Source organism: Ananas comosus, linkage group 19, assembly GCF_001540865.1.
Source record: "Ananas comosus cultivar F153 linkage group 19, ASM154086v1, whole genome shotgun sequence".
NCBI classification, from domain to species: Eukaryota; Viridiplantae; Streptophyta; class Magnoliopsida; order Poales; family Bromeliaceae; genus Ananas; species Ananas comosus.
In genome coordinates, this window is record NC_033639.1 from 211,687 (window position 1) to 282,397 (window position 70,711).

Sequence of the window (70,711 nt, forward strand, 5' to 3'; positions counted from 1 at the left end):
ATATAGACTTTTTGATAGACGTAAAATATATCAAATGAGAGAATGAAACTAGTCTACAGGTTATAGTTGGATACAAACACTCGGGACCTTGCACGTACTCGATCCGATGTCATGCTATATAAAATAATTAATGTAAGACAATAATTATTTACCTTCTTAGAATTTAAGCTATCAGAAAATATGGTGTTAGTATTTGTATTCAGTAGGAGGGGCTAGCTCTTGATTAACATGGACCACATTGTATATAGCTTGAAATATTAGAATACCATTGAATTAAATTAAAAGAAAAGGGAAAAAGAAAAGGATAAAAAAAAAAACAACGCTATGAAAAGGCCAATATATTAAAGTAGCTATAGCAACAAGGAAGGTGATGATGGTAGAAATTAAAGTTTGCATATAAAACTTTAGCCTTTTGCTTGATCTTATATAAAAACTAATTAATTAATTACTTGCTTGTAGAGCGAGGTATATTATATGTTTTTGTTATATATGATGCTACCAAAAAGGCAAACAATATTGCAATTATTGAACAATGAATAGGGGCTGCAAAGAATTGGAGAACACATTTTTGCTTTTCATGTGTTCACAGAATCCTTTTTGTTTATTTGAGATTGTTTAACTGCACTAGAACTTCTAAATTTTTACCAATGTACTTTTTGAGTAGCATTGTTCAAAATAATAATAATTATTTGACTGTTGACGAAACAATGGGAGCAATATTTTTCTGTAGACACCAACCGTTCCAAGAGCAAGTGACAAAGGACTTGGTGGTTGGTATCCGAGACCCAAGTTCGAATCCTAGTTGATTCACATTTCCAGCTAAGTTTATTTCTAAATGAAATAAACGAAACGGGTAGCGTGCTACCTATCTCTCAAAAAAAAAAAAAAAAAATTTTTTTCCGTAGACAAGCACCACTGTAACAGCTTTTGTGTGTGTGTGTGTGTGTTGACCCCTTTGAGGCCTGTATTGCCTCACCCATATAGCTTAGTTTATTTTTCCAATGAATGAAGCGGATAGCGCGCGTACTATCTTATCCTCAATAATAATAATAATAATAATAATTTGACTAAATTTTCTTAACTGCTATTTTTTACTGGGAGGTGGTTAGAAAACTATCTTTTGAATGCCTGAGGATTTACAATTTGATTGTGATATTATCATGAATCCAAGAGCCGAAAAGTAAATAACATGTGATATCAATTTATATAGCATTCTAACTCAAACCTTTTTTTGTGGGAGATATCAAAGTTTCGAATGGAAGATTCTACTCATGAATGAATGTGAAAATTAACTCTATTAACCTTTTCATACAGCAACTTAAGAAGATAATAAGAAAATGCATGTTCATCCATCACGTGAAAGCCATGAATTTCAAGATTGTGTGATAGATAGACGAGACAATCTTACTTTAGGTGCCATCACAACCAATTTCTTTTGATATTTATTTATTTATTTATTTATTCGGTTCGGAGTTGGGTCCTGTTATTTATTACGGGCAAACTCCACCAAAAAGAAAGTATATATATAACAAGGGAGTCCGGCTATTATACTCTTATAAGTATAATCTCTTTTATACTCATAAATTTTTGGTCGTTAGATCTACTCATTTAATTATTTCCACCTGTTAGATCATACTATTCAACCAACTACCTACTCAACCCTAGGAGATCACTATTAATCTAACTGGGGACCACTATCATTCTAACCACACATTTTTTCATCCAATAGTCGAAAATTTATAAGTATAAAAGGGGGTATACTCATAAAAGTATGGTAGCCCTAGCCTATAACAATGTCACATAAAATAAGGGGCAAAACTTAATGGGCTGGGTCCAGTTTTTTTACTTATTATGGGCTCTCCACGTATAGCCCATGTATGCTGGTAAAGAAAAGACGGAGGAGGAAAAAAAAAAAAGTATTTTATTCAGTTAAATTAAATTTGTAATTTTTTTTAAAAAAAAAGATCAATTTTTATAAAAATGCAAATCAGTAGATTTTTTTAATGCAAATAAGTCTACATTTTACTCCAAATTAAAATTCATAAGTTGCGTAATATCGGGATAGTACGGGGATGCGGGAGACATTTTGCTCGAACCGTGCGATAAAATAAATTAGGGCTCGATTCCCTCCTCTTTCTCTCAACGAACGCGACTCCTCTCCTCTCTCGTCGATCGCCATTACTTCTCTCCTCTCCGTTCGGAAGCGTCTGACCCTAGGGTTTGTGATCCGAGCCATTCAATTCTCTCTCATCTTGGGTTTGTGATCCCAGGGTTCGATCGCTTCTTGGGCGAATTTGGTGTGCCATAGTTAAAATTGTGATTTTTCATGTTGTGTTAAGTGTGATGCATGTGAAAAAGTATGAATAATCTTTTAATTTGATCTTATCTCTCATGCATTGATTGGTTCAGTTGGTTGTGGTTCCACTTCTCCGCATTCTAGGGTAAACTTTGGTGCGTTTTGGCCACAAATTGTGCCTGTACATGTTGTTTTTAGTTCGATTTATGTGAAAATGTTGATCTTTTTGTTTTAAGTTCGATTTATGTAAATTGAAATTTTTGTTTATTTCATTTTGCCTTATGTTCTTGTTATCTACGTAGTATATATATGCAACAATAAGCCTCTGGAAGATGATGATGAGCTGATAGCTAGAAAAGCAGGAACTTTGTTATGTAAATTTTTACGTGTGTGTAAAAGATATGAAGTGTAACATAATACATTTAGAACCAAGGACTAACCACAAAAAGGAAGAATATTATCTAATCATATGGAAACAGATGTACTGCTTTAGTGTTGAAATGATGTACTTAGCGAAGCTGTTAAATTGTAAACTGCAAAATGCATCAGTTCATATGATATTAATCGTACACTATTGTGAGGTAAAAGCAAACTATTGATCTGCACATTGAAAAGAGTCAATTTATATGTTGAAGTTCTGTCCTGACTTTCATAACTAAACATCAGAAAAAGATAAGAAGGTTGCAATTTTTTGCCTAAAAGAAAATTTGTTGTTAATGAACGATTAAATGAGGCTCGAAAAGTCCGTTGTATACTTGGCAAGGCCATCAGCAGATTAATTATTAAGGATGAATAGGCTGAATGACTATGGTGTGTAATTTCGTTTTCTTAATTGAAAACCTGCATATTTTGTCCCCTTGAAGTTAATGTTGACTTCTATTTCACTTGTTTGGAGATCCATCGGCACCATTTATTCTTGTAGTTAATGTAGATAGAGCTCATGCTTGGTATATCTGCTTTATAATTTTGTACCTTTTGTTGATAAAGAACCTTATATCCAAGTGTACCATTTGCAGATTTGTTCCAAGATCCGTATAGCCTGCGAGAATGCAAGATCCACGAGCTGCACCATCTGGGGAAATCTCTGGTCCGAAGCCACGGAGGAAAAAGCAGCTGAATCCTACCGTTTCACCAGTCCAGCCAAAGGGCAAAATTAAAGGTGCGAAAGAGGCCTTGCATCATCCACCTGTCAGAACACAGAAGGCACCTAAGAGAAGTAAGAGAAATGTTGTCCCCTCCCCATCATTCCCACAAACAGATAGGGCGACCCCCACTGATTCTTTGCCAGATTCAAGTCCTGCCGATGAGTATCGGGCACTAAGGCGCAAGTACTTGTTGCTGGAGGAAGAGAACTTCTCGCTGGATAAAGAGTTGAATGAGGCAGAAGCAGAAGTCAAGACCCTTGAAGGTGAGAAGTTTGCACTGTTGGATCAACTTGTCGTGTTAGAAGGTCTAATGGATCCTTCCGAGCTCTGTCCCCAGGGAGGGCTATGACATTTGAAGTGAGTGGTCCTTCCATATTTACCTTTTTTTACAATATTTAACCCATGGCCAACCTTTTTCTTTATGACTGCAATCGCAATGTTGTATCAAAACTATGTTTTATTTACTGTTTACATATGAAGAAAGAAATGGGTATTCTAGCGATATTTTTGATTTGCATCATTTGCTTTACAGCTTTATTGCTTTGAAACTTCTACTAGGATTCACTGTTCGGCTTTGTTGTGAGAGTGTATAGTTCCAATTGCTAGTTTCTGATCAGGTTGTTAAATTTGTAATTATGAGACTTCATCAAAGGGAAAGCAGAATAGTTTGCTTGCTCTGTTCATACTATTTATGGAATCAGAAGAGATGACACATATGCACCTTAGCATATTGTTGAAACCTATTTGCTGTTTATCTATTAGTTTAGTAGATTTGTTTCCCAGTGATATACATGTATTTTTTTCTCAAAATCTTGTGGGCCATTATAGGATTGGGAAAATTATCAGTACCATCTTTGATTGTTTGAGTTCTTGTATAAAAACGATAGGAGGCCTTTGGACAAGGTTATTTTCGTTGAAAGATTTCAACAAAATTGAATTTAGTTGAGTATATTGTGAGACTGGTCGACACTCTTTATTCCCAAAAATAGCACTAAATATTTTTCCTGTCGAGTATAGTTGAGAAAGATGCTTTAACTATATTTTCCTTGTACTCTACCAAATAGTGCCTTGAAAGTTGCTCTTTGTTTTCAATATCCAAGTTTCTAAACCAGTTTTAATTTGTAATTTTCTTGGTTCAAATGAGGTGACGTCTGTTTTAAATTAAAATGCTTAAAAGAACCAAAAAAGGGGTACACAAGTCTGAAGGAATTCAACTGCTAGGTTTGGATGGAGAAAATGAAGTAGACCACTAGTTGAATTATGAATAAGCTTCTCATATGGTCATATAAAGGTGAAGACAATGTTGCCAACTTTGAGCTGCTCACGTCGAAAATTCAGCTATTCATTTTTCAATCCCTACTTAAATTCCTATATGAGGGTTCTTCTTTGGTATGTAGATATCAGCAAAAATACTAGCAGATGATCTGAAGAACTAATGTTCTACTAATTTATACAAGTTATCTTTCATTCTGAAGTTGAATATCAGAGCCATTCAAATTTCAGCTCTTTTTTAAATCAGCATCTGTATGGACTCTTTGGTGTGTAAATTCTTGTTCAAATTTTCATTTGTACGTATCATCTTCTGATTCGTATCACTGTATGATGAATCTTTAACTTAGTTATCAGATCGTTCCTTCTCCGTTCACTCGAACTCTGACAGCCAATGGGCTGGTCACTTGAGTATCTTTTCCCTTCCATGACAAGGACCCAAATACATAATCCCGAGAAGGCTTGGCCACCGTAAACGTCACTGTGAAGTTCTTCTTTATTCCATAGCCCTCGAAAACAAGAACATTCGGAATCACTGTTACATTAATGCCTTTAAGCGGAGACACCACGGCTTGATAAACACTTCCTGCTTTCCCTATATTTGTTAGGGTTCGGGTGACAAAATGGCTCTTCTTCACATTTGGTACCGTGATCGAGGGATAGTTGAGATTAGAAGCAGTTGGAACAGGCCGAGTGCATATGCTTTTGTCTCCTGTAACTAGTTGTAAGGACTGATCGTCATAGCCTATCGAACAGAGGAAGGACTTATAATCTTCGGAACGTGCATCATAGATGAGCCCTGGATTTAGGAGTCTATTAGTATCTACGAAGCCCGAGCCATAGTCAAATGGATTTGCCACTCTTCCATCAGGGTCTGAGACGATGGCGTGGCGGTTCTTGTCCAATACAGTTGCTGCATTTTGCATCACAGTGTCATCTTCAATCTCTAATATATAATGTTAAATACTTAACAATGTAGAAAAACCTTCCAATATAGTATTGAAAAAACTTATTCTTGACCAATTCACTTAAAGAATGCAGATTGACTGATACCCAAGTAGCCGTCAAATGAGAACTTGTCTTTATGGTGAATAGTGAAAATATGTATAACAGAAAAAGAAGTGAAAGAGGTAAGGTTGAACCTTCTGAAAGTAGCTGAAATGTGATTAAAATGCAAAAGAAAGTTTCTGATAATTTGTGTTCTTTGCTTCTTTTTAAATATTATATATGCGTACGTGACTCAAATAACAAGTAGGTTCAAAAATAATCTTATAGCTTGTGATCAAATTCTGTGCCTCTAAATAAACCATTGGATAAACCTAGATTGATGTTTTTTCACAGTAACTAGAATCCTAATGTTTCTTAGAGGTTTCATACTCATACCTGTTGTCATTATCGCCGACTTGATTGCAGTAGGAGACCATGAGGGATAAACAGCTTTAACTAGAGCGGCGAGTCCAGTAACATGAGGACATGACATAGAAGTTCCAGAGAGGATATTGAAGTTCATGTTGTTCTTAGCAGGAGACCAAGCTGCTAAGATATTCAGACCTGGAGCAGCGACGTCCGGCTGCGACACATTAATACATAGTGAGAATAATCAATCGTGAACAATTTGTTAGATTACTCAAATTGACCTTGAGATGGACTAAAACTATTGATTCGATTTAATGTCTCGACAAATTCATCATCTGCTCACCTTCAAAATCTCTGCTGTCAGTGAATTAGGTCCTCTGGAAGAGAATGCAGCAACTCGAGGGGCTGCTCGAGATCCCAAGATTGTCCTCGCGGGGAAAATAGTTGATCTTGCTCTCCTGAAAATTTCAGAAAACAACCCATTATTCTGTTCTTATGAAACGACCGATTAATCACAACTAGTTGCGTGAGCTATACCTGGTGCTGTTAATGTAAGAAAGAATTGTATCACCCATTGCTTTCCCAACAGTAGAAGCTGGGATGACAAAGGGGACAGCAACATGATCTTCTGATTCATCTATCAGAATCATCCCAACTCCCCCCGCTTTCTTAACCACCAAGCTCTTTGTTAACCTCGACTCCGAAGTACTATCCATATGGCGACACACGATGATCTTTCCCTTGACCTTTGTCCTATTTAAAGAGCTATCTAGGCAGAAACTAGAAGTAGAAAACTTCAATTCAGTCGTCTGGACAATTTACTTTTTTAGTAGTAAGCTGAACAGAAGAACACTTCATTTTTCACCTGGACTGATACGGAGTGAAATACCCAGCATTGGCTTCTGAAGCCGGAATGGTTCTCCTTGATGTGTTCATCCGAAATGTGTTCAGACTCTCACCCTAGAGTGAAAAGAACACATTGGAAAATAAGCAAATATTTTGTGCAAGAAATTTTGAGAGTTAATAGTAGCAACTGAGCATTTGTATACGAATTACCATTATGGAAGTACCATTTCCAAGCAAGATATAGGAACCAAAATCTCTATCTGTCGAACTGGCGGCGACAGTGAGCATCCACGGTGCGAGGTTAGTAGCAGAGCCTGGAGCTCCCGCGTTCCCAGCAGAAGAAACTACAAGAATTCCATGGCTAGTTGCATGAAATGAGCCTATAGAGATTGAATCACTGAAGTAATCTCCCTGAGGAGAGTCCGGGCCTAACGACACCGAGAGAATGTCAACTCCATCTTTAATTGCATCTTCAAAAGCAGCTAACAAGTCAGCATCGTAGCAGCCCGAATCCCAACATGCTTTGTATACTGCAATCCTAGCCATCGGAGCCCCCCCCCTCGCACCTCCACTTGCCAACCCTTTGTAGTTTGTGTTTGCCACGTACCGTCCGGCTGCGATCGATGCAGTGTGGCTCCCATGTCCTGAGCTGTCTCTCGGAGATTTGAATTTGATTGTCTTATCATCTGCTTTTGTGCGGTCATCGCCGCTCTTCTCTTCTGCTTCGTATCCGCCAAGGTAATATCTTGCTCCTATTATTTTCCTGTTTGAATCATAGACAGAAATTGCTGAGAAATTCTATATGACATGAATAGATTGTGAAAAGCACTAATTAAGGTGGATATGGATTTGATTTTTTTTTTCTTTTTGTTTTTAACTTGTTACAAGTGAAGTTGAAGGATGGATCTTCTTCTCCTTGGCACAGCCCTTTCCATCTCGGAGGCACCGGAGGCATCCCATCATCACTGAAACTTGGTGATTCTGGCCATATTCCTGCCAAACTAAGCAGCAGTTAGTAAACAAATCTTAGACTGAGTATGTTATAAAGTTGAGTTGATGTTCTTGCTGAGAAAGTGCCATAAAACGTGTATGATTAGTAAGGAATAGAAGTTTCAGTGTCAAATTAAACCATCAGTTTGGTAAACAAGTCAGGGAAAAGCCAAAACATATATCCTGAAAGTGCTGCAGAATATTTGGAGAATTTTGTAGCAGAGTGAAAAGACTAGGAAAACTGCCTTGTAGATTAAGACCAGAATATTTGGGCAAATATTTTAGGTAATTAATCCAAAAAGCTTAGAAAGATTTGATTTTATGGAATGAAACTGTTGGCCCCACATGAACAAACTGGAAATTTGCCACTCTCATGAGGTCCAAATCAACTGCTCACATGATATGTTTCCCTGCTATAAGTCTAAATAGCAAAATTTAGCCTGTCAAACTGAGAAACTGGAAAACCAGTTCATTTCGTATAATCTCAGAAGATGATAAGTTAAAACATAGCCGTATTCACCTGTGTCGATGAATCCGATGATCACATTCTCTTGGTTCTTGGTAGAGAAGCCCGGGATCTCCGTCGACGCGTCCGTCGATAGACCCAGAAAATCCCATGAATGTGTTGTGTGGAGGGTTCTCTTCGTGTTCGGAAAAACCGAGACCACACCAGGCATCTCTAATGGAAATCACATGATAGGAAAATAAAAGACCCAAAGTCAAAACAGAGCAATCTCTGTAATCAAACAAACTGATAGGGGAGACATTCTGAAAGAAGGTACCAGCCATTCAGAAGCTTGCTTCTCAGTTAACCTTGCTGCAAAACCTCTGAAACCATTGCTGTAACTGTAAACATGAGATGCTTGTGCTTCCTCCATGCTGATATGAACAAAACAAAGAGTTCCAATTATTATTTGCACAAAGAATCTGCATAACTCCTTTTTAATTCAAATAGGGAAATTAAGGCTTAATTATCCAAACCTTCCTTCATGAACAGCAGTGAGCATTTGGTGGTTTTGCTTCAAGATGTCATATGGATCATCACTGTTTGCTCTTCCCATGTACACTATATAAACCTGCACATATGAAAGGTCAAAAAAGGGAGGTGTAGTATATTCTAGTATCATTTGTCACAAACATAACATGAAGATTTTGACATGACTTGAAGAATTAGAGTTAAATGGACCCACCTGAGATGAAAAACATGAACTTGGTTGTGCCAGAACCAGAGAGAGGAAGAGGAAGAACATGGCACCACTGGAATCCATCAGAGAGAGAGAGAGAGAGAGAGAGAGAGAGAGAGAGAGAGAGAGAGAGAGAGTTTTTTTGAGTTTAAATAGGAGTATTTAATGTAATGTAATGGCTTTACAGGTTTGTTTGTCGAAAACTAGCAAGTTACATATATATATATATATATATATATATATATATATATATATATATATATATATATATATATAGATAACCAACCAACCAAGTAGGCCAAAGTAGTGGGGAAAAAGGGGTTCACTTGAATCTCGGAGTTATGTATACATGTATTCCCCTCTCCAAGAAAGAGAAATAAAGAAAGAAGAAGAAGAAGAAGCATGAATATATAATGTCACACCCATATCTCTCCCTCACTAACTCTCACACTTACTTACATAACAAAATGTTTTCTTTGAAGCATCAAGTAGTTCTCAACTACACATGGAATAGAGAGGCTAAAGTAGAAAGGCTTTTCTCTTACTTTCTATTTTTAAGAAGGAATGCTTGTGTAACTACTATTGTGAGGACCACTCAAACCCAATCTCTTGGGTGAGGACTTTGTTTTATTTGCTGCTACTAAATTTTTTTTTTTTTTTTTGGGTCCCATTTGGATTCTTGAAGAAACTATATTATATCATCTGTATAGCTACCAATATTGCTTAGCATATATAGTTGGTTGATGCTTCAGTTGTCCAACTTGGAATCTTTGTTCAGTCAAGCAGAAAAAGAATGTGATTTGTGACCTACAGATAGATATACTAAAAAAGTAATAATCATCTCTTTAGCCCTGGGTGGAATAACCCCTTAACCCTCATATTATCCCCAAACATCCTAAAAAATGGGTGGAGTTAGCTAATCCCACCTCAAATAAATTATTTCGGATTAGCTAATCTCATCTAACCCCACCAAACTCCAACAAAACACTATTTTCTATTCATAATAACCCACTATCTTTCTTATCCCACCTACTCCAACCAATCATTATCCTTTTTTATCAATCATTATCTTCTTATCCCACCTACTCCAACCAAACACTATTTTTCATTATTTTAGACTAACTCCAACCCCCAACCAAACATAAAAAAAATTTTAACCCCACTTTAACCCTGAACTTAATTCTATTTCTGGAATAGCTATTTTTTTCTATCCCTGGAATAGCTACTGAAGTTGCTTTTAAGTTATTACTTACATGTTAGAGAGAGAGAGAGAGAGAGAGAGAGAGAGAGGTGGGAAGAGTGGGTTATGGCTGAAGAGGAGGCAGCAATTGCGGCGTGAAAGAGGGGTGGTGATTCTCCTTCCCTGTTAAACCACTTTTTGGTGTGAACCGACTAACAACTATCATGGGTTGCACTCTTTTCAGAAAATCACATAGGAAACAATTTTTCTTTTTTTCTTTTTTCCTTTTATTTTGATAGTATTAGCGTCACTAATAATAAATAGGTCAGCATTCTGTTTACTTGGCGAGACCAATGATTACTATGTTCGTACGTTGTAAATAAATTAATTGTCTCTATCTACCAATTCAAAAGTTTGAAATAGTAATTAGCATCAACATTATATATCTTTCTCGACAGTGATTCTGTAAAAGAATATATAATTATAGTTTCTCCACAGAATTCCCCAATAAAATTTGGGACTTTAGAGAAGAATGCCCATAATAAAGCACTTTGATTATTTAATAAATTAAGGAAGGAATATTTTCGCGAGCCAACTCATTACTTATATAAAGGTGCCAAAACTTAGTTGTTGAAGAAAAATATAACTAAGTTTTTATAAGATCAAGGGTAGTAGTATCTGTTCTTAATTTATGTCATTAGGTACAACCATCGATGATCGAGTACTTAAAGACCCTTCATAATCATACATGTAATTATTCATGCGGATATATTCAAGTGTTCCTCGATTGCGAACTGCGATTTGCGTGATGGAAGAATAGTTTTCAAGGTTAAGGAACATCAAAAGAGTTGATTAAAAGTGACTATATGTATAGATTTGGAGAATATAAAATCTCTTCCTTTAAAGGAGATCTTCTTAATTTGGACTGAGCTTAAAAGACACAGTTGGTGTTGATTAGAAGCAAAGCTAGCTTGTTGTTGGGGTTTGGAGTGGTCCATTTTGTGAAGGTTACATTGATTTTTAGTACAATATAGAAGCTAGAAGCAAATTTGGTGGGACATCAACCAATATTTTAGTAGTTACAAGAGAAGGTGAAAATGGCATATCTGAGGTTACATCAATTTGACAGTTAAGTTAGATGTGTGAAAAGTTTAATATTCCACGAATAATAAATCACTAGTTAAGTAACCCGTGCTACGCAACGGGACTTTTTTTTTCAAATAATTTATAAATAATAAAATATATATATTTATAAATTTAATTTTTTAAATGTGAACAAAATCACAGAAGAGAAGCACAATTATAAAGTAAATATTTTAATACAACATACTTGACTTTATGAAATAAAAAAATTTTAAGGCCTTTTTTATCACAAAGTATTGTGCTTTTATTATATATTTTTGATATGTTTGTCTTTATGATGAGTGAAACTCCAAAAAACAAATTCTTATAATAAAACAAAAGTAATATATGTAAATCAATTTTTTTCCATATTTAGGATCACAATAGGTGGGAAAAAAATATTTTAGAAAAAAAAAACAATACAAAGGCAGTAAATAAGCAAAAATATAAAGAATATAAATATTTACATATCCTAATTTCAAAAAAACAATATGTAAGCAACTACTTTTTATTTATGACTAACCAGATGTAAAACCAATATGTAAAAACAAACGTCCAGGATTGCGTCCTGGATGATTTGATAAGAATCCTAGAACACATACAGATAATTAGACTATATATTATATCCTAGAATTTTAAAGCTCTATACTATTCAACATCATATTTACGAATAGTCGGCTGTATTGTATATCCTATCCCAGAATATTAAAACTCTACATTATTCCACATCATATTTACGAATAGTCGCCTGCACTGTATATCCCTCCATAAATATCCTCTTATTAGTAATGGAAGAATAGCGAAACCAAAAATATTATCGTTATATATTCTTAGTGCAAACCTCTTCATCTATTATAAGGCATTCTAAATTAACTAAGCATGCCATTTTTAAGTTGAGGCATTTTTGCCTCCCATATTCTGCTGATTTTGACTTTAATCCTACTATGTTGCAGTGTCAAATTTAAATCTTTCAGTAGAACAAATCCCATTATTTCCCCCTACATATTCGAGAAAGAGCAAGAATTCTATTTAACAACAAAATATTACAAAAAACAGAGAACCAAAGGATTCGTTTTATGTATTCAGATTGTCAAAAATTTCTGTGAAGACAATATTTTGAGTACACCCTTCAGGCTCATTATTTTTATTTTCTATTAATATTCGTAATCCTTCACGTGACGTGACGCGGGAAACTCCAACATAAAGTTGCCCATGTGAAAATACCGGCCTTCGTAGATATAACCCAATATGTTGTAGCGTTTGTCCCTGGCTTTTGTTTATTGTCATGGCATAACACAAACGAATAGGAAATTGTCTTCTTTTCAGAATAAATGGCCACTTTGTTTCTGTCACATGTGTCAGAATGCGAGGAATATACACTTTTCGACCAGCATGATTTCCTGTAAAAATTTGTGCTTCTATAACCTTCGACGCTAGTTGAGTAACTATCAATCGCGTTCCATTGCAAAGCCCAGAATGTTGACTTATATTGCACAACAACATTATAGGAACACCTACTTTTAATTTCAATGCATGATGTGGCGCGCCATTGAACTTCAAGGAATTTAAAAAGTCAATAGGGTAGAGAACGTCAGTTTCTTCGGTGTTTGCAGATGAGCTGCAAATTGAATCAGCACTCATATAACAAATTTCTTCTCCTGGTATCAAAGATAATATATAAGCATTTACTTCATCAGCTGTATCGTTTATAGGTGTGATAATAGCCCTGTCTCTCAAATATGAAGAATCATTATAATTTTGCTCAAGATTATCATAGACTGCGGAAACAATATCTCTTATACCATCTCCAGTATTTTTAATGAGCATGTCATCGGGTATCTTTATCCAAGTAGATTCTTCTTCNATATATATATATATATATGTGACTGCTTATTTCAAAAAAATAAAATTTTTTAAAAAAAGTTGTTATCGGATTCGGGCCTAACAAGGCCCAGTTCGACTTGGGTCATTGTTGTTTCAAAATTGTGAGCCTGAATCTTTGTTAAAGCCCCTGGAATTGTACCATTCGGATCTTGGGCTTGTAATGGGCCGACCCGACTCGGCCTAATTCGTTTGCACCATCATCTCGTTACTTCGAACCTCGAAGCTAGAATAAGCGGGATAATCCCTCATTTGAATCTCTCTCTCTCATCTCTCTTCTCTCTCCTCTCTCCTCTCTCTCCTCTTTGTGTGTGTTCTAGGGTTTCTGGGACGGCGATGGAGGCGAAGGAGGAAGCGGTGGCTACGGCTACGATGGCGGAGGTGGAGGTGGATGAGGAGGCTCTGTTCATGGCGTCGGGGAAGGAGACGGGGAACGAGTGGGAGCTCTTCAAGGAGAACGTGCGGCCCCTCAAGCGCGGCCGCAACGTCGCGCTCCTCAACCACGCGCTCCGCTCCCACATCGACCCCGCTCTCCGATCCCACCTCCTCCTCTCCCGCAGGTGCCGCTACCATGCCCATGCTCACCCCACCCTCTCTCCCTCTCTTCCCCCTTCGTGAGATTGGCATCATCTTGGTTTTGATCTTGGTACGAGATGGTCCGATTCGGATTCCTCTGACCCTGCTATTCCTATTTGTCTCAGGAGGATGATCGAGGCCATCGGCGAGTACCAGGGCGACGATCCTCTCCAGCCGTGGCTCGAGTGAGTTATCACCAATTCCCTTCTCGCATCGTCACCAGCGACATAGGGTTTTGTTTTTTTTATTTTTTATTACTTTAGTTTTCTTCAGTACAAGTGCATGTTCCTTTTGATCCCCAAGAATCGTTGTAGTGTTTCTTTCGTGGTAAGATCCTGCAGTCAAAAATGGGAATTTTTTTCTTCCCATTCATCTAAGAATTCTTAATAGCTTAAAAAGCAGTTTTCCAAATGGTTCAAATTTCACTATTTGAATTTATTGATGATAGATAAAAGGGAAGTCGGATATCTTCTTTGTTTTTATGGTGAGTTGCTCGTTGGTATTGTATAGGATATCATCGATCTTGAGGCAGTTCAAACCTAGATGTTAAATTTTATAGCTCCTTTCTTTCAGTTGAATTATTTCTCTTGGTTTTTGTCGGACCTGATTCAATGTCATTTTAAATTCCTACAATTTCTTACCCTTTATCTTTTCCCGACTTTATGAACATATCAACACCCTGTTTGGCAACACACAAATTGGAGAATTGGATGTAATTCCAATGCGCCCTTCCGTAGTTCCCTTCCTTGAATGCTTAGTTGATTCGTCTTTTGTATTGGCCTCCACTGATTTGGATAGATTTTATACAAGTATAAGTGTATCAGTCAAATTCGATGTCTGAGTTGCTTGATCTCAGTTTCTCAAAGGCAACAAAATCTGTTGGCTTTTCATAATTACATTTTCTTATTCTGATCGAATATAGACATAACTAATGTTCAAACAGGAAAGCAAATAGTTTGAATTCGATTCAATCACATTTCTTTCCAAACAGTAGATCTCATCTCTTCTGAATTTATTGAATTGCATATCAATTTGTAAATCTTTCAGATAGCTCTTCTACCTGCAAGTAATTACTACTAACATGAGCACAGAATCTCCTTCTTCTGGTTTATTGGTAATGCATTAACTTTCTATTTTCTCCAATGAAGCTGTATCAAGTGGGTCCAAGAGTCATTCCCAAGCGGCGGCGAGTGTTCTGGACTTGTTGTGATATACGAGCAGTGTGTCCGTACATTTTGGCATGATGATCGCTACAAAGATGATTTGCGTTATCTTAAAGTGTGGATGGAATATGTGAGCAACTGCATCAAAGGATGCTCATCAATACGTTCTGTTTCTTATCTTTCTGAGAATTAATACTTGAATTATTTTTTTTTTTTTCATGAAGGCAGAGAATTGTGCTGATTCTGAGGTAATCTATAGCTTCCTTGAGGCTAACCAGATTGGGCAAAACCATGCCATCTACTATACGTCATACGCCCTGTGTATGGAATCCAAGAACAAGTTGAGGAAGGCAGACAAGATCTTCAATCTTGGTATAGCTAGGCGAGTTCCTCTATCTCTAATGAGCATGCACATAATTTGTTGTTGTTATTTGTCCATTTTTCTGTAGATTTGGCAATATGTTAATAACATTCTATGTCAAACGGATCTGTAGTTGTTTTATAAGATAAATGTGGTCAGAGAATCATGTCTAACTGAGAATGATTTCTGAGGATAAACTAGTATAGGATATTCCAAAAGATCTGTGAGCTTGCAGGTGGTTTCAAATTTTCCATCAGCTAAGGCTCTGAAAAGAAAAGAAAAGTGAAAATTCTCCTCTTCTTTAATTTCCACCTTGTCATGCACACAGGAGCAGAACAGCTAATGAAAATCTCCTTCATTACTAAAATTATTCTCTCCAATGAAGTTAATTGGATATTTCTTGCAAGTCACAGGAGATTGTCCCACCTATCATTGTCATCTTCCATCACTTTGAAGCTTGTTAGCATTCGTATGCATCCCTAACCAAACCGACTACATTAGTAAACCAGATTTTTTTTTTTGGGGGGGGGGACAGTAATATCATCAGCTGTTTCTTTACAGTAGAGCTGTTAGATGAAATGAGAAAGAAGAGCTAGCATTAGTCAAGTTTGTGTCGTAAAATAAATCTGTCATAGTTCTTCTTGCACTGGGGAGAAAAATGAAGTACTTGGTCTGGCTGATTGATATGAGAGTCATATGCAACCAAGATACTCTGAAACCTATTTAATGGCTTGTTACGTCACAATAGCTCGTGCTGACTGTTGCAAATCTTTGTGTAGCTCATGGGCTGGTCTATTGTTTACCCTTTTTGATATACTATAGGAAGGCAGTACCAGTGGAGAAGTTAGAAGCTCAATACAGGACATTCCTTGTACGATCAGTTCAAAAGCAGCAGTCCAATGAGGTGTATTATCTAATGCTTGGGCATAGTTCTGTCTATTTTTGAGCATATTCTAACCTTTCCTTTCTATTCTAATTTTTTCAATTTAGGATGAGCCAACCAATAATCACTTGCCGGTTCGCAGTTTTGGAACTGTTTTGACTCCAGGACAAGGTATGCCATTAGAGGTTCAATGACGTTTAAATTGTCTTAAATTCTTATCCTGTTTCCAACATGCCAGGAAGACAAACTTTAGAAAGACAAACTTTAGGAAGGCAACCAATAGAAGCTTCTAACTTCACTAGACCAAAGGTGAAACTGCAGAGGTAAGCTTTGTCTTTTTTCTTTTTTTAACATGTGTGCATGCGTGCGTGCTTATGCTTTTGCATGATAACCAAACAAGTTTTCTCTGTTACCCTATGTGCACAAATTGGCGTGGTGTTTGTTGCTTCACTTAACATCTTGTTTTTTCCTCCAATTTTCACACAAACTTCCCAAGCTAGATTGCTATTGGCACAATTTGTTTTGATCTCAGATTCTTAATTAAGCCTGCACTTCATTTTGTTTCTAAAACTTAGGTAGCTTTTACTGTAAGTATTTATTGTCCTAGTTAAATGCGATGACATTGATAATTATCCAATATATGATTGAAATTTTGATGAGTTGATTTCTTTAATATCTAAATCAGAAAAAATTAATGATGCTAATATCTTTTTTTGTTTCTTTACAGGGTTGACAATAATAAAGCCCTTTCTATTTACAATGATGAAAATGCTGCAACAAGTCAACACCACAACAAAGCCAAGAGCAATGACAGAACCTGGTGCACTCTTGGCACACAATCGGATCGAAATAAAGAAAATACTTCAATCCCTACCAAATGGACATCATATAAGGTTTACCATTATTAGTTGAACTACTTCAGGCCCTTTGATTTTCAATTAAAATTATTTTGGAAAGATTTGCCATGTTCTGTTCTCTTTAATCAGGTTCAGCAGAAAGTGGGAGCAAGAACAATGCAATCAGCACCTAGTCCTTGTATTGAGGTTTATGTGGATGAAGAATGTGTGCAGTATGTTCTACAGAAACTTCTATGGCTTGGTTATGAGTAGCAGAGAGTTATATTAAACTTACTATGCCCTCATTATTTAGACTTGACTTTGTTTTGCTGATCCCCACCTTGAATCACATTCAATACATGTGCATGCCATATTTCCTAAAATAAAACTTCTTATTTGTAAAAGGTGGAACTGTGGAAGTGGTCTATGGGCGGTCAAGTTATCACATAGATCCGATGTGCTACCCAGTAGGTGGATGCATATGATGGTGCATCTGCTTCATGTGATATACAACTAAAATAAATTAAATACATCAAAGAACAAAAACATGCGAAAAATTAAAGAAAGGAGACCAAAAGAATCAAGAAGAAAAAGAAATATAAAATTCATATACTGTTAATAAGTTGTAGAATGTTGTGTCATATGGATAACAGACATGAATATACTATGATTTGTATCTCAAAGCTGATATTCAAGTGTTTTATGCTGCTAATTATAGATATTCCATAGGCAGCTAGCTCATGTGCTTATTACTCTGTGCCATGGTAATTGGTGCAATCTGTGGGATGGTCAAGTGACAATTGTTAGCAATAAGAAGCACATAAATGAGTTGATGCATCACTCTTTAGAACATTTGACTGAGGGCACAATCTGTTCTCATTCTCATCCACTTTAAAGACCTTGAATATAATAATTGTTCTGCTTTTGAAACAGAGTTGTGGAAAACCAAAAACTGGGTTATTCAAGGGAAACACATCTGTAAAACAAGTCCACTGCAAGCATAGTTGATTCTCACTGATCATTTAAGATTTGTAACAACATTTACCTAGCATATAGAGCACTTTGAAGTTGGTTGGTTATCTGAAACAAGTCAGTTAAGCTCTGGTTGGCTGTCCACTGACTTGCGGAAACACAAGACATCCCATGCTTCAACAAGTAGCTTCTAATTTTTCATCCTTCTGTTTGTAATCATCCAATTATTCTTATCTTATTTTGTCAGATTGCCAAAAGTTGAGGTTGCTACCAAGAGTTCCAATGCTACTTCTATCTTGAAGCTTCGGCAAGTGACAAGCCAAAACCTTAAGAAGTAAGCAAATAACTACAGTGATGCTTTATTTCCTATTTTTTTAAAAAAAATTTTATCAGCTAATTTAGGTACCTGTCCATCTTTGTACAGGGAAACAGAGTTGCTTAAAGAGAACCCACTGCGTAATTTTCCTTTAAATAGCCTTAGATGATTGATCTTCCTCACTTCAGTATTAATTTGATGCTTTCTTTGTTGTCTGCTGTGTGCTTAACTACGTTTCATTGTGAGTGCGCGCTCTTGGTGTTGTACTGTATGTACCATAAGCTTTTAACTCTAAAGCTTGTATACTTTGATGGAGACATATGTTTTGTCTGTACCTTCTCAACCTTTTCGAAATTGTGCTTCATATGCCTATTTGTTCTAGCATGCTTTATTGAATTGAATGGCATCCTCAATTGGAGTCCGAAACTATGGAACAGAGGGAAATCAAAATCAAACACTATTGTAGTGAACTACGAATGTATAATCCTGAACCTCTGCTCTGGCATTATGACATGTCACCTTAAGCTTCTTACTTTACTATTTCTTCTCAAACTTTGGAATGGGATGTGATAATCTCAAAGCGACGCGAAGAAACTCAATCTATACAGGTTGGATATTGTTTCCTAGATTTTATTAGTGGTTAAATTACAATGCTTTGTCGCATAGTCAAAGCTTCTTGAGGTGTCATTAAAAAGTTAGATAAAATATAAAATAGTAACTCTTGTTGTTTCTAGTTAGGAGTGACCAAATTACTAGTCATATTATTCTTTCTAGTTAGGAGTGATAAAATTCCAGAGCCTGTCCTTCTATTATTTAATCTTTCTGGTTCTGGTGACCAAATTTAGAATCCCTTGACTTGTTGATTAACACTTCATTGTAGTCTCTTTTTATCTTGATACAGGACATAAGATTCTTTTTTTTTTTATGAACCGCATTAGACTATTCTACTGTGTCCTAATTGTATAAATTTGCAACGAATATATGTTCTCATCTAATTAAACAAAGAGTAAAATCTTATTAGATTGTTGTATTATATTCCAAGAGTGTAAATTTGCAACGAATCGATGTCCATGTTCAAATGAACCGAAGCTGAAACCTCATTAGACTATTCTCTTGCTCCCTAACCGTATAAATTTGCAACGAATACATGTTTTTCTTCTCTTGTTCCTTTGCTTACATTGTATATAGATGATTTCACCCTTGTTATTACATTACCAAACACAAGAACTGGGGCACTCCAGACTCTGTTCTTGTTTTTTTTATTTTTTTTATTTTTTTTATTTTTTTGTTGAGGGTTAAGTTGTGCGGATGGTCCGTGAGCTTGGGTAAATTTTCCAAGAAAGCCTTTTCATATCCTGTAAGTATTTGGGGAAAATAGTTCTTCAAAACAACTGTTGTTTGCCCCACTTGCTTGTAGTTTTCTAACTATTGCTTTTAGCAAAAAAACAAAAAAACAAAAGAGCATGAGCAAGGGAGCAGGAAATGTTAATAATTGGCGGCGAAAGCAAAGGATGAAATTCTTCACTGTACACATTTGGAGTTTCCAATTTGATGTAACATTTTTGTGTAAGCATATGAGGCAAAAAACAACACAATTCTCTCAAACAGCAGATCACATGATGAACAAATGCACTGAACCATCTACCAAAGCTATTTTAGGTGGTGGCTCTTCTTGCTTTGTTTTTTACCCCCATCTTATGGAAGCATCAATTATTGCTTGCCATGAACTCTTAGAAGCTAATGCTTTTACTGTTTGGCAAGAAAAGGAGAAAGTGTAGAAGAAGCTTCAATTCGAAGTTTCTGCTTCATGACTTTGGGCGTGAAATCGGTGAGGTTTTAATTAGCGACATAATCACTAGGGCTTCTTTAGAAGCTCTGCTCAAACTGCACTTCTGCTTAAGTTCGAGGATCTAGTTAAACTTGCAGCGGAGCTGTGGCATTTGATTGACCGGGTAAAAGCACCCCCCACCCCAACAAGGTGGCCCAAGAGCGTGGTAGCATATAACAAGCGACAAGAAGGGCCATGCAAGACGGCAGGGGTGTGCAACTGCTTGCCATCTACAGAGCATGCTGCAACTGCGAGACCCCACCCTGCATTACTCAAGCAAGGGACAAGAGAGAACGAGCGAAAGCTCCGAAACATGCCGCGCGCTCGTACGCGAGCTTTACAATCAATCGTCGGGTAGCAGCAGAGGGAAGAGCAAGCTGCGGACTGCAGCGGATACATTTGCACAACAATGCAAGCCCCCACCATATGTATTAAAAGCTGCAAGGGTATGCATAGACCCCACCTTAACTGCCTTCATGTTTTATTGTGTGTGGGTGATGGTGACAACATATTAAGGGTGAATTAATTCCAATGAGCCAATAAGAATAGCCTCCTCTACAAGCCCTGGTGGGTGAGCTGCTGTCTTAACACATGTTGCCCATTTGAATTTGATCAAAATGTTCGGTTGCTTGCAGGTTTTAACTTGCATGTAGGTTTCAATTTCGGTGGTCTTATACGTCGACGGAGTCGAGCGCGCGCACGTGGTTTTGTGACTTGATATTATCATTAGGGATTAGAGGAGAAGAAGATTATGAGGGGTTGATGGACCAACCCTGGCAGACTCAACATATATATATACTCCTGTAATTAGATTCTGATCTGCTTCTTTTGCTTGTGTATATATGCAGGAATGAGACATGAGTGTATACAAATGTAGTCTTCTGAAGGAGAACATGATTCGTCCCCTCTATACATTTTTTTTAAGTCCTATAGAAACATTAAGAGTCAATCTTAGTTGAATCCTACCTTACCATACCTACCTTTTTGTAATCTTAGTAGATGATGGCCCTACCAAAATTTCCATACAAATATACAATGGCTCTGACTCATTAGTCATACTGCTACTACATACATATATAATAGCTTTCTCTATCACTATAAAAACACCCCAAGCAATCATACACACATAGTTGGAGGAGCTTCTCAGAGCTGCTGCACACACCACACCAAAATGGATCAGGTGAGCTACAACAGGCTAGGCCGAAGGCGACGGCGGACGACGAGGGGCTTCCGCTTCAGCTCTCTGCGGCTGTCTGTCCTCCGTCTGCGCGTGAAGTTCTTCAGCTTTCTCAGCCTTTTCACCGACTGCATGGAAGATGTCAAATGCGGTCAGCCGAGAGGCGGCGCTACTGCTCGATCGCCCTGCCGGCGAACGAGCAGCCGAAGAGCTCTAGTTTCGAGAGCACAGCGCGACGAGAGCCGTCGCGGCGGCAGTCGCAGATTGTCGTCGTCGGCGGCGGAGAGGGAGAGCTCGTATTACGCGGAAGCGATAGCGGATTGCTTGGAGTTCATTAAGAGGTCTTCTCTACCAAACCATGATTGTGCAGTCAATGAAGGGAGAGAGAGAGGGCTCTTTTCTGATCATGGCACTCAGATTCATTAGGTTCTGAAAAGCATTACTACACTCTTTTAATTAGGATGGCTTGTGTTCATTTCCTCTTATCTCTGTTTGTGTGCTTCTTCTTTCTATTTTTTCCCCCCCCTTATGGCCTGTTTAAAAGCACATGGTGAAGTGCATTCCTATTCTGTTTTCTGATTCTGAGGCAACATGCATGATTTTGTTTTCTTTTTATTAACATTCCTGTTCAGAGGATGAATCATCCATCAGCAGCAGCTGAAAAGATCATTGGACTAGTTGTCTCATCCTAGAAAGATATGCATGATCTGATTTGGTAACCTGAAATGATACATTACCTAAACTTTTCATAAATAAAAATTTCAAAAAAGAGAAAACCAGAATTATATTACCTAAAACTAAAACTTAAAACAAAAAAAAAAAAAAGTCACAGAAGAAGAAAAGCTGGATAACAATAGAAGCCTCATATTTCAAAGTAGTGGGTCCTCTCATCAGGGTAGGAAGAAAAGGACCAGTAAGTGTCAATTTGCAGTGCAAATTGACAATCTTTTCTCTGAGGAGTGCTGTGCCCTAGTTGAATTTGGTGTAGCAGGTTTTGGTAGTACCAACTGTATTGCACATGACAAAATTTATGTCCTTGAAGTGGGAAAACTACAACCCATTAAGGAAATTTATTCAGTCAATAAAGATTAGGTGTGACATAAATGGGTGTACATTCACTATTTCAATTCATATTTATTCATGATTAAGCATCCAAGGCAGAGAAGATGGGGCTTCTTGTGTAACATTAAATTTTTATCACTATGGACCTTTTTAAATCGAGAACACAACTTTTTCATAATTTTGATTTTACTGTCCAATCTTTCAATTTGTCTGATTTGAGCCGGGCGGCGGCACTTTGACTTTATAAATTTGAATGCGTCAAAGTGCCATTACAACAAAACCCTATATTAAACATTTTAACTAGGATTTTACACTCTGAAAATCAATAAGAGCTCAGTTACAAACTACTTGAGTAATGGGCCAACATCATTGAGTCCTATAAATGGCATTTAAACTACTTATGACTAAGAAACCAATTTATCTGAAGAAATCAAAATTATTTAAGGATGTTTTGAAAAAAAAAAAGAAAAGAAAAAAAGAAGAGGGTGTATTGATTTGAATGTTGTCCTAAGGATGTCAATTGACTTTATTTGTTAGAAAGCAAAACATTAGCTATAAGAAGCTAAATACCACATCACTGGGCTCTAATTTTGGGTTTACCATAGTTGACCTTCAAGTCTTTTTCCTTTTTTTTTGCGGTTTCTTTTTTTTCCTTTTTAAGAGGTGAATTTGGCTAAAAATGAAGCAATTAGACATCGAACTCGGGGCCTCAGATATCAACCATCAAGTCTTTTGCTACTGTGCGCTTGAGACTGTTGGTGACCTTCAAGTCATTTTTTAAAATAAGATAAATCACATTATATGCGAAATATATTATGCTACCAAATTATTATTGTCGCAACCCAAAAATCAAATATTTTTATTTCCAATCACGCAAGAAAATCTTTATTTGAGTTAGCTACATTTGGGCTTATATCTCATTTGGGCTTTTACCGCTTGTTAGGCCTAACTTGTTACTGAAGTCAAATTTCCCATTCTGTGCATTTCTCAGTTTGAGTTCCAACTTATGGAGCCTTAGACCCGGCCCAGATCCAGATTTATAATTCGGATATCCTAAATCTAGCCCATACATGGCCCGCCGAGCGGGTCTCGTTTAGGCCCGGGGCCAATTCCACCACTATGTGCGACGACGTACAAATATTTTATAGGAAATATAGCCCCAAAACTAATTACTTTAGACCTGCTCCCGATGGGAGCCACGTGGCTCAATAATCATGCAGTACTACGTGGCAGTCAGATCAGATCATATATAATCAAGAGTAAAAATATAAATTTTGAATGATTATGATGCAATAGGTAAATTTCATATATGCATTTCGGTAAGTAGAAGACACCGGCCATGCTGCTCTCCCGAGTTGGTTGGAGAAAGTTTACTGTGTCATACTTACACCACATTAGCAATAACAAGTCAATCATATTTTTTTTCCTTAAAAAAAAAGATAAAATAAAAATATTTTTTTATAATCATGATGTGACAGGTTAATCGAAAAAAATCTATTTAATTGGTCGGAGACGCCACGTCACCAATATAACCGGTACCTTTTAGAATTTTTCCAGTTGGGAGAGCAATAGAAAATTATCGGGTTGTACTATTATATGTCTCTAAAAAAGTAGCTCCAAAATAATTACTTATGGCGTAAATTTTTTTTTTTTTGAGAGTGAGGTAGTGAGATAGCATGTTACCGATTTCGTTTATTTTTTTTAAAAAATAAATTTAGCCAAAAATATGAGTCAACTAATGTAACGCCCCAATAGTCCCACATCGGATGGGATACTGATTTCGATCAGTTTATATGAGACCTACACGCTAATAGTAATAACTAGACTTAAGCATTTTGGGCTGGTGGTTTAAACCCTACGAGTTATTGTTGCTAGCGGGTTGGATCGTTATAATTGGTATCAGAGCCAAATACCAGCCGGAAGTGTAAGAACTAAGTGCTATGCGGGACAAAGTGCTACACCAACGGGGTTTGGTGGGAGCCACCTCTAGAATCTCACATCGCCTGGTAATGGTCCTGATCTGTCTGTCTGTGATCTGATTTAGGCTTAAGCATTTTGGGCTGGTGGTTTAAGCCCTACGAGTTATTATTGCTAGCGGGTTGGGTCGTTATAACTAAAATTTAAAATTGAAATATTATGTACCAATCATCAAATTTTTTTTGTTACTCGTGCTGGTACCGAATGTGTGACCATAAAATTTTGCTCTCACCTGCTGATCCAAATTACCTACTTTAGGGACCTGCTCCAAAATAACCACTTTTGTCTGCCTCCGATGCCCACTTTCGGTTCCAATCCTAGGAAATAAACAAAAAGAAAAACTTCAAAAACCCCCCTATAGTTTTATATTTTCTCACTTTAGTATTCTATAGTTTAAAGTATATTAATTTAGTGTCCTATGGTTTTATTTTTATTTTTTTATTATCGATTTCACTATTTTTTTCGTTAAAGCAGTGACAAATTCAAAACTAAAGGGTACTAAAGTGAATATTTGATAAACCTAGTTAGGATATCTGAAGTTTTTTTGTATATAATTTAATGAAATATTAACGAAAAAGCTGACGAAAAGATAAAAATGAAATCATAGGATGCTAACTCGATAAATTTTAAATAATAGAATATTAAAATGAGAACGTAGGAAACTACGGGGGTGGTATTTGAAGTTTACCCTGAATAAAACTTTAAAAAAAGTTTTATTTTAGCGAGAGAAGGAAAGAAAGGGAGAGTTTGTGTGCGGAGAGAGACCATAGTGTGTGTGTGTGTGTGTGTGTGTGAGAGAGAGAGAGAGAGAGAGAGAGAGAGAGAGAGGGGGAAAATTGAGCAAACATGGCGGCGGCGAGTGGGGTGGTGTGCGTGACGGGGGCGGGAGGGTTCGTGGCCTCGTGGGTGGTGAAGCTCCTCCTCAACAATGGCTACTCGGTCCACGGAACTCTCAGAGACCCAAGTAAGTGATGAGCTTAACTCTGAGAGAGAGAGAGAGGGATTGAAAACAATCGGTGGGTGATTTCATATGCATCTGTTGTTGTAGGTGATGAATCGAAGAACGCCCATCTGAAGAAACTGGAGCGCGCTTCGCAAAACCTGCAGCTCTTTAAGGCGGACTTGCTTGACTACAGCAGCCTAGCATCAGCTATTGCCGGCTGCCAAGGTGTTTTCCACGTCGCCAGCCCTGTTCCTGCATCCAAAGTTCCCAATCCAGAGGTACCCCCCTTTTTTTTCTTTTTAATTTTTATTACTCTTTTGCAAATATGTGATTCACCTAGTGAAGTGAATGAAAGGGTTCTAATTGTCAGATCGTTTGCGCTAACCATTATAAATATGCAACTAACTCACTTGAAAGCGTACGGACACAACGTCTACGGGTCTTGATTGTGACTCAGCCCAATCGGCTCAGGCCATTTCGAACATAACTCGGCCCAACATATCATTACGTCATTTGCGACGTTACTACGTCGAGTACGAGCTGAAAAACTAACAGTCGACGATAAAGTTCAGCAAAACAGCACTTAAGCTCGAATTAATGGTGCTTGGAGAAAAGAAGAAGCAATTCGACGGAACATTCACCTCGACAGCGACTAGCACCGGCGTGACGTCAAGAACAGCGAAGTCGCACGCTCGCCCGGCTTCCTCGCGCTACCCCGGAGTCAAACACGTACCCGAACGGCTTCGCGGCGCGACGTCGGCAACAACACCGAACTCCACCCGAGCTCTGCCGCAACCGAGCCTAGTCAAACATAACTCAGCCCAATCTGGTGTCCCGCCACTGGACAGGATGTTGGCCCATTTAACCCAACACTAACCTGATTACCGAGAATCAAATTTAACCTGATTATTGAGCTGCCAGATGGTCAGTTTATTTCGAAGTTGCTGCCGCACATAGGTTCTGAATGGGGCTTGCTCTGCATCACTCTACTACTATAAAGGCTTTTGAGTGAAGTTCTCTGATAGTGTTGCTTGATCGATAGTCGGTTTTGGTAAAAAAAAAAAAAAAATTGACTTGATAGGAAACAACTCAATGTTTATCGTAAAATCCACTCACGTGCATAAAGATATCAAAGGCGAATTTTAATATAGGGATTTCGCTGGTAAAACTGGCTCCGTTATCATTTTACACGAAAGATCGATTGGACAGGACGCGTCCTTGGAATTGGCTTAATAGCTAGCATCATGTGCTCTGCGCTTTTTGATCCGTCGTTTTATTAATTCATTTATCTAATATTCACCTCTTATCGGAAGGAACTTCATTGATCACATATTTTTTAAATTTTCATTTCCATATTGCAGGAAGAAGTTGTGAAGCCTGCTGTGGATGGCACTCTAAATGTGTTGAAAGCATGTGCTGAGGCAAAAGTTAGGCGAGCTGTTGTCGTATCATCGCGTGCGGCTGTTCGAGTAAACCCAAGTTGGCCAAAGGGTAAGGTCATGGACGAGAATTGCTGGTCGGACAAGGAATATTGTAGAAATATTGAGGTATCTGGCAAGCTTTCCTACGGTGCTAGTTTTTACTGTACTTTGTTTTTGTCGCACTCTTTCTTAGTTGATATTCTTGCTATTCCACATTGCATATGCTAAATATAATTTGTAACTTTTAAATATTGTTTGCACTTACTGGCCCAATATGAATAATTTCGGTTGTTACTTAATGATGTTATATCAGTACTGGTACGCCCTGTCAAAGACGCTAGCAGAGAGCGAGGCGTTGGATTTTGGAGAGAAAAATGGGCTTGATGTTGTAACTGTTTGCCCGTGTTTGGTTATCGGGCCCATGCTGCAATCCACTGTAAATGCTAGCAGTGTGACTCTCATCAATCTTCTGAAAGGTATAGATTTTGTAATGAGATTATCTTGCTTTAAAATCAGCTATTGATGGAATGGTAAAGGTAGATGATTGGATTGACGGGTTTATATATCACAAGGAGCGCCACCCAAGTGTTTTGGTTCTTATCACCTACGCAACTGTGCTTATTGCTTAGAAGTTACTATAATGTTTTCCAAAACATTTTTCAGCCTCATGTCCTTCCTATCTTAGTCCTCGTCTCAACTTTTAAATTATCAGTTTTACTACACTTCAGCAATTATAACATTATCCTCATCTTTTAACATTTTCTTTCGGAAGGCCCTTATACGACCAAAACACTATCTTATGTAATTTATGTTGTTATAATCTTTTATCTGACTTCGTATAGATTATTTCAAAAGAATATACATCATTCACTAGTTAGTTACTGTTATAATGGGATTATGGGTATTATTACTAAAACTTCTCGCTGCTACCCATTTTAGCGGGTGATGACAATGATTGTCGGCTCACTATTACCTCAGTCATGAAATGCTTGGATCCTCATTGAATTTGCCCCCCACTACATTTAAGCTTTTGATTTGTAGACTAAGAAAACAATTTTTCTTACTGAATATTCTCTCTTTTGATACGTAGTTGAAACAATTCATCTGATTATGAACATACGCTGCTGCGTATTCGATTTCGTTGATATCCTCCTTTATCCCTTCACATATACTTACGACGATTAATTTGTGCAGGAGCACGTGAGACGACAGAGAACAAAACCCATCACATTGTGGATGTTCGAGACGTCGCCAGTGCACTGCTTCTGCTGTACGAGAAGCCTGAGGCGTCGGGACGGTACTTATGCGTCTCGCACCGTATAAAAATGCTCGATCTGATACACATGCTAAAGAGAATGTATCCCAACTACACCTACCCAAAGAAGTAAACCCAGGCTTGATCATCATTTCACATATTTGCATCTTGCTCCTATAAATTTTCACTTATTTAACTTTTCTTGATTATACGAATTGCAGCATTGTCGAAGTAGATGACGACGAAGCGCCACTTAGTTCCGAGAAATTACAGAAGCTGGGCTGGAGATTCCGGCCGCGGGAGGAGAGCCTCAGGGACAGTGTTGAGTACTATGAAGCTGCTGGTCTTCTGGAATAGAAGGATTAAAAGAGTTCTATTTTGTTGTCTCATCTCTCAATGAGACAAGATTCATACTTATCCTTTTTTACACTTTTAAGATTGATAAAAACGTACAGAAGTCACCTGTACTATGAGTTATTTTGAGTCGACTGTTGAACCTTTCATAATTTTGATTTGACTATCCAACTTTTCAATTTATTTGATTTAAGTCAGTTTTAACTCTAAAATTTAAGCTAATTGCTTACATTAATAAATTTATAGTTGCGAAAATGATATGAAGTATACTAATTAGATCTGTAAAGATAAACGATGGGTTGAACTTTTATTGTGGATTTGATTGGATTGGGATTTTATTGCGGACTAGATTGGGTTAGGCTTTTGTTGTGGACCAGCTGTGCACTGAAATGATTTTTTATTTTGGGCTTTTATTATGGACTGTGGATAGGAACTTATTTTCATATGGACTGGATTGTGGGCCCGTTTGTTGACTGGATTGGATTTTCATATGGACTGGATTTTGAAGCCCGTATTTGGACTGGGTTCCATTTTTATATGGACGGGATTCTGGGCCCGCATGTGGACTGGGCCTCAGCTATCTTCGTGTGGAGTGGATTCTAGGCCCGTATGCAGATTAGGCCTCTTTGAATTTATTTTGTTTAGAATTGGGGTCCAAAGAAAGTTCTTTGAATTTTTTTTCAATTTAATTTCGGGTCCGAAGAAATCTCCTTTAAATTTATTTTAATTTTAATTTGGAGTTCGAAAAAATCTCCTTTAAATTTATTGCAATTTTAATTCGGGGTCCGAAGAAATCTCCTTTAAATTTATTGCAATTTTGATTTGGGGTCCGAAGAAATCTTCTTTAAAATTTATTGCAATTTCGATTTGGGATCCGAAGAAATTTTCTTTAAATTTATTGCAATTTCAATTTAGGGCTCGAAGAAATTTCCTTAAATTTATTACAATTTTGATTTGGGGTCCAAATAATTTTTTTTTTTAAAATTCATTGCAATTTGGATTTAGGATCCGAAAAAATTTTCTTCAAATTTATTGCAATTTCGATTTGGGTCCGAATAAATCTCTTTTTAAATTTATTATTGCAATTGCAATTTAGGGTTTGAAGAAATTCCCTTTTTAAATTTATTATTATAATTAAATTTTGGGATCTGAAATTTTTTTAAAAAAATTTATTTTAAGTTGGCTCCAAAGAAATCTCTTTTTTTAATTAAACTAGAATCACCCAAATCAATTTTGGTTGAAACGAAAGGAGCCGTATGTCACGGACTTAACGATTTGGTTCGCAAAATACGTGCGGCGCTCGCCTTCCTTCGCGAAGTGAGCAAGCCTGCCTCTCTACTTGCTAAGTTAGGATCTCGCTCGCCCTAGACTAAGTACAAGAGAGATAAGAAGAAAGCTCTTCTATTACTTTAAACTTGAGAATACAATATATGGATTCCGAAATGAGAGGGGGTGGAGGCCACACTATTTATAGGCCACTCGCCGCCCATAATGCCAATGAAAAGGTGCCAAGTGGCACAATACTACTAGCCAAAAGGGGAGGCCACGCGGTCTCCCAAGAGTCATAATAAATACAATAGAAACTCGAAGTACATTTATTGACTACCTAGAAACTCTAAGGGACTCTTGACCCTCCGGTATCCGTACCATCAGTCTCGAGATCCGCGTAGAAGCTTCTAGAAGATTCCAAGCCAAAACCTCCGTCAGATGTCCGCTTTGGAGTTTGGGTGATTGCAAAGCGAAATCGCGGAGAAAATCTTTATGTCGTGACAGCCTCCCCCACCTATTGCGCAGACGCCCTCGTCGCGCGCTGGTGTTGGAAGTCATCGATCAGCTTCTGATACTTCCAGAGAGTGTCGGCCTTCTCCCAGCTTGCCTCGCCATGCGGGAGATTCTTCCACTTGACAAGGTACTCGACGCTCCTCGGGACTCCGCGACGCCGAATGGTACGAGTGTCCAGCAAGGCTTCGACCTCCTTGTCGATAGCAGTGGTCATAGTGGCGGGAGCGCGCTGCGACACGCCCCGGCTCGGGTCCTCAGCGTCTTCATGGTAGGGCCGCAGGCAGCTAGCATGAAAGACAGGATGAATCTTCAGGTTGGCGGGGAGTTGCAGTTTGTAGGCTGCCTTGCCCGCTCGCTTGATGACAGTGAAAGGCCCCCCTCGTACTTTCGCAAAAGCCCACGATGCACCTTGCGAAATGCCTTGAACTGTTGTGGTTGCAGCTTGATCAACACTCGATCTCCCTCGCAAACTCCAAGGGTCGCCGCTTTGCATCGGTCCACTTCTTCATTCGGCGGGCCGTCTTCTCGAGATAGGCTCTCGCAATGTCTCCCTTCTCCTGCAAATGAGAAGTGAATTGGAGAGCCATTGGGCTGCGGCCCTGCTCCCCCACACCAGCAGAATGCGGAGTGAGTGGTTGCCTCCCCGTTGCCAGCTCGAACGGGCTAAGGTTGGTTGACCCGCTCCGCCGCAAGTTGTAGGAGAACTGGGCCACGTTCAGATGATGCACCGAGTCCTTCTGGTTGGCACTGACATAGTGTCGTAGGTACTCCTCCAGTAAGGCATTCACCCGTTCCGTCTGGCCGTCCGTCTGCGGGTGGAAACTGGTGGAAAAGAGCAACTCCGACCCCAAGATCCGGAACACCTATGTCCAGAACTTGCCCGTGAACCTAGGGTCCCGGTCACTCACAATGCTTTCGGGGATGCCCCAAAGCTTCACAACATTGCTGACGAAGAGCCGCGCTGCTTCTTCCGCCGTGCAATCCGTTGGTGCCGCGATGAAAGTCCCGTACTTGGAGAATCGGTCCACCACCACGAGGATGGACCCCAACATCCCCACCTTGGGCAAGGCGGAGATGAAGTCCATGGAAATGCTTTCCCACGGACGCGTCTGTGTAGGCAGGGGCTTGAGGAGGCCCCCAGGCTTCTGGCGCTCTACCTTGTCTTGCTGGCACACAAGGCAAGTCCGCACGTACGCCTCCACGTCGTCGTGCATACGAGGCCAATAGTAGGCGGCCTCGAGTAGCGCCATTGTCCGCTTTTGTCCTGGATGTCCGGCCCACTTGGAGTCATGACACTCCTTCATGAGCTCACAACGAAGATTGCCCCATTTGGGCACATAGACGCGCCGTCTCTTGGTGAGGAGCAGCCCATCGCTAAGCCAGAACTGCTGTGCCTCCTTGATGAGTCGCACGAGTCCTTGGGCCACAGGGTCCTCGCAAGTCCCTTCGCGGATTCTCTCCCTGATCGCGCCTTGGATCTGGCACACCGCTGCCAGTTCCGCCTTGCGGCTGAGTGCGTCAGCCACTTGGTTGTCCTTCCCGATTTTTGTACGAGAGCTCCATGTCGAACTCCGCCAGGAAGTCCTGCCACCTCGCCTGCTTGGGTGACAGCTTCTTCTGAGTAAGGAAGTAGCTTATCGCGACATTGTCCGTCCGCACAACGAACTTGCTTCCAAGGAGATAGTGCCGCCAAGTCCTGAGGCTGTGCACTACAGCGGTCATCTCCTTCTCTTGCACAGTGTACCGCCACTCGGTGTCGTTGAGCTTGCGGCTCTCGTAGGCGATGGGGTGTCCGTCCTGCACGAGAACACCACTAATGGCAAAGTCCGAGGCGTTAGTATGTACCTCGAATGGACGGCTGTAGTCGGGAAGCTGTAACACCGGATCCTCTGTCACCGCGCGCTTTAAGTCCTCGAATGCCTCCGTGCATCGAGGGGTCCAGTCCCATGACTGGGTCTTCTTCAGCAGATCCGTCAAAGGGGCCGCTCGAGCAGAGTAGCCCGCGATGAAGTGGGATAGTAGTTGACGAGTCCGAGAAAGGATCGCAGCTCGGACACCGTCGTGGGCGCTTCCCACTCGCAGATCGCCCGCACTTTCTGCTGGTCCATGTGGAGTTGACCTCGGCCTATCCAGTGGCCAAGGAAGTGCACCTCCTCCTTCGCAAAGGAGCACTTCTCCCTCTTGACATAGAGCTGGTTCTCCCACAGCACTTGGAAGATCGTCCGCAGATGCTCGACGTGCTCCTCCAGAGTGTTGCTGTACACGACGATGTCGTCGAGGTACACTACCACGAAGCGGTCGAGGTAGGGGTGGAATAGTTTGTTCATCAGGGTGCAGAAGGTCGCCGGCGTATTCGTCAAGCCGAATGGCATGACGAGGAACTCGTAGGCTCCATACCTCGTCACGTATGCCGTTTTCTCCTCATCGCCTTCCGCAATCCTGACTTGGTAGTATCCCGAGCGAAGGTCCAATTTGGTGAAGAACGTCGCTCCGCTAAGCTGGTCAAACAAGTCAGCAACAAGGGGAATAGGGTACTTATTCTTTACCGTCACCTTGTTGAGCGCTCTGTAGTCAATACAGAGCCACAGGCTTCCGTCGCTCTTCCTTTGGAACAAGACTGGTGCTCCGTAGGGTGCCTTCGACGGCCTGATGAAGCCCGCATCGAGGAGGTCCTTCAGTTGACGCTGCAACTCCTCGAGCTCTGGCGGGGCCATGCGGTATAGTGCCTTTGCTGGTGGCTTTGCTCCTAGCTCGAGCTCGATCGCATGGTCCACCTCCCGCCTGGGTGGAAGTTTCTTGGGCAGCTCCTGGGGCATAACGTCTTCAAACTCCCCCAGGACTGCATCGATCACCGTTGGATGGTCCTCCTGCTCGAGGTCCTCCCCGCTCACCTCACGGATGGCCGCAAGATAAGTGGTTTCTCCGCGCTTCACCCCCTTCCGTAGTTGCAGAGCGGAGAGGGTGTGGGTTGCCGCTGGCTCGCTGCGGCTCACCAAGACCATGCACGGGGCTGCCTCCTCCATGATGCTCAAGGCCCCGAGGTGCGGCATCGGGACCGCTTTCGATGAAGCTAGAAAGTCGATGCTGAGAATGACTTTGAAGTCGTCGATGGTCGCGGCGGTGAAGTTCGCTGTACCCGACCAGGGTCCTACAGCGATCGTCACCCCTTTGGCTACTCCCACGACAGGCTGTGCCACCGAGTTGACAGCCTTGATCTTGCTCGTGTCCTTCTCGAGTGTGAGGCCCAGTCGTTTGGCCTCAGACTCGGCGATGAAGTTGTGGGTCGCCCCTGTGCCTACGAGCGCTCGAGTGGCCCTTCCGTTGAGGGTCACGTCCACGAACAGCAGCTCCTTCTTGAGCGGTTTGCTGCTCACCAGCCCCTGGATCGCGCTTACGAGTCGTAGCACGCCCATTTTCGTCTCCGCTTGTTCCTCGCTCTCCTCAGCTTGGATGGCGTTGACGGTCTTCTTCTTTGGACAATCTCTTGCCCAGTGATCACCCCTGCAGACATAGCAAAAGATCTTTTTCTTCTACGGAGGGCCCTTTCACTCTTGGCCCTTTTGATCACGTTGCTCGCGGCGGTCTCCCGCACCCTTGGCCTTGCCCGCCTTAGATGGTTTGCCACGAGCGAAGTCCAGCTTGTCATACTCCAGCAGCTTCTCCGCTTGAGCGATAGCGGAGCTCACATCCTTGACGTCTCTCGCCACGAGCTCCTTGTTAGCCCATGGTTGAAGACCGTTGAGGAAGAAGAACAGCCGATCCTCTTCGGCCATGCTGGTGATGGCAAGCATTAGTTTGGAGTACTCCTTGACATACTCCTTGAGGGATCCTGTTTGCTTAAGCCGTCGAAGTTGCCTCCGCGCCAAGTATTCGACATGCTCGGGGTAGAACTGTGCCTGCAGTTCGCGCACGAAGTCCTCCCAAGTCTTTAGTTCGCATTGGCCCTTCTCGGCCTCTGTAGAACGTCGACGCCACCACAGCATCGCATCGTCGGTGAGGTAAATGGAAGCGGTCTGGACCTTGTCCTCCTCGTCCTCGATCCGCAGCGCCTTGAGATAGCGCTCCATGTGACAAAGGAAGTTGTCTATCTCCTTCTCGTCGCGCGAACCCTTGAAGCATTGGGGTTCAGGGACGCGGACCTTTGGGGTGTACTCCTTCTGCGTTTCACCGCCTCGAGCCACTGCCTTCTCAAGGATAGTCACTCTCGTCTTGAGGTCCTCGACCTCGTTGACTCGAGTGACTAGCTCCTCGATCAAGTTCTTCCGCTCCTCGTCACGACGGGTGATGTTGCCTTGGAGCTTCTCGAGCTCGCCTCGAAAGGTCGCCATGGCAGTGGCGACGCTCTCCTCCATACTGCGAACATCATCATTAAAGGCGTTAAAGGTATCGGCCATCTCGGTGTACCTTTCACCCACCTTCGATAGTATGTCCTCCAACAGTGCAAGGCGGTCCTCGACCGACGCGGAATCCTTCGTGATTCGCGTGTCTTTGCCCTTGCTCCGCTTGGAGGGTTGCTTGGAGGGTTCACCCCCAACGTCGCCAGCACCGGCCTCGGTTGACGACATGGTTCCTTCTCGAACCGGCTCTGATACCAACTGTCACAGACTTAACGGTTTGGTTCGCAAAATCCGTGCGACGCTCGCCTTCCTTCGCGAAGTGAGCAAGCCTGTCTCTCTACTTGCTAAGTTAGGACCTCGCTCGCCCTAGACTAAGTACAAGAGAGATAAGAAGGAAGCTCTTCTATTACTTTAAACTTGAGAATACAATATGAGGATTCTGAAATGAGAAGGGGTGGAGGCCACACTATTTATAGGCCACTCGCCGCCCATAATGCCAATAAAAAGGTGCCAAGTGGCACAATACTATTAGCCAAAAGGGGAGGCCACGCGGTCTTTCAAGAGTCCTAATAAATAGCATAGAAACTCGAAGTACATTTAATGACTACCTAGAAACTCTAAGGGACTCTTGACCCTCCGGTATCCGCACCATCAATCTCGAGATTCACATAGAAGCTTCTAGAAGATTCCAAGCCAAAACCTCCGTCAGATGTCTGCTTTGGAGTTTGGGTGATTGCAAAGCGAAATTGCGGAGAAAATCTTTATGTCGTGACACGTAGCTCAGATGTCCAAAGAAATCATCCAAAATGGCTTTATGGGATTTTCATGATTTTCTCTTTTTTTCTCCTTTTTTTTTTATTGTGGTGGTGGGCTTGATTCGACGTTCTCGAAAGGAGTTCTCTTTCCCTCTTACTTCGAGAGCATCAAATCGAGGTTGAAGGCGACTGCAGCATTATGACATGTGAACCACTGTCCCGTTAATTGATGATTTCGAAAAGGGTAGAGAGGTCTGAGGGAATATAGAATCATCGATCCTCCTCCTCTCTCTTATCGAAGATTTCAAGCTGGGATTTGGTGGTGATGGCGTGACCTATGCGCGACAGAGGAAGGAAGGAAAAAAAGAAAAATGAGGTATATAATTATATTATATATATTATATATTATATATATATAATATATATATATTATATATATTATATATATATATGGTGGCCAACGGAGCCGTTTGCTATCAATAGTATTTCAGCTCAACTCTCTCTTCTCTCTCTCTCTCTCTCTCTATATTATATATATATATATACAGAGGGAAGGAGTGAGAGACCACCTTTTCCTTTCCTAGCCGTATGGCTAAGGGGAGAGGGAGGGAGAAGATTTTGTGTGTGTGTGTGTGTGTGTGTGCAAAAAAAAAAAAGATCTCCCCCCTTAGCCATATGGCTAAGGGGAGAGGGAGAGGAAAGGAATTTTTTTTTTTTAATCTTATGTGGTGGGAAGATTTCTCTTTTCTTCTTTAAATTTTTTTGTACATAGAGGAGTGTATAATTATGATGGTATCGTGCTTGTATCTTGTGTGTGTCTTCTCCCTATTTTTTCTTTTTTCATTCAGAATTCGAAATCGAATTCTGAATGAAAAAAAAAAATATGTATGAGGTAGTTAGGAGAAAAGATATTTTTTAATTAGTTAGAAATTTAAAAACTCAAAATTGAATTTCATCATATAATATTTTTAAAATTCAAAATTGAATTTCGAGATGTGGATGTGAGCTGTCATTCAATGAGTTAGGTTGTGTCCAAATTGATTAGGCTTACTTCGATGAAACCTGTTGGTTACAAATAGTAGTATTTATTGGGCTGAAATGAGATTCGAATTATTAAATAAACTCAAAAATTTAATGAGCTTTCATGAGGCCCACAGTCACGTTTTCACATATGGGGCTTCTTGAATGGTTGAAGTATTGATAACATTTTTATTGGGCTAAAAAAATTTCGGGCTCATAATAGATCTATTAAAATTAAAATTATACCTACCATAATTTATCTTAGAATCCAAAAAATTGGATAAGTCCAAATCAATATTACAAGTCAACCATATTGTTTGCCCATTATTATTATTATTATTATTTTGCCCCAACAGCGTTAAGTATATATTTTTTCTACATTATTAATATTTATTTTATTAATATTATTTAAATATTTTAAATTTGTTTATGAAAAGCGAAAGGCGACTTTTCTCTTATAGAAGGGACAAAAACAAAATCGAGTAGAAAAATAAGGCAACGAAGAAACATCAAAAGCTATCACTCATTCACTTCACATCATAGAATTACTCCAGTCTAAGGGCGTGTTTAGTTCGCTTCTTTTTCACCATGGAATCAAAATGTGAATGAGTGAATCCGTTTGTGGGTGTTTGGTATGTGGGAGTACCATTCTGATTCCGATACCCGAGTGGAATGGGAATCGCTCAATCACCATTTTTTCAATCCGGCCTAGAAGGTCGGATTGGAAGTTGAATCTGGGCGGAATAGATATTTATTTGGATTAAATTTATTTTTTCAACTTTTTTAATTAAAATATGAGTTAAAATTTAAAAATTAAATATATAATTTTAAATTTTAATTTGAAATTAAATTAAAAATTAAATATATAATTTTAAATTTTAATTTGAAATTAAATTAAAAATTAAAATTTAATCAAGTATTTCGAATCTAACTTATGAATTTGAATTTAAATTAAAATTTTAATTTATATAAGTTTATTCAAATTTTATTTCAAACTTAAATTTAGTTTCATATTTTGAATTATCCACTCAACTTCAAAGTTTAATTTTTTTTTTAAAAAAAATAGATCTAAAATTTTGACATTATTTTAAAATTTTGATGTAAATTTTTAATATTTAATAGATTAATTTGAAATTCTAAATTAACTTATAACTTATAAATATAACTTGTTAGGTAAATTTAATATTGATTACGTTTATTAATATCCATCGAACCAAACACAACGACATAGAAGAATGTGAATGACGATTATATTCCAGATTTCGATCAGGATGGATCGAACCAAACAGAATAAGGAATGAGTTATTACCGGATGGTTCTGATTCCTAGCTTTATTTTGATTCGATTCCGATTCCCGCCGACTTCCGACTCCGACTTTCGAAGAAGCAAACACCGCCCTATTACCCACTAACGTAAATGAAGGTATTAATTCCATGAAAGAGAAACCACTTAAAAATACGATTTTCTATGGGAAAAAAATATTAATCTATTTATTTCGGTCGCCTAAAACACGCCAAATAATTTTCTTACTGAAAAAAATATTCCTACGATTTAGAACGCCTCTTTCCGTTGCTTATCGAGTTCCTTTATCTGATAAATTATGAATAAATTTTGCTCTTCCTTAAAAAAAAAAAACCAAAAACCAAAATAAACGATGTACTTATCAACTTGATTTGCGTCGCCATTTGGTTTGTGTATAAATAAACGAAAAAATTTACTTTCGGTATAAATTTTTTTTTTTTTTTTGCACTTGTTGGGTTTACACAGAAAAATTATTTCTACACAATAAAATAAAATTAAGACATTTTCGTCTTTTCCGCTAAAAAAAAAGGTAGAAAACGAAAAACATCCAAGTTGCGTCCAATATTTTTCGTGGGGTAAGCGATGCTTTGTTTTAATTTATTTCAACTGCTGAGTGCATAAACAAATATTAATTATTTCTTCCTTCAATTCAAAACAAATGATTATGAATAAATTATTTAATTTTTTCGTCTACAAACTGAATATTAAAACAAAAAGAAAAAAACTTCAAAAACGCCTGCTCATGTGGTTATCATAGCATTCTCACTTAACTACCCATGCTGTGTGGTATTATAAACGTATCAATTTGCCTCCCGATGTGGTTGATTCATGTTCCTTATCGTTTATTTCGGCAAGCAATATTTCCCTCTTTATTTCAGCTCTAAACTTATATTACAAACAAACCTTCAGATACCATCCCTACTCATTTATCGACAGATATCTACTTTAGTATCCTTTTACGCTTCTCAACTTCTGTCACCTCGATTCTAATAAAAATACTAATAAATATTGATCCACAAATAAGAGAAAAACACAAGACCCACACACGGGCGGACAAATTGTCCACTCATTAAACCAACCAACCCCAGGTGTACTAAAATGAGACAGCAGAACCAACAATGGGAGGGTTCTTGAAGTTTTCCCGAAAAAAAATACCAAAAAACTTATTAATTTACATGAAAATAGAAAAAATTATACTGCAATTCCATTCTACCTTCGGTAGACTAGAGCTTTTGTTGGGGCATTGACCCCCGCACTTCGTCACATTTCGTTGCCCATACCCTATATGTCATGATATTATTGCATAGAGAGGAGAGAGAGAGAGAGAGAGGAGAAGAGAGAGAGAGAGAGGGCGAAGAACGAGAGAGGAGAAGAAGAACATGGCGGCGGCGCCGACGATTGGGAGGGGAAGGGGACGGGAAGAAGGGAAGGCGAAGGAGAGGGTGTGCGGTGACCGCGGGCGGAGGGTTCGCGGCGTCGAGGTGTGCATGCTCCTCAAACACATAGGCTACACTGCGTTCACGAGAAGCTGTGGCATGAGGACCCAGTGAGTTTTCTTTGGGAAAAACACCCCCCCGTGTTTTCGTAGTTTTTCTCACTGGCCCCCCTGTCATGTTAAAAACTGTATCAATTTCCTTGCATCCGTATTCTCTCGTTAAGTCTGTGTTTCTTTTTTTTATCAAAACTTTTAATTATTATATTTTTTTAATCAGCGATGGTAATTAAATATACTAAACATGAATATTGATAGAAATGGATATCTAAAGTTGTTTTGACTATACATTTAATGAAATATTAACGAATAAACTTCGAAAAGATATAACAATGGAAAACCACAATGTGCATTATGTAGCATTAACATAATGGGGGCAACGTAAGAAACTACGGAAATTAACAGGTTTTTTGAAAAGTTTTCTCACTTTTTTTTTTTCTTTTTGTAACTCATAAGCTGGATTTATTTAAATTTATTTCTATCTTATTTTGGGTTAAATTGTGGAAGTGAATCATAAGAAGACATAATATAGCGCATTCAACCTTTTTCTCGCCTGCTCATGGATACGTCAGAATAAGTCATGCTTATAAGAATTTATATATTTATTGTGCGAGTTAGAGACAAAAAGCTTGATTCGTAATTTTGATGAAATAGTATATTTCACCTAAGTACTAATTAAGTTTATTTTATTTAAAAAATAAAAATAATAGTTTTTTTCACAAAAATAGATTTTTTGTCGGTACTTTGCGGGAATACTAAATATCGACTGAGATACGGGGCGTCTAAACGGAGCTCTGAAAAATATGATATCAGAGCCGGGTCTAGTCGTAGTCCCTTCCGTTTCAAGGAGGTTCTGAGTTTTATTTCTACATTCGTCATTTTATGGCATATATTCATGTCTATTTGTCCTCTAAGGTATCGTTTGGTTTGAAAATAAGTTATTTTAGGCTATTCCAGGAATAGGTACAACTCTTAGAATAAGGCCCCGTTTGGATACCTCTAAAAACGTAGCATAGTTAAACTATGCTACGCTGGTAGGAAAATAATCCTATGAAGCGTTTGGAAGAAAAAAAAATGACGTAATTTTTGGAGTATAGTTATACTATACTCCAAAAAATGGAGTAAACTTACAATCCACTTTAACCAAAGGAAAAAAATTCCACCATTTTGGGCTCCCAAAGATGTATCAATTTTTAAATTTTAAATTTCAACATAAAATTTTAGATTTCAAATTTTAAAATTTTAAAATTCAAATTTAATTTTGATTTTAAATTTCAAATTTTAAATTTCAAATTTCAAATTTCAAAAACTTCAAATTTTAAATTTTAAATTTCAAATTTCAAAAACTTCAAATTTCAAATTTCAAATTTCAAATTTCAAATTTCAAATTTCAAATTTCAAATTTCAAATTTCAAATTTCAAATTTCAAATTTCAAATTTCAAATTTCAAATTTCAAATTTCAAATTTCAAATTTCAAATTTCAAATTTCAAATTTCAAATTTCAAATTTCAAATTTCAAATTTCAAATTTCAAATTTCAAATTTCAAATTTCAAATTTCAAATTTCAAATTTCAAATTTCAAATTTCAAATTTCAAATTTCAAATTTCAAATTTCAAATTTCAAATTTCAAATTTCAAATTTCAAATTTCAAATTTCAAATTTCAAATTTCAAATTTCAAATTTCAAATTTCAAATTTCAAATTTCAAATTTCAAATTTCAAATTTCAAATTTCAAATTTCAAATTTCAAATTTCAAATTTCAAATTTCAAATTTCAAATTTCAAATTTCAAATTTCAAATTTCAAATTTCAAATTTCAAATTTCAAATTTCAAATTTCAAATTTCAAATTTCAAATTTCAAATTTCAAATTTCAAATTTCAAATTTCAAATTTCAAATTTCAAATTTCAAATTTCAAATTTCAAATTTCAAATTTCAAATTTCAAATTTCAAATTTCAAATTTCAAATTTCAAATTTCAAATTTCAAATTTCAAATTTCAAATTTCAAATTTCAAATTTCAAATTTCAAATTTCAAATTTCAAATTTCAAATTTCAAATTTCAAAAAGTTCAAATTTCAAATTTCAAATTTCAAATTTTAATTTTATTTTTAATTTTTAATTTTCAATCTTCAAAATTTAAATTTAAACTTAAATTTAAAATTTTAAATTTATAAATATGTAAATTTATAAATTATTAAATTTGAAATTTAAAATTTTAATTATAGATTTTTTAAATTTCAAAATTTAAAGTTTAAATGGTATACTTTAAGTTTTAAATTTTAAAGTTTCAAATTTCAAATTTGAAATTTCAAATTCCAAATTTCAAATTTCAAATTTAAAACATAAAATCTAATTATTTTTTAAATTTTAAATTTTAAATTTTAATTTTATATTTTGAATTTTTATTTTTAATTTTTAAAATTTTATTTTTAAATTTTGAATTTTGAATTTTGAATTTTGAGTTTTGAATTTTGAATTATAAAATTTTAGAAATTTAATTGTTATAAATACTGTGGAATTGTATGATATGTATCCAAACAGCTTAAAAATGAAGCTGTGGAATTTTTTTGTAGTTACAGGATTCCGTATTTCATTTAGACCAAAACCATAGAATAAAAATTCCATGGAGTTTTTTAACTATGCATCCAAACAGGGCCTAAGTAGGAATAAAAGTTCTTCTCTCTTAACGGGTTATTCTAGAATAACCCGTTAAGAGAGGAATAGTCATTTTTCACTCGTTTGGTAAAATAAAGAGGATAAACTCTTTTATTTTATATTTATCCCCCAACCAAACGGTGCCATAGTTCATTGTCTTTTCCGTTATCTCTTCGGTGCACAAGAGAAAATATCCGGCGTGCATGTGAGCGTGGGGATTAAGACTAATATTGGGATTGATCGATATCCTCAATTTTTCTTTTCTTTTCTTTTCTTTGCTTTTTTTTTTTCTTTTTTTTTTTATTGTTTTCGATTGTAGCTAGTACCTGCTTAATTTGTTTGTTTTTTAAAATAGCTTAAATCAAAAAGGATGAAAAGTTTGTTTAGAAGGTGCCAAATGGAAAGAAAAATAGTTGAAGAGTATATTTCAAAAATAGCCCTCTTATTCTATTACAATCTCACAGGGCTCTGTCTTTAGGCTGTTGGACAAGTAAAATACTGCAACATGTTCTTGATGGGTCAAGAGACTCCTTTTAACCAAAGCAACAAAAAAAAAGAAAAAAGAAAAAGAAAAAAAAAAAGAGGAACAACAGAAAAGTTGTAGATTGAAGCTTTTAGAGAACAATGATTGTTTCGTATTATTTAACATGATATCAGAGAACGAGGTCCTGAGTTGGAGTCTTGTCTGACTCCTAATGTTAATTAAGTTTCTCCCATTTAAATTAAGTTTATGTCTAAGGTTATCGAAAAAGCCTCGAGCTAAGATGTGATTGGGAGTACTGAATATAAATATTAAAAATGTCGTTCCCTAATAGCTTAAATTTTTAGAGAATAATGATTGTTTCATATAATTTAACAGATAGAATTGATTGTTTCTTTTCACAAACATAGTGATATGCATTTTGAGTCCAAGGTGTATCAATAATTAGCTAGGTGCGCATTTGATCTTGCATATTTTGTTTTATGTTTGTTATTCTATTTTGAACTTTATGCATCTATGCTGCTACATACTTAGTGAGCTTGTAACTGTTGTTTGCATCTTATTCTGTCTGATGCTCTTCCATACTTACCATTAGTTATTGCCCAAATTGTTGTAGATGATGAGTCAAAGAATGCCCATTTGAAGAAATTGGAGAATGCTTCAGAAAACCTGCAACTCTTTAAGGCAGACTTACTTGATCATAACAGTGTAGCATCTGCTATTGCGGGCTGCAAAGGTGTCTTCCATGTTGCTAGCCCTTTGCCTGCATCCAAAGTTCCCAATCCGGAGGTATATATGATTTGTTGCTTAGTTGCTTTTGTTAGCCACGTGCTTCATTATATTGCCATGCAAACTTTATGAACGTATGAGTCGCTACACAAGCTTTCACATGCCAAATCAGTATGGCATCAGCATATTTGTCACCTGTGCTTGTATATGTTAGGCTCTGTCGTACGAGTTGAAGGTCTTTGTAAAACGAAAAGGCGACAATGAAATGCTTGAACACGGGTTTTTTAAACCGATTATTATTGTCCTACCAACTTGTCGTACCTCCTTCCTTTGGTGTCTAGTCTATAGGTCCAATCTCATCTGCTAGCGCTTATTAGTTGCATGGTCTGGACTCATTCATCGATTTGATCTTTTACTACTGCTATAGTGTGATTGATAGTATAGGTTGATCAATAGTTTGTTTTGGCCAAAATATTGATTTCAGAGGAAACCGCATAATGTTGTCTTAGAAACCACTCGCGTGCATAAATATATCGAAGGCTCATGGAATGGACAAGTAAGGTAAGCAATGGAATACTACCCATTGAATTTTATTATGAGTGGCGATTTCACCCATAAGATATATGTATGGTGGGTATTGAACCCACATTTCAGATAATATAAGGGGCTTATATATGGCTCCGACATCATGTTACCTGAAAGATCGATTGTATAGGATGCGTCTTTGGAATTGTCATAAGAGCTAGCATCATGTACTCTGTGTTTTTTCATTCGTTGTTTTATTCGTTTATCTAAAATTCACCTCTCATTGGAAGGGACTTGATGTTCTAATCTAGTGTAGTTAGATCGTGTGCTTTTAGCTTTGCATTTCCGTATTGCAGGAAGAAATACTGAAGCCTGCTGTGGATGGCACTCTAAATGTGTTGAAAGCATGTGCTGAGGCAAAAGTCAGGCGAGTTGTTGTGGTATCATCATGTGCGGCTGTTCGACCGAACCCAAATTGGCCAAAGGGTAAGATCATGGATGAGAATTGTTGGCCAGACAAGGACTACTGCAGAAATACTGAGGTATCTGGCAAGCCTTCCTAGTATACTAGTCTGATTTTTTTCTAAAGACAGTTGTTGAAATTATTCAGTATTTACTTGTTATTATATTCTACGCACCACATGCTTGAAGTCCGTCTGTTTTTTATATATGAGAATGTTAAAGTACTCCTTTGTTTTGCTGCACTTAGTTACATGCCTTCAGCTATGTAGTTGAACTGTCATGTTGCAATTATAACCGAGAACCGATCATCCTTTGTTGCAAGGTTATCCACTTCGTGTTGATAGCATCTTTTCTATATTAATTTTGTCAGGAATTGATCATCTTTATTGTGCTCTCCATTAAGTAATTGTGAATTCGTGCTCTTCTATTTATGTAGATCTTCTCTACATCTTTTGGGACTATATAAACCTAAACATCCTGCACGCACCTTCACTTTGTTCATCCTAGAGTTCCCTTCATGTAAATAAGAATCTATGTACGTGTACACATATGTAGACCTGTACAGTTAATTAGGAACAAGAACAACAATGCTTTCTCCTGCAGTACTGTACTTGGACATTCTCTGAAAAAGATGAATAGGTGGGTAGGTACTATTCTGCACTTGTATATGTTAAAAACCTAACTACCGAGGAAGAGTACTTATTGAGATCATTCCATAATAAGATAGAGCAAGGATTTCCAAGCCATCTGCGTTAGACACGGGGCTGAATGTTTCGCTGGTAATGAAGTATCAGTATGATACAAGTCTCTTCAGGATATGGTTGAGAATTATTTTTTTTCCACTGTTTTCAGCGAAAAGAGTTCGATGTTTCTTTCCAAACATGTATTCTACAATTCATACATTTGAATGATTTGATTTGATATATTGATGATTGATTTTCAAAAATGCCAACTCCCACAATTTGTGATCCTTGACTCAATGACTCCAATTACTTTATAATGACTCCAATTACTTTATAGATTAGAGTAACTAGCAGTATTTTTCGGGTTTATTCATTGCAAACGTCATAAAAATTCATTTGCATCAAAAAAAAAAAAAATCATTCTCCTTGATAGGTTGGACCCACATAGGGGTGTTAAGATATTGTGTTCAGTCTACGTCTAGTCGTCTGCTATCAAGTTGAAGTTGGCCTAGCCTGACATTAGCTAACTTGTGAATGCTTAAGGTTTCTGACTTGAATGCTACTGATTTAACGACTGTTTCGGGCAGTACAGCGAACTACTCAGCATCTTAATTTGGTTGAAATGAAGTGTTTTGATCCCTTTAAGTCCAGCATGGTCAGGTCAAATTAGATATAACATTCCTGGTAGAAGATTCTTGATAACGTAGGAAACAGTGGAGATGAAGAAAGTGGCTCTTATGTCAGGTTTGCCGCCTTTGTTACGATAGTTATGAACATAATTACAATACCAGATGAGCCACAGAAGAATATACGGAAAAAGTGAGGAAGTAACTACCTCATACGGAAGTTTGGTCTTGTAAGGGGTGTTGGGCATGATTTTGGCCCAAGAGTGCATGATTCTAGCCAAGGTAAAGCACCACGCTTATTTACTGATTCGAGTCAAGTGTTCTAATCCTAGTATTTAGAATCTCCCCCACCACCAAAAGAAAAGGCCCCAATGCAAATTTTACCGAAAATGTTAGCTCAAGCACGCCTTAATTTGGTAAACTCCTAAATGAAATGGCCCTTCAACAAGTTGGGTTTCTTGGCCTTCTGCCATTAGACCACTTGCGCCAATCCAGTCTTTTGGCCTTCCTGGCACGCTGAATTATATCGTGCTCTTTTCTATCTCATACTGCTTCAACTCTCTGGTTTTTATGCTTTATTTTTGTTGGACTTTTCTTAGTTGATATTCTTTCTATTCCATATTTGCGTATACTAAATGTTGTCTATACTTCCTGGCCCATCAAATGTTGTTTGCACTTACTAGCCAGATTATTACGAGGAATTTCAATTGTTACTTAATGATGTTATCAGAACTGGTATGCCCTATCGAAGATTCTCGCAGAGAGCGCGGCGTTGGATTTTGGAGAGAAAAATGGGCTTGATGTTGTAACTGTTTGCCCATGTTGGATTATGGGGCCTTTGCTGCAATCCACTGTAAATGCTAGCACTTCCATTTTCGTGAATCTTCTAAAAGGTATAGATGTTATAATGAGATTATCTCAGTTTAATATCAGCTATGATGGCATAGTACAGGTTGATAATTGGATCCACAATTTTATATATTGCAAGGAGCACCGAGTATTTGAATTCCCATCACTTACGCAACTGTGCTTATGGCTTTGGAGTTACTATAATGTTTTCCAAAACATTTTTCGACCTCACGTCCTTCCTATCTTAGTCCCCCTCTCATCATCTTCTAACATTTTCTTTTTCTTTTAATTTGTGTCGAAAAAATATGCACCATTAACTAGTTATGATCTGTGTTAGTAAATTCGCATATAATACGCGAATTATTCGCGAATTTTTGATTAGCCGAATTAAACGGCATGAAACGTATTTTTTTCAAAAGTGCGAAAAAAAACTCGTTTTTTTCTCCAAAAAAAATTATCCGCGAATTATTCGCGATTCGCGAATAATTCGCCCAAAAAATCGGCTCGCGAGTCGGCGACGACGAGCGTCGTCCTCCTCCGCCGCCGCCCTGGCCGGCGCCGGGAGCAAGAGGGCGCGGCTACAGTTCCCACCTCGCCCGACGCCGTCCGTTTTCGCACAAAAAAAAGGCCCGCGAGTCGGCGACGCTCGTCGTCCTCCTCCTCCGCCGCTGCCCTGGCCGGCGTCGGGAGAAAGAGGGCCGCGGCTACAGTTCCCATAGTCCCATCTCGCCCGACGCCGTCTGCTATGCCGCGTGCTGTCCGCGGAAAAAAAAAATGTCNCGCGTGCTGTCCGCGGAAAAAAAAAAATATCAACAGTAAAAATCGCGGCGTTGCGCGCAGCTTTGCAGGGAAAAGGATATCGCGGTCCACGAGGCCACATCAGCCTCGTGGACCGGATGAGAGGGAGGTCCATGGTATATATAAAATTTTATTCATTAATATTTTTAAATGATATTATTAATATATATTTATTATAATTTTAAATATATTTAATTTATAAATAAAAATAATAATAATAATAATATATATAGTATATTAATTATTATATTATATATTTATTATATAGCCGAATTTTTGATCCCGAATTTTTAATTGAGAAACGTATAATACCCGTATAAATCACGTATCCGAATAATAACCGAATCCGTTTTTTAGCCGTATTTTTCAACGAATTTAATAATTAGAAGACGAATTTTATCCGAATTATACCCGTACCGAATTTTTGCCTAATTCGAATTAACTAACTATGGTTATGATAGTTACAATGGGATTATGGGTATTGTTGTTACTGAAACTTTTCATTGCCATCTACTTTAGCAGGCAGTGACAATGATAGTTGTCGTGGAATTTGCCCCTCACTATATGTAACGCCCCAATAGTTCCATATCGGATGGGATACTGATTCTGATCAGTTTATATGAGGTCTACACGCTAGTAATAATAACTGGGATTAAGTATTTTGGGCCGGTGGTTTGGCCCAACGAGTTATTATTACTAGCAGGTCGGGTCGTTGCACTATACATTTAACCTTTTAATCTAATATTCTGAACATACGCTGCATATTTGATTTCGTCGGTATCCTCCTCTAGGATCAAGTGAGACGATACAGAACAAAGCCCCCGACATTGTGGATGTTCGAGACGTCGCCAGTGCTCTGCTTCTGGCGTACGAGAAACCTGAGGCGTCAGGACGGTACATATGCATCTCGCACCATATAAAAATGCGTGATCTGATAGATATGCTAAAGAGGATGTATCCCGACTACAGCAACCCTGCAAAGTAAATCCAGGCTTGATCATCATTTCACAGATTTGCTTCTTGCTTCTGTGAATGTACACTTTGAAATAACTTTTCTTCACCCTGTGAATTGCAGCATTGTCGAAGTCGATGGCGATGAAATGATAACTAGTTCTGAGAAATTGCAGAAGCTGGGCTGGAAATTCAGGCCACTGGAGGAGACCCTCAGGGACAGTTTTGAGTGCTATAAAGCTGCAGGTCTTCTGGAATAGAAGGATTTAAAGAGTTCATCTCTCAATGAGTCATATTCAAAAGTCTCTCTTTCGCATTTCCCAAATAATATGCAACAAACAATGTGTGTGACAAAATAATGGTTTTGATTTGTCGTAAAACTTGTTAAATACTCGGATTCTTGGTTGCTTTTTAGCTTTTCTACCGTGCGTATTTGCAGCTGAGGTCAATTAAAAAGGGGAACAAAACATTATACATGTTGGAGTAATCTCTTGTGCTCCTAACTTCATGCTGAGCCATATTAGCATGTGACATTATTATTGCTAGTCGAGTCAAAGACTAATGTTTTGCTTGAGATTACAACGAGATTGTGTTACATGCGGTGAGAAAGTATGATGGAAAAATATCATGTTAGTTTCCGTACGTAATATTGCGTTTCGCATATCGCGATAAGTCGGTTATGATATATTTTCTGCGGTCTCATCGGAGAACGTAGAAGCATATTCCTATATATTTTTGTCCCAACTCCATTTTATCTAATAGCATCGTATAGGTCTCAATACCAAACTAAACCTAAGATTTCAAACTGGGTTGAACTTCTCCATCTCTCCAATATTTTGGAGTTGTGGGATTTTGCAGAGGATATTCCTGAGATTAAACCACGTAATAATACCTTCTAAAATAAATTATTTAATTACGACTGCTCAAGTAGGGGATTCAAATTGGTTTAAATGAATTGCCATTGAGCACAATATATGATATGGCTTTTGTTTAAAAATCAAACGTGGTGATATAACATATCTTAATTAAATTGTTAATCCACTGAATCTTGTTACCAAGAGCCATTCGATTTTTTTAAAGTGATCAGTGTTTGTCAATTTTTTTTAGATTTTATGAAAAAGTCTTTTTTTTCATCTTTCTAAATTTTTTATCTGAAAATTAAAACTTATAAAAAGTGTGTTTTTCATTTTTTTTTAAAAAAAACACTTATTAGTGAAAGTGTTAAATTTTTATTATTGTTAAGGTACTTCATAACTCTTATTAGTGAAAGTGACAAATTTTTATTTCTAAAGAGCATGAATATTAGGAGGTGGGTCTACTGCAGTATTATTTGTGCAATCCTTGTCCTTTGCAAACAACATTTTTTTAAAAAAATTTTGAGGGCATGACCCAAACTCGAAGGCTCATTTATTAAACGAGTCTGACTAATTAAAATATCGAGCTGAAAAATTTAGTATGAGTCAGGCTTTCGTACAGTAAGTTAGATTGTCAATCCTGAATGAAAACTTAAAAGAAAATGAAACAATTAGGATCTTAATCTAATAATTAAAATTCGTAAATGTAGATCTCTAAAATTCAAATAGTAGTTATTTGTAACATATATCAAGCCGAACATGAGCGAGTTAATTCCAACTCGTGCTCAACTCGTTCAGATTTCGAGCTGAAAAATACAACTAGTGTTCGGCTCGTTTATTTTATATATATATACATTTATATATTTATATTCGAGCTATACCGAGCCGACTACGAAAGAGCGGATTTAGCTCGTGCTCGGCTCATTAAAATTCTGAGCTGAAAAATTCAGCTAGTATTCCGCTCGTATATTATATAAATTCAAGTTGTATTAAGCTAAACACAATTATACCATTCAAGTTATGTCGAAGCGAACGTGATCGTGCACGATTTGTTAAGATTTCGTAGTAAAAAGTTCAACTAAAATGAGCGATCGGTCTCAAGCTTTTTTTCAAATCGAGTACAAGTTGCCTGGCAAAAAATGTGTCAAAAATATCGTTCTCCATCGGCTTAAATTTTTAGAGTAAAGAAATTATTTCACAAAACACATGAGAAGGCAGGAAAAAAAAGAGAAATGTGGAAAGATATATATATATATATATATATATATATATATATATATATTGATTAAACAGGGATATAAACAGGGATATATACTATATGAAAGAGTAGCTAGGGACATAGGCGATATTACACAGGTCCAAAGCCCTAATCTAATCACAAAAAACAGACGAATGCTTGTTAAAGAATACATATATATATATATATATATATATATATATATAGAGGGAAGGGAAGAGAGACCACCCTTTTCTCTCTTAGCCGTAGGGCTAAGGGGAGAGGAAGGGAGAAGATTTTATGTGTGTTTGTGTGTGTGTGTGCAAGAAAAAAAAAGATCTCCCCTTTTAGCCATATGGCTAAGGGGAGAGGGAGAGGGAAGGAATTTTTTTTTTTTTTAATCTTATGATTGAATTGGAGAGGGAAAAGCTGGACAACGAACTAGATGAAGCGGTGTGGTGGGAAAATCTCTCCTTTCTTCTTTGAATTTTTTGTACATAGAGGAGCGTATAGTTATGGTGGTATCGTGCTTGCATCTTATGTGTGTCTTCTTCTTGTTTTTTCTTTTGTCCTCTATTTATAATAGAACGAAGATTGTCTAAATGATCCCTCCGAACGAAGTCTGTTGACCATATCTTATAAAGCCAGACATGAACTCTCAAGCTTCTCTGGGTTAATAACTTAATCCAGGATTATATAGTCAAATTCTTAATGGAGAATACTTAATAAATTCCCAGTTAAACATGACTTCTTCCTCTTCAGCATCATAAGCTCCAAAAAGAAAGCAGTATATAAAGTTCAAAATCTTATTTGAAGTGAAGATTTGCTTTAGTCTGGATCATTATCAATTCAAATCGAGACATGATGAATATGTGTTGTTGGGTGTGGTTAGTCGAGGCATCTGTATGAGTGGGTTGAGAGATTTTTTGAGAGCCAGTTAGGGATTCAAAATTCGAATTTCGGATCGGATTGTTGATAGGAAAAATATTTTTTAGTTGGCTGGGGATTCAAAATTCGAAATCGAATTCTAAATGAAAAAAGGATACGTATGAGATTATTAGGAGGAAAGATATTTTCTAATTGGTTAGGAATTTAAAAACTTAAAACTGAGTTTCATCATAATATTTTTAAATTGAATTTCGAGATGTAGATGTGGGCTGTCATCCAATGGATTAGGCTGAGTCCAAATTGGTTGGGCTCACTTCGATGGAACTGTTGGTTACAAATAGAAGTATTCATTGGGCTGAAATGAGATCCGAATTATTAAATAAACTAAAAAATTTAATGGGCTTTCATGAGGCCCACAGTCACGTATTCAAATGTGGGGCCAATTGAATGGATTTGAATTATTGATAAGATTTTTTTTTTTTTTTTTAAGAGATAGGTAGCACGCTACCTGCTTCATTTATTTCATTTAGAAATAAACTTAGCTAGAAATGTGAATCAACTAGAATTCGAACTTGAATCTCGGGTACTATAATTTATTAGAATTATATGTACTATAATTTATCCTAAATAGAATCCAAAAAAATCAAATAAGTTCAAATCAATATTACGGACCAACCATAATCTTTGCTCATTATTATTATTATTATTATTACTACTTTTGCCCCAAAAGCGTTAAGTATATATTTTTTCTACATTATTGATATTAAGCGAAAGTCGACTTTTCTCTTATAAAAGGGAAGAAGTCAAGAGTAGAAAAGTAAGGAAATAAAGAAGCATTAAAAGCTATCACTTATTCACTTTACATCATAGAATTACTCCCGTCTAAATATCCCCCACTAGGAGGAGTCTTTTTCATGAAAAAAAAAAAGGGAAAAAGTATTTTTTATTTATTTGCTGCCTAAAATAAAATAATTTTCTTAGGAAAAAAAATTCTAGATTTTATGGAAAGTCAAAAAAAAAACTTCTTTATAAAAAACATGTACTTCATCACTTTCTTGGGGGCCTTTGGTCTGGTGTAAAATAAATCGAAAAATTATTTTCGGTATAAATTTTTTTTTTTTGCACTTGTTTGGTTTTATGGAAAAATATTTTCTACAGATTTAGAAGAAAATTAAAAAATTAAAATTTTTATCTTCTGCTGAAAAAACGGTGAAAAACAAAAACTCATGCTGCGTAAAATTTTTTTCATTCTTTTTTTATTTCTGCTGAAGCATACAAATATGAATTATTCTTTCCTTCAATTAAACAAATATTGATGAAAAATTTTTTCTTCCTTATAAACTGAATATCATAAAACGTAAAAAAAAAAAAAAAACAAAAAATTTTTTTCAAAAAAAAAAATATTATGCAATTCTTCTCCTTCGTAGACTAGACTTTTGTTTGGGGCATGACCCAAGCCCTTGCGTCACATTTCGTTGCATACTCATGAGTCCTCTAACTAAAATAATAAATAAATAAAAATATATAAAGTGATGTGAATTATTACTTATTTTATTTCATCTAATCTAATTTTTAAAATTTTTTTATTTATTTAAGTTTAATAATTTGATAGCTTTTTGAATATAAAGTTTAAGTTAATTATTTATTTTTATAAATTTATAGTTATGTAAATTGTATAAAATATATTAATCAAATTCATGTAAATAAACATGGCTTTTAAATGCGCCACTGACCCACTCAAATCAAATAAAAAATTTAGATAGCAAATTTAAAATTTTAAATAATCAAATCAAAATGAAGAATAGTTAAGATAAATTTATACAGTTTACTAAAAATAAAAAAAATAAAGAGTTATATAATTATAGGGCTGTCAATGAGCCGAACATGGGCTGGCTCCTGCTCGCTTATTTAATAATGAGTCAAGCACAAGCTGGCTCATTAAATATCGAGTTGAAAACTTAGTTCGTGTTCGGCTTGCTTATTAACGAGCTGAGCACTAGCCGACTCGCAAATAATAAGTTAATTTGTCGGTCCTATTACTAGACGAAAGTTTGAAAAAAAAATAGACGATTAGGATCTTAATCTAATAATTAAAATTCATAACATATAGATCTCTAAATTCAAATAGTAGAAATTTGTAACATACAAACATATATATAGAATTGAGCTCCTCTGCTTTTAAAAGTACCAAATTATTGGCGTTTGTAGGTTTTCGGCCTTTGGATTAAGTGATGTGCAATTAGGATGACAGTGATACTCTTAGGATTGAGTGGATGGTTAGTTGAATAATATGATTTGACAGATAAAAATTATCAAAGGGGCTCTATATATATACAGTAGGGTGCTTCTAATAGCACCAAATATTCGGTGCTACCAAGTTTTCCGCTGTTAGATCTATCCCTTTAATCATTTTCATCCGTTAGATCATACTATTCAACCAACCACCAACTTAACTCTAAAGATCCATTATCATTCAAACCATACATTCCTTCATCCAAGAGCTGAAAACCTAATAACACCAATGACTTGGTGCTATTTATAGCATTCCAGTTTAGGCTATCTATGAACTAGGCTAGAATACTATTAGTAGCACTAAGTTATTGGTGCTATTAGTTTTTTAGCTCTTGCATTAAGAAATTGCAGTTAGAATGATGTGGACCCCCTAGGGTTGAGTGGATAGTTGGTTCAATAGTATAATCTAACAGATAAAAATGATCGAAGAGTTAAATCTAACGGTGGAAAACTCGATAGCATAAGCCCTTGGTGCTATCGATAGTATCCCACCTAGACTATATATTTATATATTCGAGCAATATCGAGAACGAATACGAGCGAGTTGTTCCCTTCCTCGTGTTTGTCTAATCAATGAGCTAAGAAATTTAGCTAGCTCATTTATTTTATATATAGAGAGAGAGACAGATAGAGTGTGTGTGTGTGCGCGCATGTGATATACTTGTGAAAGTGTGGAATTCTCCGTACTTCAAATTTTTCATACTTTCAAATCGTTTTCGATGTTGAGATTTTCGAATTGACAACCGACTACGTTAGATTTGATCTGAAATATTTAAAATATTAAAAAAATAATTTTTTTATTTTTTAATATTGTTTATCTAATGATCGAAAGATATCAAAATCAATAATATATATNATCATAGTACATACTGAAATACAAAAGTTAGAAAAATAAAATTATGGACCAAAGTAAGTACTAAGGTAAAGAACAAAATTCAACTATGTATGTTTAATCAACTGAAATTCACATTTGCAATGTTGCAAGTTTCAATTCAAGAATATTCATACATAAATACTAAAAATTAATTATCTTCAAGTCATGTAAGCAACGAAATATCACAATTGACAACAAAGAAAAACTAAATAGCGATAGCAGGGACTCATGTTGCATGAAAATGTATGTTCAATTTGAAAATAACAGTCGTATCTTATATTTTGATAAAAAAGAACCAATTCTAGGCTATTCACCACATTTGGACGATAAAATTCAGGCATAATATATAGACAAATCACTCTGATTTTGATCTTTTATTTGTCTCCAAGAGGGGTGATGTCCTTTATAGAATCAAACTCAGATGCCATATCCTGAAAATAATAAGACATTCAAGGAAAAAAGTTAGTACTTACTTCGAATTTAAGTAATAAAATGAAAACAATATGTTCTATTTTAAAACATCAACATCTGAGAATGAAGAAAAACTGGTCAATAGATACTTAACTGAAATGTGCTAAATAATGTTAAATCACGGGACCTTTAGTGTGTGTATATATATATATATACACACACGCACACTAATTTGTTAGAAAAGAAAAAAATCTTAACAGACGTTAGATACATAATTTAATTTTTTTTAAAGAACTACAAACATAATAAATAACAAAAAGGTGATTAGCCCTATATTAGATTATGAAAATTGTTAAATACGCTAAACATAAAGGTTGCCATAATTCAATTATATGAAACAACTTAGAATTCTCCAAACTTGTTTACAAACCTTAAAAAGGCTCATAATAATCATCCTGTATGAGAATAAAATATTACTCTGCGGACAAATTGCATATACAACAGCTGGATTTATAGATTACTCCAAGAATCATATGAAATGCACTTTAATCATCATTAATAATATGGCACGTAGGGATGTCAACGGGTCGGATTTGGGTCGGGTTTTTAAAAACCCGAATCTGAACCTGAAAATCAAATTAAAACCCGTACTCGGATCCGAACCCGACGGGTTTAAAAATCCATACCCATATCCGTACCCGACCAAAAACCCGAAACCCGAACCCGTACCCGGATCCGGCAGGTTTTAAAAATCCATACCGTTGAATGAAGATCTCAGGGATAAAAATTATTAAATATTTTATATATTATATATATAAATAAAATAAAGTGTGTGTATATATATAATCTATTCGGGTTCGGGTTCGGGTTGGGTTCGGATTTGGGTCGGGTAAATACAAAATCCATTCCCGTATCCATATACGTCGGATTTTTATTTTCTATACCCATAACCAAATCCATACCCGTTTAGCTCGGGTAAACTCGCCCCGTTCGGGTTCAGATTCGGATAATATTTCGGGTATCCATACCCATTGACATCCCTAATAGCACACATAATTACATAGCTTAGTAATGCTTTCAGTCCACTGTTTGCTTCATAAATAAATAACAAATTAAGAAATTGTAAATTACTTATTGATGTGCAAAACAAAATGAAAACTCAAATTGATATTATCAAAACATCTTTCACCTCACGTACAACTGTAAAATATTGAAAATTGATTTTGTAAGAATGTTTAGTGGTCCTGTAAAAGCCATTATTCTGCCCCACTCTAAATTGGTTGATCACATAAACTTTTTCTTCCGTAAATAGGCCTTTAAATTTGTACAGGAAAGCTCTTCTTACCGTTGCATGTATCCTATCTCCGTAAAATAAAAAATAAAACAATTATGTAGTATCTTTTAGTAAAAACAAAACAAGTAATATTTCAGCAAATAAAAGTTGTAGATCCTAAAAATTATAAGCACTCTCAAGTTATCATTTCCTATTTGACGTGCATCATATAACACAGAACATTAATATGCCTTCAATATTGGTTTAATCAACTGAAATTCAACAATGCATGTTTAATCAACTGAAGTTCACATTTATAATGTTGCAAGTTTCAATTCCAGAATATTCATACATAAATACTAAAATTTAATTATCTTCATGTCAGTATAAGTAACGAAATATCACAATTGACAACAAAGAAAAACTAAGTAGCGATAGTAGGGACTCATGTTATATGAAAACGTATGTTCAATTTTAAAATAACAATCGTATCTTAAATTTTGATAAGACCAACTCTAGGTTATTCACCATCTTTGAACGATAAAATTCAGGTATAGTATACAGACAAATCACTCTGACTTTGATCTTCCATTTGTCTCCAAGAGAAGTGATGCATGCCACTTATAGAATCAAACCCAGGTACCATATCCTGAAAACAGTAAAACATTCAAGAAAAAAATGTTAGTACTTGCTTCATATTTAAGTATCTATAACTATATATTATTCCTCAATAACTGCACACGTGTCGCGAGGAGGACGCGGCGTGGGCGAGGGCGCGGGTGTGCGTGACGGGGGCGGGAGGGTTCGCGGCGTCGTGGGTGGTGAAGCTGCTCCTCTCCAATGGCTACATCGTCCATGGAACTGTCAGAGACCCAAGTGAGTTTCTTTTCTTTTTTACTTTTTTTAACTCATCTGGGGATTTATTTATTTATTTATTTATTTATTTTGGGTTAAATTAATTGTGTGAAGAGTTAAGAAGACTAATCTAGGGATTCGATCGATTTTCGACTCTGCTTGGACGTCAGAATAAGTCGTGCTTATAAGAATTTATATATTTATTGTGCGAGTTAGAGACAAAAAGCTTGATTCGTAATTTTGATGAAATAATATATTTCACCTAAGTATTAATTAAGTTTATTTTATTTAAAAAATAAAAATAATAATTTTTTTAAAAAAAAAATAGATTTTTTGTCGGTACTTTGCGTTTACGGAATACTAAAAATATATACAGGGGCATCTAAACGGAGCCCTGAAAAATATGATATCAGAGCCGGTCCTAATTCTAGAACCCTTAGTTTCAAGGAGGTTCTGAGTTTGCTTTTTACATCCGTCATTTTATGACATATGCCACAGCAGTAGGCAGATATGGGCAGATCCCGCTCAGCGATAGTGTGGGCGACCAGATCAAAGAGAGGGAGGACGGACCGCGCGATAAAAAGAGAACGCGACATGTAATCCCAATTAGAGCTGAACTTTTAATATGTCTATCGATAATCGTGCCTATTTGTCCTATTAGTTCATTGTCTTTTCCCGTTATCTCTTCGGTGCACAAGAGAAAATATCCGGCGTGCATGGGAGTGTGGGGATTAAGACTAATATTAGGATTCGATATCCTCAACTTTTCTTTTCTTTGCTTTTTCTTTTTCTTTTTTTTTTTTTCTTTTTATTGTTTTCGATTGTAGCTAGTTCCTGCTTAATTTGTTTGTTTTTTAAAATAGCTTAAATCAAAAAGGATGAAAAGTTTGTTTAGAAGATGCCAAATGGAAAGAAAAATAGTTGAAGGGTATATTTCAAAAGTAGCCATCTTATTCTATTACAATCTCACAGGGCTCTGTCTTTAGGCTGTTGGACAAGTAAAATACTGCAACATGTTCTTGATGGGTCAAGAGACTCCTTTTAACCAAAGCAACAAAAAAAAAGAAAAAAGAAAAAGAAAAAAAAAGAAGAGGAACAACAGAAAAGTTGTAGATTGAAGCTTTTAGAGAACAATAATTGTTTCGTATTATTTAACATGGTATCAGAGAACGGGGTCCTTGTCTGACTCATAATGTTAATTAAGTTTCTCCCATTTAAATTAAGTTTACGTCTAAGGTAATCAAAAAAGCCTCGAGCTAAGATGTGATTGGGAGTGCTGAATATAAATATTAAAAATGTCGTTCCCTAATAGCTTAAATTTTTGGAGAATAATGATTGTTTCATATAATTTAACAGATAGAATTGATTGTTTCTTTTCACATACATAGTGATATGCATTTTGAGTCCAAGGTGTATCAATATTTAGCTAGGTGCGCATTTGATCTTGCATATTTTGTTTTATGTTTGTTATTCTATTTTGAACTTTATGCATCTATGCTGCTACATACTTAGTGAGCTTGTAACTGTTGTTTGCATCTTATTCTGTCTGATGCTCTTCCATACTTACCATTAGTTATTGCCCAAATTGTTGTAGATGATGAGTCAAAGAATGCCCATTTGAAGAAATTGGAGAATGCTTCAGAAAACCTGCAACTCTTTAAGGCAGACTTACTTGATTATAACAGTGTAGCATCTGCTATTGCGGGCTGCAAAGGTGTCTTCCATGTTGCTAGCCCTTTGCCTGCATCCAAAGCTCCCAATCCGGAGGTATATATGATTTGTTGCTTAGTTGCTTTTGTTAGCTGCGTGCTTCATTATATTGCCATGCAAACTTTATGAACGTATGAGTCGCTACACAAGCTCTCACATGCCAAGTTAGTACGGCATCGGCATATTTGTCACCTGTAGTCTGTAGGTCCAATCTCATCTGCTAGCGCTTATTAGTTGCTTGGTCCGGACGCATTCATCGATTTGATCTTTTACTGCTGCTATAGTGTGATTGATAGTATAGGTTGATCAACAGCTTGTTTTGGCCAAAATATTGATTTCAGAGGAAACCGCTTAATTAATGTTGTCGTAGAAACCACTCGCATGCATTAATATATCGAAGGCTCACGGAATGGACAAGTAAGGTAAGCAATGGGATACTACCCATTGAATTTTATTATGAGTGGTGATTTCACCCATAAGATATATGTATGGTGGGAATTGAACACCACATTTCAGATAATAGAAGGGGCTTATATATGGCTCCGACATCATGTTACCTGAAAGATCGATTGTATAGGATGCGTCCTTGGAATTGTCTTAAGAGCTAGCATCATGTACTCCGTGTTTTTTCATTCGTTGTTTTATTCATTTATCTAATATTCACCTCTCATTGGAAGGGACTTGATGTTCTAATCGAGCGTAGTTAGATCACGTGCTTTTAACTTTGCATTTCCGTATTGCAGGAAGAAATACTGAAGCCTGCTGTGGATGGCACTCTAAATGTGTTGAAAGCATGTGCTGAGGCAAAAGTCAGGCGAGTTGTTGTGGTATCATCATGTGCGGCTGTTCGAGCGAACCCAAATTGGCCAAAGGGTAAGATCATGGATGAGAATTGTTGGTCGGACAAGGACTACCGCAGAAATACTGAGGTATCTGGCAAGCCTTTCTAGTGTACTAGTCTGATTTTTTTTCTAAAGACAGTTGTTGAAATTATTCAGTATTTACTTATTATTATATTCTGCGCACCACATGCTTGAAGTCTGTCTGTTTTTTATATATGAGAATGTTAAAGTACTCCCTTGTTTTGCTGCACTTAGTTACATGCCTTCTGTTATGTAGTTGAACTGTCATGTTGTAACTATAACCGAGAACCAATCATCCTTTGTTGCAAGGTTATCTACTTCGTGTTGATAGCATCTTTTCTATATTAATTTTGTCACGAATTAATCATCTTTATTGTGCTCTCCATTAAATAATTGTGAATTCGTGCTCTTCTATTTATGTAGATCTTCTCTACATCTTCTGGGACTATATAAACATAAACGTCCTGCACGTACCTTCACTTTGTTCATCCTAGAGTTCCCTTCATGTAAATAAGAATGTACGTACATGTACATATATGTAGTCTGGTACCGTTTGGTTCGGGTATAAGCAAGAACTAGCTATTATAGGGATAGGTACAAGTATGGGGATAAGAAAAATAGCGTTTGGATGAAAATTGGGTTGTTCCCGAGGATAAGAAAAATATTAGAAAGTTTTATATAGAAAATCGAGGTGTTGGTGGGGATAACCGAGAACTACTATTCTCGGGTAAAAAATTAGCGTTTGGGTATAAAGGGGGGGATAAGGGCCTATCCCTATCCCTATTCCCAAACCAAACGGTGCTTTAATTAGGAACAAGAACAACAAAGCTTTCTCCTGCAGTACTGTACTTGGACATTCTCTGAAAAAGATGAATAGGTGGGTAGGTACTATTCTGCACTTGTATATGTTAAAAACCTAACTACCGAGGAAGAGTACTTATTGAGATCATTCCATACTAAGATAGAGCAAGGATTTCCAAGCCATCTGCGTTAGACACGGGGCAGAATGTTTCACTGGTAATGAAGTATCGGTATGATACAAGTCTCTTCAGGATATGGTTTAAAATCATTTTTTTTCCACTGTTTTCAGCAAAAGGGTTCGATGTTTCTATCCAAATATGTACTCTACAATTCATACATTTGAATGATTTGAGTTGCTATCGAGTTGAAGTTGGCCTAGCCTGACATTAGGTAACTTGCGAATGCTTAAGGTCTCTGACTTGAATGCTACTGATTTAACGACTGTTTCGGGCAGTACAGCGAACTACTCAGCATCTTAATTTGGTTGAAATGAAGTGTTTTGATCCCATTAGGTCCAGCATGGTCCGGTCAAATTAGATATAACATTCCTAGTAGAAGATTCTTGATAACGTAGGAAACAGTGGAGATGAAGAAAGTGGCTCTTATGTCAGGTTCTCCGCCTTTGTTACGATAGTTATGAACATAATTACAATATCAGATGAGCCACAGAAGAATATACGGAAAATGTGAGGAAGTAACTACCTCATACGGAAGTTTGGTCTTGTAAGGGGTGTTGGGCATGATTTTGGCCCAAGAGTGCGTGATTCTAGCCAAGGTAAAGCACCGGGCTTATTTATTGATTCGAGTCAAGTGTTCTAGTCCTAGTATTTAGGCTTACAGAAAAAAAAAAAGAAAGCCCCAGTGCAAACTTTACAGAAAATGTTAGCTCAAGCACGCCTTAATGCGGCAAACTCCTAAATGAATTGGCCCTTCAACAAGTTGGGTTTCTTGGCCTTCTGCCATTAGACCACTTGCGCCAATCCAGTCTTTTGGCCTTCCTGGCACGCTGAATTATATCGTGCTCTTTTCTATCTCATACTGCTTCAACTCTCTGGTTTTTATGCTTTATTTTTGTTGGACTTTTCTTAGTTGATATTCTTTCTATTCCATATTTGCGTATGCTAAATGTTGTCTGTACTTCCCGGCGCATTAAATGTTGTTTGTACTTACTAGCCAGATTATTATGAGGAATTTCAATTGTTACTTAATGATGTTATCAGAACTGGTATGCCCTATCGAAGATTCTCGCAGAGAGTGCGGCGTTGGATTTTGGAGAGAAAAATGGGCTTGATGTTGTAACTGTTTGCCCATGTTGGATTATGGGGCCTATGCTGCAATCCACTGTAAATGCTAGCACTTCTATTTTCGTGAATCTTCTAAAAGGTATAGATGTTATAATGAGATTATCTCAGTTTAATTTCAGCTATGATGGCATAGTACAGGTTGCTAATTGGATCCACAATTTTATATATTGCAAGGAGCACTGAGTATTTGAATTCCCGTCACTTACGCAACTGTGCTTATCGCTTTGAAGTTACTACAATGTTTTCCAAAACATTTTTCGACCTCATGTCCTTCCTATCTTAGTCCCCCTCTCATCATCTTCTAACATTTTCTTTTTCTTTTAATTTGTGTCGAAAAAATATGCACCATTAACTAGTTATAATAGTTACAATGGGATTATGGGTATTATTGTTACTGAAACTTTTTATTGCCATCTATTTTAGCAGGCAATGACAATGATAGTTGTCGTGGAATTTGCCCCTCACTATACATTTAAGATTATGAACATATGCTGCATATTTGATTTCGTCGGTATCCTCCTCTAGGATCAAGTGAGACGATACAGAACAAAGCCCTCGACATTGTGGATGTTCGAGACGTCGCCAGTGCTCTGCTTCTGGCGTACGAGAAACCTGAGGCGTCGGGACGGTGCATATGCGTCTCGCACCATATAAAAACGCGTGATCTGATAGACATGCTAAAGAGGATGTATCCCGACTACAACTACCCAAAGAAGTAAACCCAGGCTTGATCATGATCATCATGTCACATATTTGCTTCCTGCTCCTACGAATTTTCGCTTCTTTTACTTTTCTTTATTGTATAAATCGCAGCATTGTCGAAGTAGATAACGATGAAGAGACGTATAGTTCCGAGAAATTGCAGAAGCTGGGCTGGAAATTCAGGCCACAGGAGGAGACCCTCAGGGACAGTTTTGAGTGCTATAAAGCTGCAGGTCTTCTGGAATAGGAGGATTAAAAGAGTTTCTTCTCTCAATGAGTCATATTCAAAAGTCTCTCTTTTATATTTCCCAAAAAATATGCAACAAACAATGAGTGTGACAAAATAATGGTTTCAATTTGTTGTAAAACTTGTTAAATACTCGGATTCTTGGTTGCTTTTAAGCTTTGTTACCATGTGTATTTGCAGCTGAGGTCAATTAAAAAGGGAACAAAATATTATACATGTTGGAATAATCTCTTGTGCTCCTAGCTTCATGCTGATCCATATTAGGCTTAGTTTGGTATTGAGATCAATCCAATGCTATTCGATAGAATGGAGTTGAGAAAAAGCATATAGTGATATGCTTCTGCGTTTTCCGATGGGACCGTAGAAAATGTATCGTAACCGACTAACCGCAATATAAAACAAACAGTATTTTTTCATCCTCGTTTCTCACTGCACGTAACGCAATCTCCTCGCAATCCCAAACGAAACCTTAGTTTGTGACATTATTATCGCTAGTCAAGTCAAAGACTAAGGTTTCGCTTGAGATTGCGAGGAGATTGCGTTACATATGAAAAATATTCTGGTTGTTTCTGTACGTAATATTGCGTTCCGCATATCGCGATGAGTCGATTACGATATATTTCTGCGGTCGCATCGGAGAACGCAGAAGTATATCCCTATATACTTTTATCCCAACTCTATTTTATCTAATAGCATCATGTAAGTCTCAATACCAAACTAAACCTAAGATTTCAAACTGGGCTGAACTTTTCCATCTCTCCAATATTTTGGAGTTGTGGGGCTGAGATTAATCCACCTAATAATACCTTGTTAAATAAATTATTTAATTACGACTGCTCAATTAGGGGATTTAGATTGGTTTAATGAATTGTCAATGAGCAATATACGGCTTTTGTTGAGAAACCAAAAGTGGTGATATAACATATCTTAAATTATTAATCCAGTACACTGAATCTTGTTACCAAGAGCCGTTCGATTCTTTTAAAGTGATCAGTGGTTGTCAATTTTTTATGAAAAAGTCTTTTTTTCATCTTTCTAATTTTTTTTATCTGAAAATTAAAAATTATAGAAAGTGTGTTTTTCATTAAAAATAAAAAACACTTTTTGAAATATACTTTTTTGCAGAAGTGCCCATCTTTTTCACATGATCTTCTTTAGTACGTTGTTCAAGCACAATGTATTTCACAACAAAACAAAAGAGTTTAATAATAGATATATTTATAATAGTCGCGTTAATTTTACATCCTGAATTTTGTATGTCTTTATATATAATAATATAAATATATATATATATATATATAGTATATATATATATATATATATATATAATATATATAACTATGGCTTATCAAATTTTTCTGTTCATCACTAAACTCGAAAAGTTTTTGTAAATTCTTAAATCCAAAAGTGTAAAATTTATAATCTGATATAGGGTGTATCGACAGCATTTTGGTTTCTAATTAAGCATTTTGGTCTCAAAATTATCAATCTTGAGACCTTTTGATCACTAGCCAAATGATATCAAAAAATTATAAAATTTAATTTTCAAATACTTTTAATAGTGTAGGTTAAGTCTAACGGAGCCGATCGTCGATTTAGAAGCCGCATCATTGAAAACAACTTGGTAGCACACAGGCCTCCGTGCTACCCAGTTGTTTTCAATGATGCGGCTTCCAAATGGACGATCGATTCCGTTAAACTTGATCTATACTATTTATATTCGAGTTATATCGAACTGAACACGAAAGAGCTGATTTTAGCTCGTGCTCGACTCATTAAGATTCCGAGCTGAAAAATTCAGGTAGTATTCGGCTGTATATTATATAAATTCAAGTTATATTAAGCTAAACACAATTATACACATTCAAGTTCAACTAAAACGAGCACGATTTGTTATATAACGTGATCGTGTTGTTAAGATTTCGTAGTAAAAAGTTCAACTAAAATGAACGATCGGTCTCAAGCTTTTTTTCAAATCGAGTACAAGCTGCTTGGCAAAAACTATGTCAAATATAAAAATATTTAAATACTATTTTCTATCGACTTAAACTTCAGTGTTTGGTTAGGGGATAGGGATAGGGATAAACCCTTATCCCTTTTATATCCAAACATTAATTTTTTACCCGAGAAGAGTAGTTCTCGATTACCTATAATAACCGGTTATAACTATCCCCCACCAACATCTCTATTTTTTATATAAAACTATCTAATATTTTTCTTATTCCATATTATCTATCCAAATGCTATTTTTCTTATCAACGGAAACAACCCAATTTTCATCCAAACGTTATTTTTCTTATCCCCATACTTGTACCTATCCTGTAATAATTAGTTCTTGCTTATATCCGAACCAAACGGTAATATAAATATTATTTCACAAAACACATGAGTTCTAGCGCAGCCATATATAATAGGCAGCCTGCTCAATGCCAAGTCTAGCCTCATTAAGAAATTTTTTTTTCCAATCTAGCCTGCTTTTCAAAAAATCCCTAATTTAGCCTCTTTTTGGTAGATTAAAAAACAAAAGATGACTTAATAGTATTTATATGCAAATTAGGAGAGAGAAAAATTTTTCACTCTCCTCCCAACCTACTAATATTTAAAAATAATTAATTTTTATTATAATAATAATTAAAAAATTAATATTTAATAATAATAAATGTTATTATTACTAAATGTTTTTTTGAGAGAGAAAGATAGCAGCATACTACTCGCTTCATTTATTTCGTTTAAAAATAATCTTAGCTAGAAATGTGAATCAACTATAATTCAAACTTAGAATCTCAAGTACCAACCATCGATTCCTTTGTCACTTACACTAGGAACAATTAATTACTAAATAATAATTATTAGGGTTATTTGCATACAGGTCCCTGTAAACATAGTGAATTGCGGAAATATCCCTGCAAAACGGAAACTCCATAAGTTGTCCCTGCAAAAGTCCTAAGTTATGCAGATATGTCCCTGCCGTCCAGATCTGTTAGAAATTTTTCGTTAATCACGGTTAAAATACTTAACCGTGGTTAATTATAGTGTAAATTGACGTATTTACCCTTCTTCCTCTTCCTCCTCTTCCTCTTCCTTCTTCTTCGTCGCCGGCGAGGAGATGCTGCGGCGGCGGCGACGGCGGCGGCGGCGACGGCGGCGGCGGCGGCGACGACGAACCCTCTTACTTTTCCTCTTCCCTCTTCCTCTTTTCCCTTCTTTTTCCTTCTTCTTTCTTCCTCTTCCTCTTCCATCTTCTTCGTCACCGGCGAGGGAGAAGAGTCTCGTCGGGGTCGGCCTCCGAAAGGCGGGCGAGAAGCTCGAGGGCGTTGTTGTCAACAAGGGCGGCGACGAGGGCGTGCGCGGGGTCGTCGTGGTCGCCGAGGACGTCGGTGTCGGTGAGGTCGGTGAGGAGGGAGACGACGTCGACGGCGATGTCGGCGATGTCGTGGCCGAGGAGGCCAACGAGGGAGAGGACGGCGTTGAGGGCGACGAGCTCCGGGTAGAGAGCTCCGGTGCCCCGGCGTTCTTCCCTCTTCTTCGTCGCCGGCGAACCCGACCCCGCGCCGCCGCCGCCGTCGTCCGCTTCGATGATCCGAAGAGGAAGAGAAAGAGAAGGGAAGAGGAAAACTTTTGGAGGGATATATTTGTGAGGGTAAAATGGTCATTTCACGAATCCACTGTTAAAAAATAAACAGATCACTAACGGATGTTAACCGGAGGGACATATCTGCATAACTTAAGACTTTTGCAGGGACAACTTATGGAGTTTCCGTTTTGCAGGGATATTTCCGTAATTGGCTATGTTTGCAGGGAGCTGTATGCATTTGACCCTAATTATTATAATTATTATTTTTATTATTAGTATCTAATTTGACTATACAAGCTAATATGATCAAATTTGACATGTATAGTCAATTAAATACTAATAATAATAAATTAATAATAATAATAATAATAATAAAATTATCAATAAGTACTAATAATATTGTTATACGTTATTATTAAATATTAAAATTTAATTATTGTTTTTTTTAAATATTGTTATATGTTATTATTAAATATTAAAATTTAATTATTATTATTTTTTTTGAGAGATAGATAGCACGCTACCTGTTTTGCTTATTTCATTTAGAAATAAACTTAACCAGAAATGTGAATCAACTAGGATTCGAAATTGGGTCTCGAGTACCAACCATCAAATCATTTGCCACTTACTCTAGGGACGGTCAGTAATTATTGTTATTATTATAAAAATTAATTATTTTTAAATATCAGTATGTTGAGACTTGAGAGGAAAGAGAGAGAACATTTCCCTCTCCTCTGCTATTTTCTAACCCATCAAAAGAAAGGCTAGAGTAGAAATTTTTTTTTGAAAAAAAAAAATGCTAAGATTGAATTTTTTTTTTTTTTGTTTGGGAAAACTTCAAAAACCCCCTCTGTGGTTTCGTAGTTTCTAACTTTGCCACCATGTGGTTTAAAATGTATCAATACGCCCCCTGTGGTTTCTTTTTTCTTTTTTTCATATCAATTTTATTTTTTTTTTTCTTAAATCAATGATAAAGTTAAAATTAAAGGGTACTAAAGTGAATATTTGATAAATCTAGATGAATATCTAAAGTTTTTTATATATAATTAATAAAATATTAACGAAAAAGCTACCGAAAAGATAAAATTAAAACCACAGAAAGGCAATTTGATATATTTTAAATCACAGGGGATGAAGTGAGAAACTATGAAACCACATGGTTTTTTTTGAAGTTTTCCCCTTTTTTTTTCAACAATGCCAGATATGGCATTAGTTCCTCTTCCACACTCCACTAGAGACAGTGAGACAGAGTTCTCAGAAACCACCAAAGCGAACGACGAATCCCTCCATTGCTATGATATGATAATATATATATATATATATAGAGAGAGAGAGAGAGAGAGAGAGAGAGAGAGAGAGTGTGTGTGTGTGTGTGGAGAGAGAGAGAGAGAGAGAGAGAGAGAGAAGAGAAGAGAAGGCGAAGAAGAGAGGGAGAAGGAGACCATGGCGGCGGCGGCGGCGATTGGGGAGGGGAAGGGGAAGGAGAGGGTGTGCGTGACGGGGGCGGGAGGGTTCGCGGCGTCGTGGGTGGTGAAGTTGCTCCTCAACAATGGCTACATCGTCCATGGAACTGTGAGAGACCCAAGTGAGGGTTTTTTTTAACTCTTTTCTTTTTTTAGTTTCATAAGAAATTCGATCTAACTTCATCTGGGGCTTGATTGATTGATTGATTGATTGATGGATTGACCTTGGTTAAATTGTGCGATGCGTTAAGACTAATCTAAGGATACGACATTATTTTTTTTTTGACTCTGTTTGAACGTCAGGATAAGCCGTGCGTATAAGAATTTCCATTTATTGCGTGATTAGAAGCAAAAAGTTGAATTCGTAATTTATTTTATTTAAAAAATGACTTCAAGTTCGGATATAATACTTTCTTTCTAAATGAATTTTTAATCACACTTCGCGTCTATCAAATATCTTGTGTAAATAAAAGAGATATATTGGTTGAGATACAAGGGCGTCCAAACTGGGCCCTGAAAAATATGGTATTAGGGCCAGTTCTAGACTTCCTCATTCTCTAATAGCTTAAGCTTTTGAAGAACAATAGCTGTTTAGTCCAGAATGCTATCAATAATCAGCGATGCATTTTGTCTGTGCATATTTTGTTTCATGTGTGTATTTTGATTTTCAATTTATGTATCAATTCTGCTGAATATATATTTGTACTCCAGCTGGTATACTCTTATAAGTACGATCGCCTTCGTACTCATAAGTCGTTTTTTATGATGGAACTTTCGAATCAACGATTCATATCGTTAAATATGATTTAGAGCATTTGAAATTTCTAGAAATCAAATTTTATAATTTTTCGATGTTCATTTACCTTATGATCAAAAGATCTCAAAATTGATAATTTTTACGGCCGGTATGGGATACTTGCTAGTTCAACGATGCAAAAGAATCGAAAATGATTGAAATTTTGATCGAAAATTCTATTCATTATCTAGATAAAGGTCAATAACTCCGATCTTAAATTGAAGGATCGATCATCCATTTTTAGGAGGTAATTTAATTTTGACCGTTCATTTATACCTGCTTAATGTACTTTATTATGATTTTGAAAAATTATAAAATTCATTTTCTTGAAGTTTAAAATTAATCTAAATTATATTTAATAGTGTGGATCGTCGATTTGGAAATTCCATCATTAAAAATAACTTACAAAGACAAAGAGCTAGCCTAACTCTCTCTCTCTCCCTCTCTCTCTCTCTCTCTCTCTCTCTCTCTCTATATATATATATATATATATATATATATATGTAAGCTAACTGTTGTTTGCATCTTATCCTGCCTGATGCTCTTCCATACTTACCCTTAGTTACTGCACAAATTGTTCTAGGTGATGAATCAAAGAATGCCCATTTGAAGAAATTGGAGAATGCTTTAGAAAACCTGCAACTCTTTAAGGCAGACTTACTAGATTATAACAGTGTAGCATCTGCTATTGCGGGCTGCGAAGGTGTCTTCCACGTTGCTAGCCCTGTTCCTGCATCCAAAGTTCCCAATCCGGAGGTACGATTTGTTGCTTCGTTGCTTCGTTGCTTTCACATGCCAAATTAGTATTGCATCGGCATATTTATCGCCTGTACTTGTATATGTTAGGCTCTGCCCTACGAGTTGAAGGTCTTTGTAAAAGGAAAAGGTGACAATGAAATGCTCGAACACGGGTTTTTTAAACCGATTATTTATTGTCCTACCAACTTGTCTTACCTCCTCCTTCCTTTGGTGCCTAGTCTATAGGTCCAATCTCATCTGCTAGCGCTTATTAGTTGCTTGGTCTGGACGCATTCATCGATTTGATCTTTTACTACTGCTATAGTGTGATTGCGTGCTAAGAGTCTACTGTAAGGCTATGGAGTGAGGTGCTTTGATAGTGTAGATTGATCAATAGCTTGTTTTGGCCGAAAAATCAATTTGATAGGAAACAACTCATTGTTGTCATAGAATGCACCCCCGTGCATAAAGGTACCGAAGGCTCACAGAATGGACAAGTAAGGTAAGAAACGGGATACTACCAATTGAATTTTAATATGGGGATTTCAACCATAAGATATGTGTATGGGTGTTGAACTCACATGTCAAATAATTTATGGGGCTTATATATGGCTCCGACATCTTGTTACCTGAAAGATCGATTGTATAGGATGCGTCCTTGGAATTGTCTTAAGAGCTAGCATGATGTACTTTGTGTTTTTTAATCCATTATTTTATTTGTTTATCTAATATTCACCTCTCATTGGAAGGGACTTGATGTTCTAATCTAGTGTAGTTAGATCACGTGCTTTTAACTTTGCATTTCCGTATTGCAGGAAGAAATGCTGAAGCCTGCTGTGGATGGCACTCTAAATGTGTTGAAAGCGTGTGCTGAGGCAAAAGTTAGGCGAGTTGTTGTGGTATCATCATGTGCGGCTGTTCGAGCGAACCCAAATTGGCCAAAGGGTAAGATCATGGATGAGAATTGTTGGTCAGACAAGGACTACTGCACAGATACTGAGGTATCTGGCAAGACTTTCTAGTCTACTAGTTTTTACCGTGCTAAATTTATTTTAAAGACAGTTGTTGAAATTATTTAGTATTTTCTTATTATTATGTTCTACACACTGCATGCTTGAAGTCTGTCTGTTTTTTATACATGAGAATGTTTAAGTATTCCTTGTTTTGCTGCACTTAGTTACATGCCTTCAGTTATGTAATTGAACTGTCATGTTGTAATAATAAGCGAGAACCGATCCTCCTCTGTTGCAAGGTTATCCACTTCGTATTGATTGCATCTTTTATATATTAATTTTATCAGGAATTAATCATCTTTATTGTGCTCTCCATTAAATAATATGCTGAATTTATGCTTTTCTATATATGTAGAGCTTCTCTGAAAAAGATCAATATAGGTGGTAGGTGCTATTCTGCACTTGTATATGTAAAAAACCAATATGATAAGATAGAGCAAGGATTTCCGAGCCATCTGATTAGACACAGGGCCGAATGTTTCTCTGGTAATGAAAATATCGGCATGATACAAGTCTCTTCAGGATATGGGTTGAAAATCATTTTTTTCCACTTTTTCAGCTAAAACAGTTCAATGTTTCTTTCCAAACGTGTATTCTACAATTCATACATTTGAACGATTTGATTTGATATATTGATGATTGATTTACAAAAATGCCAACTCCCACAATTTGTGATCCTTGATTCAATGACTCCAATTTCTTTATAGATTAGAGTAACTAGCAGTATTTTTCAGGTTTATTCATTGCAAACATCACAAAAATTCATTTGCATGAAAAAAAAAAAAATTCACTCTCCTCGATAGGTTGGGTGCTCTTAGGGGTGTTAAGATGTTGTGTTCAGTCTACATCTAGTCGCCTGCTTGACTTGCAGTTGGCCTAGCCTGACATCAGCTAACTTGAGAATGCTTAAGGTTTCTGGCTTGAATGCTACTGATTTAACAACTGTTTTGGGCAGTACAGCGAACTACCCAACATCTTAATTTGGTTGAAATGA

The 70,711-nt window shown here is 37.0% G+C and overlaps 6 protein-coding genes and 1 long non-coding RNA gene across 11 annotated transcripts in view; 6 read left to right on the plus strand and 1 right to left on the minus strand.

The window, feature by feature from the left end:
* Positions 2,065 to 3,958, plus strand: LOC109724936. Of its 3 annotated transcripts, none has more exons than XM_020253927.1 (2): positions 2,065 to 2,218; positions 3,313 to 3,958. In XM_020253927.1, exon 2 carries the CDS (start codon positions 3,344 to 3,346, stop codon positions 3,788 to 3,790), a length of 447 nt encoding a protein of 148 aa, XP_020109516.1. In that variant the 5' UTR covers positions 2,065 to 2,218; positions 3,313 to 3,343; the 3' UTR covers positions 3,791 to 3,958. The 3 variants fall into 3 exon arrangements, with proteins under 3 accessions (XP_020109516.1, XP_020109518.1, XP_020109517.1); XM_020253929.1 differs by having other exon boundaries at positions 2,072 to 2,271; XM_020253928.1 differs by having other exon boundaries at positions 2,073 to 2,297.
* LOC109724935 (subtilisin-like protease SBT3.9) lies at positions 4,695 to 9,274 on the minus strand. The gene is made up of 11 exons (XM_020253925.1): positions 9,093 to 9,274; positions 8,884 to 8,978; positions 8,685 to 8,781; positions 8,423 to 8,579; positions 7,791 to 7,905; positions 7,123 to 7,675; positions 6,932 to 7,026; positions 6,604 to 6,846; positions 6,410 to 6,524; positions 6,094 to 6,280; positions 4,695 to 5,623 (listed from the first exon to the last, which is right to left on the minus strand). Exons 1-11 carry the CDS (start codon positions 9,168 to 9,170, stop codon positions 5,064 to 5,066), a joined length of 2,295 nt encoding a protein of 764 aa, XP_020109514.1. The 5' UTR covers positions 9,171 to 9,274; the 3' UTR covers positions 4,695 to 5,063.
* Positions 7,516 to 8,224, plus strand: LOC109724937. The gene is made up of 2 exons (XR_002220119.1): positions 7,516 to 7,650; positions 7,801 to 8,224. It is a non-coding gene; the product is annotated as an uncharacterized LOC109724937 (long non-coding RNA).
* On the plus strand, positions 13,523 to 18,757 carry LOC109724684 (mitotic spindle checkpoint protein BUBR1). 2 transcript variants are annotated; one of them, XM_020253584.1, is made up of 11 exons: positions 13,523 to 13,829; positions 13,971 to 14,030; positions 14,994 to 15,138; positions 15,233 to 15,390; positions 16,192 to 16,273; positions 16,360 to 16,423; positions 16,491 to 16,575; positions 16,980 to 17,145; positions 17,239 to 17,321; positions 18,308 to 18,394; positions 18,485 to 18,757. In XM_020253584.1, exons 1-11 carry the CDS (start codon positions 13,606 to 13,608, stop codon positions 18,543 to 18,545), a joined length of 1,215 nt encoding a protein of 404 aa, XP_020109173.1. In that variant the 5' UTR covers positions 13,523 to 13,605; the 3' UTR covers positions 18,546 to 18,757. The 2 variants fall into 2 exon arrangements, 1 of the variants encoding a protein (XP_020109173.1); XR_002220044.1 differs by lacking the exon at positions 17,239 to 17,321.
* Positions 25,234 to 48,422, plus strand: LOC109724552 (cinnamoyl-CoA reductase 2-like). 2 transcript variants are annotated; one of them, XM_020253403.1, is made up of 6 exons: positions 25,234 to 25,384; positions 25,469 to 25,641; positions 26,725 to 26,910; positions 27,098 to 27,260; positions 27,979 to 28,168; positions 28,261 to 28,593. In XM_020253403.1, exons 1-6 carry the CDS (start codon positions 25,267 to 25,269, stop codon positions 28,394 to 28,396), a joined length of 966 nt encoding a protein of 321 aa, XP_020108992.1. In that variant the 5' UTR covers positions 25,234 to 25,266; the 3' UTR covers positions 28,397 to 28,593. The 2 variants fall into 2 exon arrangements, with proteins under 2 accessions (XP_020108992.1, XP_020108991.1); XM_020253402.1 differs by lacking the exons at positions 25,469 to 25,641; positions 26,725 to 26,910; positions 27,098 to 27,260; positions 27,979 to 28,168; positions 28,261 to 28,593 and adding exons at positions 42,837 to 43,009; positions 43,831 to 44,016; positions 45,976 to 46,138; positions 47,684 to 47,873; positions 47,968 to 48,422 and having other exon boundaries at positions 25,252 to 25,384.
* Positions 56,099 to 62,360, plus strand: LOC109725209 (cinnamoyl-CoA reductase 2-like). Its single transcript, XM_020254310.1, has 7 exons — positions 56,099 to 56,113; positions 56,407 to 56,527; positions 58,101 to 58,273; positions 58,960 to 59,145; positions 61,101 to 61,263; positions 61,710 to 61,899; positions 61,998 to 62,360. Exons 1-7 carry the CDS (start codon positions 56,099 to 56,101, stop codon positions 62,131 to 62,133), a joined length of 984 nt encoding a protein of 327 aa, XP_020109899.1. The 3' UTR covers positions 62,134 to 62,360.
* LOC109724550 (cinnamoyl-CoA reductase 2-like) overlaps positions 67,136 to 70,711 on the plus strand; it is a 5,378-nt gene continuing 1,802 nt past the window's right edge. Inside the window, exons 1-3 of the mRNA XM_020253400.1 lie at positions 67,136 to 67,292; positions 68,550 to 68,722; positions 69,520 to 69,705. Of these exons, the coding sequence (XP_020108989.1) occupies positions 67,151 to 67,292; positions 68,550 to 68,722; positions 69,520 to 69,705 (501 nt within the window). The 5' untranslated portion in view covers positions 67,136 to 67,150. The remainder of the gene's footprint in view (positions 67,293 to 68,549; positions 68,723 to 69,519; positions 69,706 to 70,711) is intronic.

Coding starts and splice junctions, on each gene's coding strand:
- LOC109724936 (XM_020253927.1), top strand. CDS start 3,344: ATGCAAGATCCACGAGCTGCACCATCTGGGGAAATCTCTGGTCCGAAG.
- LOC109724935 (XM_020253925.1), bottom strand. CDS start 9,170: ATGGATTCCAGTGGTGCCATGTTCTTCCTCTTCCTCTCTCTGGTTCTG. Junction 8,979..9,092: donor GTTCATGTTTTTCATCTCAG/GTGGGTCCATTT, acceptor TCATATGTGCAG/GTTTATATAGTGTACATGGG. Junction 7,027..7,122: donor GAAATGGTACTTCCATAATG/GTAATTCGTATA, acceptor TTTTCACTCTAG/GGTGAGAGTCTGAACACATT.
- LOC109724684 (XM_020253584.1), top strand. CDS start 13,606: ATGGAGGCGAAGGAGGAAGCGGTGGCTACGGCTACGATGGCGGAGGTG. Junction 14,031..14,993: donor CCTCTCCAGCCGTGGCTCGA/GTGAGTTATCAC, acceptor TCTCCAATGAAG/CTGTATCAAGTGGGTCCAAG. Junction 15,391..16,191: donor TTCAATCTTGGTATAGCTAG/GCGAGTTCCTCT, acceptor GATATACTATAG/GAAGGCAGTACCAGTGGAGA.
- LOC109724552 (XM_020253403.1), top strand. CDS start 25,267: ATGGCGGCGGCGAGTGGGGTGGTGTGCGTGACGGGGGCGGGAGGGTTC. Junction 25,385..25,468: donor CGGAACTCTCAGAGACCCAA/GTAAGTGATGAG, acceptor CTGTTGTTGTAG/GTGATGAATCGAAGAACGCC. Junction 26,911..27,097: donor AATATTGTAGAAATATTGAG/GTATCTGGCAAG, acceptor ATGTTATATCAG/TACTGGTACGCCCTGTCAAA.
- LOC109725209 (XM_020254310.1), top strand. Junction 59,146..61,100: donor ACTACCGCAGAAATACTGAG/GTATCTGGCAAG, acceptor TGATGTTATCAG/AACTGGTATGCCCTATCGAA. Junction 61,900..61,997: donor GACTACAACTACCCAAAGAA/GTAAACCCAGGC, acceptor TATAAATCGCAG/CATTGTCGAAGTAGATAACG.